Below are 72,089 nucleotides of genomic sequence, written 5' to 3'. Positions count from 1 at the left end.
GGACCATATCTTTGAAAATATAGTGACAGAAGATTTGAAATTTGGGCTCGAGCTTCACCAAGCTTTCGATTCAAATGGGGTTTAATTCAAGAATCTGAACCATCGTAGAAAATAATTATAGTGAAAATTCAATGATGACTCGATTTAGATGGCATTCTAAAGCTTGCAAAAACCATAACTTCCTCAGATCATATCTTTGCAAATATAAAGAGAAAAGATCTGAAATTTGGACTCAAGGTTTAGAATGATTTCTGATCAAATGGGTTCTTTTTTAGCATCTGAAAAATCGTAGAGAAAACTTTATAGCGAAAATTCCATAGACCTGTTTAGAGAAGCAAAACCCTAAAATCCAAAGCTTTGATACCACATGTTATGAAACCAACTCACAAAAAGATAGAAGAGATAGATCAACGCCTTAGAAACTAGCCTCTTCGAGGGGGAAACCTCCTTTGCATTACACAAATGAACAATTATTGGATGATACAAATGACAATACCTCCTTTCTATATATAGGAGTATAGGGGATCATAATATAATTAGAGCCGATAACAATAATAATGTAAGGGCACAACAATAACAATAGTGGGCTTCTATGGGGCACAATCGTAAAAATATGGGGACTACTTGGGAATAACAATATAATAAGGGGGTTGCACTAATAATAATAAGGGGTTACACTAGTAGTATAGGGACCTAACAGGGAACGCTAGGGTGCCTGACACCCATGGGATCATCGGGTGTTGGGCAGGTCATGACACCTGATGCCCATGGGGGAATTTCATGTTGGGCACATTAGAGCACCCATGTGACGAGTTGGTGGGTCAGCTTGACTTGGCAAGGGGTGCCTGCAGAAAAGAAGTAATGTCAGCCCATGACTACCCACTGTTATAGACATTTTTGGGCACTGCAACCCCAATCAAACATGTCTATAAACCAAAGGATCCTAAGTCCCTAAAAGTGTTGTTCCATACCCTAAAATAACAAGGTCAGATGATTACATCATCTCCCAGAAGTTCTCCATGAAAAATTGCTCAGAACTGGTCAAAACTAGACCATCTCACCTGCTACATGGTCAAAGTGTGATGCATTACACCTAATGCCCTTCTACGCGGTGTTATTGGTGAGAGTGGACAAATGGCAGAGACAGTTTGCAAGGTGGATGATCATGGAATCTTCCAGAAACTTCTCCTGTGACACTTGCCTCTCTGAATTCGCCCAGGGATGAGTAGGAGATCATCAATCTCTAAGTGGAATCAAGAACTGTCAGAGAGAGGACACCAATCAGAATCCCAAAAGTTGACTCACCCCCCTACAATCATCTATATATGGATCCCTCATCCTAGAGATCTAGAGGCTGGAATTTTATATCTTGTAAGGAAGTGTTATTAGCTTCTTGTTGGAATATCATAGTGTTGGGTGATCTAAGCTTTTCATGAGGTGAAAGAAGGGATTTCATGCTGGAGGATGACGATGGGTCAGAACAATTGGTTGTAATCATCTTTGCTATTCTTCATTATTAATAAATCTATTCAAGTTTTCCTCCACATTCTTGTATGCTTGATGATATATGCATTTGTGTGGTCAATATATATATGGTCCTATATTGCTTATGATTGTAGATATCTGTTCTTCGATAGTATTATGTTGCTTTGATCCCACAGGTGCTCTTTGAAGCTGGGTAGATGAAGGAGAAGCGGCAAAGATCTGTTAGAAGGGAGAGGAACTGAGCAAGGAGCCAAGCGCAAGACTTGAGGTTGGTTTCCTTCATTCCCCTCTTATCTACTTCTCATAAAGGAAAATGAAAGTGGTTTTAGTTTTTTTGTTTCTAAGATAGCTACCAGTTTCAGTGGGACTAGAAGCTCCGAGTGGACACTAGATTTCCCGATAACAAAATGGCGACTCCGTTGGGGAGCGAATAGATTGTTTTTTTGTCTATATTTTTTTGTTTTATAAACTTACAGACGGAGCCTGAAGTCAAGCGAGCTAGCCTTCGAACTGCATTTTCTATGCAAGTGCAAAGTAGATCAATGCTGCTTTAGTCTATCTCCAGGTTTTGTTTATAAACTGAACAATCAATTTGCAAACTTTCTAGGCGCCCTAGTGGTGGCTCTAGTAACCTCATTAGATCAAGCCTTGTGATTTCTATTTACTGTACATAACTTGCCTGGCCGAATCCCTGAAATAAGCTGCAAACTGTGACCCAGAACCTAGTTGAAGTCTTGTCCCTGGACCATTGCACCTTCTACTCTTGGGAATCTGGATGCATCACACTTCCCGTGTGCAATTGGTGCACTGTATCGCACTTTCCCTGTGTTGCAGGTGTGCTGATCAAACAAGACCTCTTCTGCTCTTAGATTTTGGTTTTTGTGTTCACTCTCTTCAGCTCTATTCAGGAGTTTTTCTGTCTGTGATCAGTATACCACTGTGGAAACCCCCTTCCTTTCCATTATTCCGCCCCCGTTTTGCAAAGAACTGTGAATTTTTTTATGTATTTTCCGCCATTTTCAGTTCTCTTTTACAAAGTAGTAGCATAGTCGAACTGTCATCTTTTGATTTGAAAGTGTCGCAAGTGTCATTTTCAATCAAAGAAAAGAATTCTATTATTCTTGATGGTTGATTATATAGTTACCCTTGTATTTGATTTGAATTACTAGTTTTTCAAGTTTCGGAAGTAGTTTTCAATTCAAAATAATAAAGTGTCGTCATTATCTTCCTTTCGTTTTTTAAGAGAAATTTGTTAGTACTGTCGCTTTGAAAAGATAATTCAAATTTGTACTTAGCATTCTTCTTGTCATTCACACATTAAGAAAGCTGAAAACAAATACATGCATGTGCATTTGCATTTAGACTGCTTGTTGGTTTGATTTAGGACAGTGCATCTAGTGTGTGCTCTCTCCTCTATGTGGAAAGAATATCATCTCTCTTTCTTTAGTAGCTAGGATTTTCATTGCAAAAAGAAGATTAAACGATTTTTTATCATCTTAGATTGCATTTTAGGAATTGTACATCTACATCACGTGGTGAACCTGAAAGGCAAATTTCTTAAGAAAGATCAACTATAAAATAAATTTTAATGAACCTAAAAACGTTTTGGAACCTAATGCACAACATCTAGAAGTCTAGGTTAGAGACGTATTCTGGTGTCGTAAAGCCTGGTAACTGTCGCATTCACTGTTGGTTGGGTGATTCCTCCTCTTTGAGATGACAAGTTCCAGTACAGACTTGTGCTCCCATGTACCGTTGAGTATATATTGGGAGACCACAATAGGCTATATCCTTTATCCATAGGAAGCCATGTCTGTCGCCCTATCAATCACAATGCATTGAACACAGCATTTAGGAAGATTGACTGTCGTACCGTAAAAAGTATTCTACAGTTTTGCGATTGGCTTGGTAATCCCTCTGTCTAGATTTCTAGAGTAGTCTCTTTCGTTCCTTTTCACACACCTTAAAGGAAAAGGTCCATCTGAGCACTTGTCACTTCAGGCTCATTAAAAATCAAAGGTGACTAGAGTCATCTTTTGTTTTTTCTCGACTCTTAAAAATTGAAAAAGCAAGTTGTGTCAAAGCGTCTAAAATTCATTTAATTCGGAATCATTTTCCCCTTTATTTTGAGTTGATCGAGTAATCCGCAATCGTAGAGGAAAGTCAATCGAAATCGCTAGAATGTCTTTTGGATAGACTAGATATGTTTGAACAACTGTCGACATCCAGGACTATGTCATCCGACGCAGCAGCGAAGAGCCTCCTGCTGCTACTCCAACGATGTTCGTCGGTATACCATCTGTCCCGACAGGTTATCAACAACAAGCCAGAGTCCAATCAGGGATTGTTTCGATGACATGGTTAGTTCCTATTTCTTCATTCGGATTCTCATCTAGTATTTCTTATGTTGAGACTCAACAAATTGATCCAATGTGTCTTTAAAGGCCAATATACCCTTTAAGTACTGGATTTCCCCCATATGGAGGACAATATGCCTTTTCATTGTTCCCTCCCGGAGAACAACCATATGGGAGTTTACAACAAAGTTCAGGTCAAGCTGGAATTACATCCAGCGGTTGGGTACCAATACTGCCTCAGCAACCAAGGGTTGTATATTCAATGCAACCAGTCCATCATGTGTCAAATATTCCCACTATACCCGCTATTGTGACTGCATCGCAAGTACAAGCGCTACCTATTGCATGTCAATCCCAAGTTTCTCAGGTTGCAATATAACAACCTCTCGTCTCAGCGATTCAATCACAACCTCAGGTTAGTGCCTCCTTATCTGGAGTGACTCAGGCTCAAACAAGTACTATGACTCCTCATCTTGGTCAATCATCCAGTATTGGACAACAAAAAATGGTCCAACAGCCATGGTTGGTTCAATCTCAACAACCGCAATTCCAGCAATCATATTAAGGACCTGAGCAACAAGTCTTTGTAAGTAATGGGAAACCGCATTTCCAAAGCGGTTATCAACAACCATACTATAATGGTTATGCCCATCAACCTTATCAATGTTACTAGCATCAAATACATTATGCTAGTATGCACAGACCCATTTCTCAGGCGATTCCATCTTATCCTAGATATGCTTCATCTAACCTGAATCAACAATTTCCCTTTGTAGCAACTCTAGAATTACCAGATCTAAACCTGCTGACGAATGATCCAATTGCTTACGCCCCTTGGTGGCTGGCGATTCCGCATAAACTTCCATCAGATATTCCTAAATTTAATGGAAATCCGGGTGAAGACCCCTCGAATCATGTGATGACCTTTCATTTGTAGTGTGCATCCAACACTCTCAACGATGATTCGATCAGGCTTTGCCTTTTTCAGCGAACGTTAACTGGTTTGGCAGCAAAATGGTATATCGAATTGCCTAGAGCTTTATTCGATAACTTCGGCGCCCTAGCTAAAAACTTTTTTACCCATTTTCAGTTACCCATAAGGTACGAAATGGGAACAGAGCTTCTTACCAATTTGAAACAAACGATGGCCACTCACATATCTGATCATATTCATGAGGGGTGACATTGTCATAGAATGGTAAAAACATATGTTCTTGATCAGCTGTTAGCTGAATGGTTTATTAAGCCATTATTACCTTCTATCACAAAAGATGTGGCAAAGGGAGGATTCGTCACTCAAGAGCAAGTCATTGCTCGTGCACAATATCTAGACTTGATCTATACTCAGTCTGGCACGCTCTACAATAAAATACCTGATGCTCCTAGACTAGAATTTTCCATTCCTCCCCCTCGTAAATCAAACAAAGACTCTCATTCCGACGATGGCGTGATAGGTACGACAAGCATGAAATTGACAAAGGCTACATCTAAGAAAGCCCGTAAGATTTTTGATCAGAATGCAATTGAAGAACTTCTCACGTCGGAGGTAAATGTTGTGTCGACTGACAAGGGCAAACAATTGAAGCAACCAGGGGGCAAGAAGAAAAATAAAGGGAGAAAGAAGAAGCAGGATGAGTCATCTCCTGGAAAAACCCCTGCGGGGTGTCAAATATGTGATGAGGATCATTAGACGAGAGATTGTCCACATAAAGTTGAAGTTAAGAAACTCTTTAAGAGTTCAAAAACCTCAGCAGTATTGATTGATCCATTTCCAAACCCGGGAACCAAACTGGTTGCTAATCAAAATTCTTCCCCATCCCAAGTACTTATGCTGTCCATTTCAAAACAACAAAATGATGCTTTGATATCGACAAGGAATAAAGATTACGGGCATCCACAGCTGTCGGACAACAAGGCCAATGATCAACCCAGTAGTTCGACAACAACTTCGACCGAAGTTGTGACACCCATCATTCCCGAGTTAATGGTAAAGCCGCCAAAGGGAGTAGTACACAAATAGACATTTAGTTCTCGTGCCAGAGCAGCACAACATTATAATATAGTAGAGGACTTGGCCCAATCACCGTACGCTATGTCGAAACTTGAGGTACTGCAAAATTGCCCCTCCCAGAAGCAAGCTTTATCATCAGCGATAGGTGGGATTGACCCAACGGATTCCAATCTTATGGCCTTTAATCACAAATGATATGACCCTCAGTTACCAGCTCAACTAGCTTTCCTCATTCAAGTGAAATCCCTCAACAAAACTATTCATCGAACAATTATTGATGAGGGGGCATCTACATGTATTTATGTCGATGAGTTGCTGGAAAAATTTAGGATCACCACCCTTGTCGTGATTGTCAATGACATTAAAAGCATTTGATGGACAAACATACACCCCATATGGGATTTTAAGTAACTTGCAAGTCGAATTGGGGGGCAAAACAGTAGAGATTGATGTTGAAGTTATTGATGGAAACCTTGATTACAACATCCTACTAGTAAGGCCCTGGATTTATGCTATGGTTGTAGTTGTGTCAACATACTTTAGAAAGATTTCATTTCCTTGTCAAGGAGGAATTAAAATCGTAGACCAACAAACATTTCCTCCCAATAGTTCACAAGTTACAGGAAGCATTCTGATAATCCACGGAAGCCCTCATTCACTTCAAAATATCGGAGTAGGCCTACTAAAAGACCCTACAATGATGGGTAATTTTTCCCTACCACCTCCAAACAATCTGGCGGAAGTGGCCATTGTGGGAACCTGCAATATGATATCTTCTAGATTCAGAAGATTCCTGAACATTTTGACAGCATGGATCATTGCCATTTTAGAAATATTATAGCAATCAATTTTCTTGGCCTGGGGGGCAAGCCCAAATCAATGCTCATCGAGTGTTTGGATAGATAGGTTTAAGGAATATGTTACCTCTTCAGATCCTTGGTCACATGTGCATTCTACAGACAAAGGAATCATTCAGTCAATGATGATAGGAGAGGCACCATGGGAAGATCACCACCATCGTTCCCGTCTTCTGGATTACCACGAAGATAATTCCAGTGACCTTAATCATCCTTCAGTTTTTGATTTTCTATCAAATACTGTAAATATGGTGGATTCCGAGGACATTTCTTATCTCGTGTCGACCTCGTTAAAAAATGAAACGAGTCATGGGGATAGTTATTTTACTGTTTCAACCTCATTAAAAAATGAAACAACTCCCTTTCCAAATCGAGTCTTTGATTATGATCTCGTAAAATCCAAGTCGAGACTTTCAAAGATCTCGGAGGTAAACCTTCACTCCAACCACCGTGTTGAATGCAATGAAGCTTGGGGGGCATGCACCTCGATTTGCGTCATTATGCTGGGGGCATGCAAACTTATCACGAGCAGTGTTACCGCAGGGTTAAAGATTGTTAAAAAATAAACCCGCCATGAGCAGTTTGTATGTGGAGTTCAAGCTCATTAAAAATTAAACATAAGCAATGAGCAAACGTTCCCCCAGAGTTTAAGCTCATTAAAAAATGAACCAATTTCCAGTAAATAACCATTGTGAATGCATTATCATCATCTTTTGAGCCCTGGTCGTGTTCTCATCATCACCTCCACTCTGTTTTAGCCGATCATTCACCTCCATTTGATTGTTTGCCCCTTTTTGAGGAATAGCTGCGAAGAGTGATCCTGTTAGCCATCCTTGCGACACTACCGTGATTGGAAAATTGCAAACCTTACCTGGAATCAATTGCTACTTGGAATTATCACTCGTTCCTCAAAAAACGAGTCTCCTTTAAGCTCTTTTCACCTGACTCATAAAACATGAAAAGATTGCCAAGCGATTAGCCTTTCCAGCTCGTTAAAGTGACCGGAAGTTCTATCCCTCCTCTAGATTTTAATCTTTTTGGACCTGAGGGATTATTACACAAAAAGATCGAGCACTTGTCTTGTTCGGATCATTAAAATCACCGAAAATTCATCCCTTTTGTATTATTTTATACTTTTTTGGACTTAAGGGATTATATGACAAAAAAGGATTATTGGAGTTTCCTTTATGTCCCTTTCAAACTCTCTAAAATTGAAAAGGACCGAGTTATCCTTATCGTTAAACTTGTTAAAACCGAATAGCGACAAACTTGTCCATACAGACAAGAACAAGTTTCATTGTTGCTAAGCTCGTTAAAATATAGCGACGGGTTTGCCCGAAGGGAAAATTATAGAACAAGCATATGTTATCCTCCTCAAGCTTGACAAAAATAAAGAGGTACTGGTCAGCAATGACTGGGGAAAAATTGGGAAGAAAACTTGAAGAAACTTTATTGGTAGTAAGTCACTCTTGAACATGACACTTTCACTCCGCATCTGAGTCGGGTTGGGTTGTTCTGTTCACTGGTGATACCACCATTGGTCCATCACACCATCCACATTTTGGGTTAACGCTACCAATCCATCATGTCAGTGTCACCGGTATGTTCAAGAGAAGTCGCTCAGAGAATTCACCTGTGTCTCATCCGCTGCAATACATTCACGCTCCATTCTTTCATGACCGCCACCTTGAACCCTGTATCATCAGATCATTTTCACCTCGAAAATCATTTACTCCATTCCATGTTGTAGATGTGGGATTCATTAAGGCCCTTCTATAGTGAGTCGCTTCTTGTTGACATCAGCTCATTATCCAAGAAGTCGACTTAGGAACAACCCCTTCAGTACTTTGAAGCTTGCATGCCTCAATGGCGAGTTTCTCACTTCCTGCGACAGGTTTGCATCAATGGCCTTCGACCGAAATATTTTGCATGGTGTTCGACGCCAAGTCCCTTATTCACACCACGCGAATTGTACTGTATTACCTTGAGGGTCATCATCATTATCGATGATTCCTCTCATGCCTGTTAACAGCTTACATCATTGGCTGGTAATCAGGCGATGTATTTCCATGTTCGACTCCAGAACATCTTTCACATGGATCGACTTGTACTCCGAGTGAAGATTGAACGAGTTTGAAGACCCCATTTCTAGTTTCATCCATCCGGGCTGCGATATATTCAGGAAAATAAAGACATCAAATGTACATTGTTGCTGTGCAGAGGATCATCCGAATCAAAGGATGATGACTCTATTAGAATCATCAGTCTCCCGCACAAATGGTTGTTTGTCTTATGTACATGAAAATGAATTTATAAAGCTGAGCATGGGAATTCCCGCCTCAGCTAGATCATGAAAAAGATTATGAAGATAATGTATTGTATTGTATCTTATTATAGGTCACCTTCCAGCTCGAAAAGACTTCGGATCCTCATGATAAAGCATTTCACCCGACATCAAAGATTAATGACCTCATGCTTTAGGGGGAAACTGTTATAGACATTTTTGGGCACTGCAACCCCAATCAAACATGTCTATAAACCAAGGGCTCCTAAGTCCCTAAAAGTGTTGTTCCATACCTTAAAGGAACAAGGTCAACTAATTACATCATCTCCTAGAAGTTCTCCATGAAAAACTGCTCAGAACTGGTCAAAACTAGACCATCTCACCTACTCCATGGTCAAAGTGGGATGCATCCCACCTAATGCACATGGGAGGTGCGATGCATACTGAAAAGCCCTTCTATGGGGTGTGATGGGCGAGAGTGGACAAATGGCAGAGACAATTTGCTAGGTGGATGATCATGGAATCTTCTAGAAACTTCTCCTCTGAGACTTGCCTCTATGAATTCACCCAGGGATGAGTATGAGATCATCAATCTCCAAGTGGAATCAAGAAATATCAAAGAGAGGACACTAATCAGAATCCCAGAAGCTGACTCACCCCCCTACAATCATCTATATATGGATCCCTCATCCCAGAGATCCAGAGGCTGGAATTTTGTATCTTGTAAGGAAGTGTTGTTGGTTTCTTGTTGGAATATCATAGTGTTGGGTGATCTAAGCTTTTCTTGAGGTGAAAGAAGGGCTTTCATGCTGGAGGATGACGCTGGGTTAGAACAATTAGTTGTAATCCTCTTTTCTATTCTTGATTATTAATAAATCTATTCAAGTTTTCCTCCACATTCCTGTATGTTTGATGATATATGCATTTGTGTGGTCAATATATATCTGGTCGTATATTGTTTATGATTGTAGATCTCTGTTCTTCAATAGTATTATGCTGCTTTGATCCCACAGGTTCTCTTTGAAGCTAGGTAGACAAAGGAGAAGTGGCAAAGATCTATCAGAAGGGAAAGGAACCCAGCAAGGAACCAAGCGCAAGACTGAGGTTGGTGTCCTTCATTCCCCTCTTATCTACTTCTCATAAAGGAAAACGAAAATGGTTTTAGTTTGTTTGTTACTAAGATAGTTACCAGTCTTAGTGGGACTAGAAGCTCTAAGTGGAAACTAGATTTCCCGATAACACCCATGAACAAAGTTCCCACAAGGGGGTCTCATAATGTTTTTTATAAAATTAAGTAAATTAACTTTTAGGTGTTAAAAGTCAGTTTATTATTTATTGTTGATCAGGCAACATGGAAATAACAATTGATAATATATTTTTTTTCATCTATGATCTAATGATTTGTGTTCACTGATTTACATGGCAAGGTGAATGCATATGCCCTAGGTACAATCGCATGAAGGTGGGGCTCCTAGGTGCCCATGGGGGCACCGTGTGTTGGGTATGCCAGGGATCCAATTTGTTGATTTGGTGGTTCAACCTAACGTTTCATGGGGCACCTACAAAAAATAACTAATCTCAGACCATCACTTACAATGACTTGAGAATGGGGCCACCATTGAAATTTTTTCATTTTGTATTCGTATGCATTGAAATTTGACATGGTTAAGGTAGATGCATGCATTGTCAATATGGGAGGGTCTTGAGACTCAAATATGACTCGTAGAAAGAATTCGACAATCAAACGACAAAATTATAACATATATAAATGTCAAGGAGATGAAATTATTTATTACTATTTACTAGTTGTGGGCTTATTGGTGTTGATTGTCCTTCCTTCTCGCATGGCAAGTCATGTGGCTAGTAGGTCCTGATTTGATGGAAGTCCTAGTTTGATAGAAAATATCTAAGGTAAGGCTTCCAGATATGACCTACGAGCTCTTTCAGTCTCCTCAAGTCTAATCACAATATCTAGTATCAAGGCTCCTCGAGCGACGCCTTCTAGCTTATGGTTAATATATCATTATCGAACAATCCTATAAGGTCTTTTGTTCATGTTGGCCTAGATCCTCTCATAGGCATCCTCTTCTAACTGGCACATAGAACTATATTCATGCACTTGTCCCTTCACTATATCCATAATATGCCTTTCAAATATGCCTTACGATGGACTTCTACTTCCCTTCTGATCATAATGATATATTCTTTCACAAGCTTGATACTTCTTATAATATTATTTGTAGTAGAAGATTCCAAAGTGCTAAGCCAAGATGCTCTACTGAAGGTGATAGATTGATCCTCTTCTTGAGTTTAGGTCAAAGTTCTATAATTTCTCAACACTTAGATATAATTTATCATTTTTTATAACTTTAACAATTGGTCTAGTCCCTTAAGATATATGTAGCGTTTTATTTCAAGTCTGTCCCTTTAGGGCTTTTAATAGTCCCAAAAGGATGCAAAATTGATCTTCCTTCAAAGTGCCACAAATTTATTGAGTGAAAGGTTTCTATTTGAAAAGACTTGTATAAATTTCAAAATTTTTGAAGATAATTGTTGTCCTTTAGGGTGACTGAGCTTTGGATCAAACCTTCCAAATGAGCCTACAATGCCTTTATACATTTTGGTCATGATCCTTCTTAAAAGTAGTTTCCTTGTGTTGAAGCCCCGAAAATCGGGTCGACAACAAGGGGGATTCCCACCCGGTCCGGACCTTGGTTGGTAGCTCCTTATCCGTTTGGTATAGCGGGTCCGACTGGGGATAATGGGACCAGTTTCCCAATCTAAGGGTGTGTGTGTGTGCAGAGTTGGATGTTTGCTGATCTAAGAATACTTAAAGCTAATCTAATTCAAAATTTTAAACTAACTCTATGCTATTGTAATATAATGAGAAACAACACATCTAATCTATGCTAACCTGGGGTGTATTTCTTCTATTATGTGATCTAAAAAGATTTCAGACAATAACTGGTAATAAAGATCATTCAGCTATCATAAGAATGGAAATCAATTTAAGATGAACCACTTTGCATAAAAAGTTAGGCAAAACAGTTGTGAACAACATATCGCATAATAAGTTATTCATATATCAAACATAAATAAATGATTCCACCGTACAAAAGTGCCAAATGGTAACTCAGACATTCATGCAACAACATATAAACAACTAAAACTGTATATCACTTTAAGAATATAAGCAGAAAAGGGCAAGAGATAAAAGTACCATTTATGACTGGTCCTACTCATAAGCTTCAAGCAAAAATGATTTATCTCTACTTGTTCTAACATCTACTAAGAGTACAGAAGTGCAACATCAGTAGCAGATATCAAATGCAAACATTAATAAACCTCGATCCATCCATTCATCAAAACCTCCTCTGAGGGTGCAAAAGTGCATGTTCTGAGGACAAGTTTTTGACGAATTTCTGGACCCTTCTCTAAATGCATGAGAAGGGTTAAAATACTACTTCCTAATTCTAATAATAGTTTATTTACAAAATTTTTAAGATGCGGTTTTCAAATGACCGTCCTTTTTCTAATCTAACCTTTTAAGAAAAAACAACATTCTAAATAAGGCTATTTCTGAATATGATCTTTAAAGCTGCAAGTGTTCATCATGGGCTTGAGGAGAGTCGGCTGGCTGACTTCTGCTTTGAGCTGGGCTGAGAAAACAGAATCTATGAGAGGTGGCACTACTTTCTCGGCTGCATTTATGATACATTTCACAGTCATCTGCTGACTATGCGGCTTCACTAAGTATGCCCAGTAACACTCCCAATCTAACCTGTTTAGTGCTTGGATCGCTTTTCCCTTTTCCCGTGCCTTCTACTTCCATTCTACTTCCAGTCGTAGTTTATTTGGTAGATACCCTGAGGTGGTCTCTTCGATTAAATTTGCTCTGTGCAAATTTTCATTTACACAGTCGATAAGAATGCTTGCTTGCGTGGCCGCTGTTTTCGCTGCTTGTTCCGCCTCTCTGATCTGATCGTCCCACTTGTTGAAGAGCAGCTCTTTATGACTCTCGTTTATTCTGGGTGCACTTGCTCTTTTTACCTCGTCTTCATCCTGCCAAGCCAAGTACTCTGTCACTCGTTTGTCAATCTGATCATAGTCAGCTCGCAAGTCTACCACTTGATTGGTGATTTTATCACTCAGCTCGCAATAATGACTCCACTGTGATATCTTTCGTCCCAACTCTTCCTGTTGCTGCAGTAGTTGTTCATTTAAGCTAATAGACTCTGAAATAAATTCTGTAAGCTTAGGCTCATCTTTGTGCATTTCTTGTAAAATTTGTAATTGTTTTCCTTTCTCCTTCTTTGATAGCCTATCTGCATCTGCTAAAAGTCTTCCTGCGACTTCTCGAGCTGTTTGTGAACTTCAATATTAGCATTGGCTTGTTGCAATTGTCGTTGTAGTAGCTGTATTTGATCTTCTTGTTCTTTCAACAGTTGCTGAACTTCCGATGCCTTGTCAATAGTTGTAGAAGCATATGCTCCTGCGATCTGAGACAATTTAGTGAGATTTTCAGTTGGGTTATTGTTGGGGTCTTTCCATAAGACGTCCAATTGTTCAACATCTTGTGACAGTGTATTTTCTAGTTTTCTTTTCTTTCTCTGTCTTCTTACAACTGCTTTATGTTGGGGACTATAGAATATGTCCAGTGGGGGAATTTCTTCTACATTAAGTAGAAGCTCAGAAGGTGTAGTGATAGGAATGTGCTCCGTTTCTGTGACACTGCTGACTATGGTCGAAACCACTTCTTGTGCTACCTATGTATTGCTCACAGGCATTCTTGGGGCTTGGACTTCAAGATTGATCAGCTCGTTGAAGGTTTCCCATTCTTTGTCTAATTCTGTCGTGACGGGTGGTGCTTTAATGACGAGAAGGGGGACATCTCTTGGCGGGGAGGCGATAACCTACTGTTGCGACATTGCACTTGACTGAGCCGTGTCCTTAGCTGTTTCTTCATTCTTTCCTTGGTCGCTTCCAGACCCTTTAGAATGTTCAGGTACTCCTTGCGCAGTGTTAGATTTAGATCTGGAAGTGTTTGAGTTCCCATTGAGGCTAACGCTTGGAGTTGGTTCTCTGTCAGGCAATCGCAGCTTTTCTAGAGGAACACTGGCTAGTCTTCTTTCCCTATATAACATGAATCTTTGGAGGTCATCTGGAGACAATTTCGACTGAGCTTCCCGTAAAATTTCCTGGAGTGAGCTTTTATTCTGAAATAAATCATCAAATAAATCTTTCTTTCCAACGAATACTTTTATTTTGACGTTCATTATGAAATCTTGGGCAACTTCATTTGGGTCAAATGGCCTTGCCGAGAATTTAAATAATTGCAGACACGTCATGTTCTCCACTTCGGTGAATGCGTGACCTACATCGAACAATGCAAAGGCCCCACAAGCTACAGGAAACTGAGGCCATATGGCCTTCTTTTTGTCTTTTAGGTCTTTAGTTAGGCTGCCTTCTGAACAGGTTTGATATGCAATTTCTCGAGCCAATAGTTTGTCAGGAATATACAAAGGCAGGACATGAGGAGGGACGATGCTTCCAAATACTCTAATATAGGTGAACCATTCTTCCCCGAACCATCTTGCGATGGGGATGATATCTATCTGTGCCTCGGGTGAGCACCTCGGGGGTTCTTCATCATACATCATTCTATACAAGGGTGAGATAAGCCCGTGACAAATCTGGTAGAAATGTGGGATGAACTGAGAATCCCATAATATCTTATGATAAACATGGATAGGTAATGGGTCCTGGGTAGTCCATTTCCAGCCCATAATGGGAAATTTAGACACATAACAAATAGAATCCATAACATATGCGGATAGATAAAAAGGAGGATAGATCCTTTGAGAGAAGGATCTCTTAGACCGGTAATTGATAATAGCCGTGTATAGATTATCAGAAAAGATCTTGGCCCAATCCATAATATCGGCATTTGTGGCAACATCTATTAATGGTAACCATTCAGACGAAAACTTATTGATATCTGGCATCCCAAATAATCTACAAAGCATGGCCGTAGCAAAACAATACGGAGAGGTGAGGGAACCAGTGTTGTACATACCGTTTTTGTCTTTCTTGAGTGGTTCCTCTTTTCTGGACCAATCTTTGGTGGTCTCCGATAAGTTTGGGTTCTTCGCCACAAATTTCTTAACGAATTGTGCATTGTAAGTCGCCTGCAGTTCAGGAAGATGATACATAAGCTTTAATTCTTGTGCAGCGAATGATTCGATGAGCCCATGTCCTTGAATCTTGAATTGTCTGTTGTTCATCTCTGCATTGTCAAGTATCTACTAGATCATATATGTATATGGTAGAATTTTGGGCCTTGCTGCTATCCAATGAAGAAATGAGCATGATAGCTCTTCTAAGGACGCTTCGGAAGAGCGCTGTGAGCCCGCGACAGCAGTAACCTTCATTATTCTGGGATTCTCTTCTTCAAGTAGTTTGTACATGCTTTCCCACGTCGATATCCCTGCGTCTCTGTTGCATGTTGTGTCTGTATACAAAGGCGCCATTTCCTTCACCTTCTCCTTCACCTCAGAGCCCTGAGCTTTATTTTTCTTTCCCATTTCTTCCTGCGTTTGGCTTTGAATCGTCCTTCGTTCTTCGTTCCTGCAGCTCACAAGTGAAATGGAAATGACTGATCAAGAAAGGTGATGGGAGAGTTTTAAATGCAACAGATATATCAAATATGCCACCTTACGTGAAGTAATTCTTTATAGAAGCACGTGTCTACATTTCATTTAATAGCTGACAACTAATTCCTTTACTATCATTAAAAGCACATGATCTTGAGTCAGATTATGGTAAGTGGCTTTTCTTGAATAGCGTACCCGAAGGATTTGTGATGAAGTGATTTTATGATTTGCTTACGTAACATCGCAGATCGCGCCATCGCAAATCGCACCATTGCAGATCACGCAAACACACGAATATAACATCGCAGCATTGGTCTTGCTTAATATCGCAACCATCATTTTATCACGATATCACAACAACGCAGATCACAAAAGTTTTATGCTTGCCAAATCTTGTCAGCTCATTTTCTGCGATATGCGATCTTGCGATCGGTGTTATCGCAGATCGGTAAATCTTGAAGTTTTTCTCATTGGCATTACCTTATTGCGATGCGATATATTGCTTAGCACGAGAATCTTGCGCCTACCGATATTATAGCGAAATGGAGGCAACTTCCTATCTTTTTTGCAACGCGGTTTTAAAGATTTTTCCCTTATCATAGACTTAGGTTTTAAAGTATTCAAAAGGTCTTCCTAAATTTATGATGGTAACCTTATTCTGAAGAAAGGAAATTCCTGCTTTTCCTGAATTTTAACTAAAGGTCCCCATTCATTTAGTATTTTGGATAACACTTAAATGAAAAAAAGGGGGGGGGGGGGGGGGGGGGGGTTGTTGCTAGCCACAACAATTGGCGATTCACTCGGGAGAACTAGTTATATCTACATTTTCTATTGAATTTTTCAAACTTTCGAAACAAAAAAAATTTCTCAGAAAATTTAAACTTTATTATAAAAAGATAAAGTATATTATACTCCAAACTGTCAATGATATTTTGTTTCAACTTCTTTCTATTTTAATTGTTTGTTTCCTCAACTTGTCCTTGCATTTACATCAGCCATTACTTGGTCTTGTAAAGATAAAATAAAGTCTTCCCTGTGTAGCAGCTTTTTAAATATGCTCCTTTGTTGCAGGTAGAGCCTCTGCTGCCAGCAGGCGTCCATAGCCTCGACAGGGTTACCTATTACCCAGTAATGATCCTTTATCCTGCTTAAGGTGATCTACAAATTTTCAAAGAAAAACCCATATTGACACTTTTTCCCTTTTTTTTTTATTCTCAAAGAACAATATCTTGGTTTGGTAGCCAAATTATGACACAGTCATTCACTTGATTTACACTTTTGCTGAACAAGCTATCTCGTGATGAGACCCCTTGTCTTTTGATTTCAATAATCTTGAGTCATTGCCCTGTTTTGATGGACAGTGTTTGGCAAAGTCAGCAAAGTTTATAATATATGTGATCATGATAAGCCGGCTCGTGATGAGACCTCTTATTCTTTGAGATATAGTGTTTCTTGGATTGTCTCTCTGAATGCTGCGATTTTCTCTAATCAGGGAGGATATCATCGCTTTCCTTAAGAAAGCTATGGACGACAATAATAGAGTTTTTTGGAAATGGCTGTTTCTACAGGGAATCCTTATTTTGTTATTGATACCTTTCATTGTACTGATATAAAACAATTTCTTCACTAAGATTGGTTTCATAAAATTTCTTGAAGTTGAAACTAGTATCATATCATGGTTAAAGTTTTTTTTTTTTTTTTTTTTTAACTGTATCCATCAATAATAAAGATCAAGTTTCCAAGAGATTTGCTCTTTATAGAAGCAGAAGTTCAAAATCTTGATAGAGAAAAGGTGTCTTTAGTAAATGTCAAATGCTATTAACCACAGCAAATTTTATTAGGAAACAAAAACATTTAAAGAAATGAGAGGTAGACATTCCCTAGGATTATGTACATGATAGGGATAAGTTCTTCTCTTATTTTGCCTATCATTATTTAAAAACTAAATTATCCACTTAACATCCTAGCTAAACTACACCTACTCCTATTCTAACTATAAACAGAAAAATGAACTAGGTAAAATGATATTTTCAATGGAACCATCTTTTCATTTTTATTCCTACACGTATGTGACTTTCAAACATCAGTGTTAAGAACAAAACTTTTCTTGGACTGTTAACGTTGGATGTGGAATAAGAATGTATAACTTTAGTTGGAATTCTGTCTGAAATTTCTTTCTTATGAAAACTTTTTTCCAACTGGATACCAATTGGATCATAAAAATCAGGATGAATCTTCGTTATGTATTGGTGATCGTGCAATAGGAAAGATGACAAGCCAGTTTGCAAATAAGATTTTTTGGTTTTAATGGCCTGTAATCTACCATGCGTTAAGGTCAAGCTTTTAGCAATTTCTCGTAAAAGGAAAGTTTCCACGTATAAATCGCTAAATAAATCAATGAAGAATAGATGGAAATTTCTGGGAAGAGATTTATCAATTAGCGCGAATTTCCGGCAAGTTTCCAAAAGTACTTTCTTTCGTTGATGATGCTTTGGATGCCAAAGGGGTTTTTTAAGGAAGTCTGATATCAATTGATCTTGGAATTGAAAAATTTCTATACTTCCTTGACACAATCTAGTTTTCCAAAATGGTAGAACATCTTTCGAATGTTCTTTGATAAGGTGCTCAATATACCATAGTAATCTATCAAAAGTCTGAAAATTTAAAACACAATCCGATTTTGTACAAAATGAGTGCAAGTGAGAAAGAATGAAATGATTATCTGTACAAATAATGTTACAGCACAATTGGGATTGACTTGAAATATCTTCTTTTTCACAAGAACTGGCCAGAATTATGGGATCCGAGCAATTTCGAATTCCATCTTGTGAATCAGAAAACAAGTTATGGTTGGGAACAGGCATGGGGGTTTTCTCATGATATGAATCATAGATCGGAATATTGTCTTGGATAGTAAAATCATGTAAATGATCCATCACTCTGGAATGAGGACTGACTGATATGATTCTTGAATTAGAATATCTCTCATTATCTGAGCTTTGTTGAGTTACTTGAGATAAATCAACAACATGATCGTCATCAAAGTAGCTATCATAAATGATTTTACAGGTTTCCCTAGATTTCTCTTTTTCATCGAATATTTTTAGACAAGGAAGGTCAAGTGGTTCTTGTTTGAAAATGATCAAAGGATGTTCTATAGCTGTCTTTTTATCTTGAAAACCTAATGATGACTCATTTGAATAACCCTCTATACATTTTGAGATATCTTTAATATTGAGAGGGGAAAAATCTTTGTTCATCAAATTCATCATAGACATCAGGCTTTAGATCATACCTTTATGTATTGATACTTTTCGAAAGAGAATTAGTTTGCTGTTCTAACCTTGGCATCTGCATTTGTTGACTTGCAACGATATTATCTGACCTTGTATCAAAGTAATCTCCTGGTTCCAAGGCAGGCTTTCCTCCAACATTCTCGCTTTTGTCTTCTTGCATTAGAGCATACATGTCTCCTAGGCTTTGGGAATCTTCTTCATCATGGCTGATTTGTATATTCAAATTAGAATTTTCATTCATATTAGAAGAAAATGAGACAAATCTTGGACTAATTTCTGCTGGATCAGACATAGGAGGCAGGGAGTGCTTAGCATAAACTGAAGATTCTTCATCCATGAGTTCACTTTCAAGATCATACTTTAGACAATTAAGATGAAATCGCATGTTAAAATCCCTAACAGATTCATCTTGTTTCCGTAGATAATCAATTTCATCATATACCTGGTCGTAGTCATAACAATATAATTTACAAATGAAAGCCTTGACGAATTGGTCCCAACTGTGAATCAAGGCAACTGGGAGGGTTCTACACCATTTTCTAGCTTCCGCCGTGAATGTAAGAGTAAAAATTTTGCATAAAACGCCTTCATCAATTCTTTGAACGTTCGAACTTGAAACTCTTTGAATAAATTGAAGAGCATGCTTAAAAGCAGAAGAATTATTCTTACCATTGAATTTTACCTGAGACAAGAGTCTTACCACTTCAGGTGGAGTGTTGGAATAGGCACGAACATGGATGCAACTCCAAATGGGAAGTTTGTGAGCAGCCATCCTAATTCAAATGTTATGATTTCAAACCATTCCAACAGACAATATGCTTCAGGCCCTCCTTCTAGCGCCAAATATGTTGAAGCCCCGAAAATCGGGTCGACAACAAGGGGAATACCCACCCGGTCCGGACCTTGGTTGGCAACTCCTTATCCGTTTGGTATAGCGGGTCCGACTGGGGATAATGGGACCAGTTTCCCAATCTAAGGGTGTGTGTGTGTGTGCAGAGTTGGATTTTTGCTGATCTAAGAATACTTAAAGCTAATCTAATTCAAACTTTTAAACTAACTCTATGCTATTGTAATATAATGAGAAACAACACATATAATCTATGCTAACCCGGGGTGTATTTCTTCTATTATGTGATCTAAAAAGATTTCAGACAATAACTGGTAATAAAGATCATTCAGCTATCATAAGAATGGAAATCAATTTAAGATGAACCACTTTGCATAAAATGTTAGGCAAAATAGTTGTGAACAACATATCGCATAATAAGTTATTCATATATCAAACATAAATAAATGATTCCACCGTACAAAAGTGCCAAATGTTAACTCAGACATTCATGCAACAACATATAAACAACTAAAACTGTATATCACTTTAATAATACAAGCAGAAATGGCCAAGAGATAAAAGTACCATTTATGACTGGTCCTACTCATAAGCTTCAAGCAAAAATGATTTATCTCTACTTGTTCTAACATCTACTAAGAGTACAGAAGTGCAACATCAGTAGCAGATATCAAATGCAAACATTAATAAACCTCGATCCATCCATTCATCAAAACCTCCTCTGAGGGTGCAAAAGTGCATGTTCTGAGGACAAGTTTTTGACAAATTTCTGGACCCTTCTCTAAATGCATGAGAAGGGTTAAAATACTACTTCCTAATTCTAATAATAGTTTATTTACAAAATTTTTAGGATGCGGTTTTCAAATGATCGTCCTTTTTCTAAGCTAACCTTTTAAGAAAAAACAACATTCTAAATAAGGCTATTTCTGAATCTAATCTTTAAAGCTGCAAGTGTTCATCATGGGCTTGAGGAGAGTTGGCTGGCTGACTTCTGCTTTGAGCTGGGCTGAGAAAATAGAATCTATGAGAGCTGGCACTACTTTCTCAGCCACATTTATGATACATTTCACAGTCATCTGCTGACTATGCGGCTTCACTAAGTATGCCCAGTAACACTCCCAATCTAACCTGTTTAGTGCTTGGATCGCTTTTCCCTTTTCCCGCGCCTTCTGCTTCCATTCTGCTTCCAGTCGTAGTTTATTTGGTAGATACCCTGGGGTGGTCTCCTCGATTAAATTTGCTCTGTGTAAATTTTCATTTACACAGTCGATAAGAATGCTTGCTTGCGTGGCCGCTGTTTCCGCTGCTTGTTCCGCCTCTCTGATCTGATCGTCCCACTTGTTGAAGAGCAGCTCTTTATGACTCTCATTTATTCTGGGTGCACTTGCTCTTTTTCTCTCGTCTTCATCCTACCAAGCCAAGTACTCTGTCACTCGTTTGTCAATCTGATCATAGTCAACTCGCAAGTCAACCACTTGATTGGTGATTTTATCACTGAGCTCGCAATAATGACTCCACTGTGATATCTTCCATCCCAACTCTTCCTGTTGCTGCAGTAGTTGTTCATTTTAGCTAATAGAATCTGAAATAAATTCTGTAAGCTTAGGCTCATCTTTGTGGATTTCTTGTAAAATTTGTAATTGTTTTCCTTTCTCATCTAGACATCTTTGATAGCCTATCTGCATCTGCTGAAAGTCTTCCTGCAACATCTTGAGCTGTTTGTGAACTTCAATATTAGCATTGGCTTGTTGCAATTGTCGTTGTAGTAGCTATATTTGATCTTCTTGTTCTTTCAACAGTTGCTAAACTTCCGATGCCTTGTTAATAGTTGCAGAAGCATATGCTCCTGCGATCTGAGACAATTTAGTGAGATTTTCAGTTGGGTTATTGTTGGGGTCTTTCCATAAGACGTCCAATTGTTCAGCATCTTGTGATAGTGTATTTTCTAGTTTTCTTTTCTTTCTATGTCTTCTTACAACTGATTTATGTTGGGGAATATAGAATACGTCCAGTGGGGGAATTTATTCTACATTAAGTAGAAGCTCAGAAGGTGGAGCGATAGGAATGTGCTCCGTTTCTGTGACACTGCTGACTATGGTCGAAACCACTTCTTGTGCTACTTGTGTTTTGCTCACAGGCATTCTTGGGGCTTTCCCTTCAAGATTGATCAGCTCGTTGAAGGGTTCCCATTCTTTGTCTAATTCTGTCGTGACGGGTGGTGCTTTAATGACGAGAGGGGGGACATCTCTTGGCGGGGAGGCGATAACCTGCTGTTGCGACATTGCACTTGACTGAGCCGTGTCCTTAGCTGTTTATTCGTTCTTTACTTGGTCGCTTCCAGACCCTTTAGAATGTTCAGGTACTCCTTGCGTAGTGTTAGATTTAGATCTGGAAGTGTTTGAGTTCCCATTGAGGCTAACGCTTGGAGTTGGTTCTCTGTCAGGCAGTCACAGCTTTTCTAGAGGAACACTGGCTAGTCTTCTTTGCCTGTATAACATGAATCTTTGGAGGTCATCTGGAGACAATTTCGACTGAGATTCCCATAAAGTTTCCTGGAGTGAGCTTTTATTCTGAAATAAATCATCAAATAAATCTTTCTTTCCAACGAATATTTTTATTTTGATGTTCGTTGTGAAATCTTGGGCAACTTCATTTGGGTCAAATGGCCTTGCCGGGAATTTCAATAATTGCAGACACGTCACGTTCTCCACTTCGGTGAATGCGTGACCTACATCGAACAATGGAAAGGCCCCACAAGCTACAGGAAACTGAGGCCATATGGCCTTCTTTTTGTCTTTTAGGTCTTTAGTTAGGCCGCCTTCTGAATAGGTTTGATATGCAATTTCTCGAGCCAATAGTTTGTCAGGAATATACAAAGGCAGGACATGAGGAGGGATGGTGCTTCCAAATACTCTAATATAGGTGAACCATTCTTCCCTGAACCATCTTGCGATGGGGATGATATCTATCTGTGCCTCGGGTGAGCACCTCGAGGGTTCTTCATCATACATCATTCTATACAAGGGTAAGATAAGCCCGTGACAAATCTGGTAGAAATGTGGGATGAACTGAGAATCCCATAATATCTTATGATAAACATGGATAGGTAATGGGTCCTGGGTAGTCCATTTCCAACCCATAATGGGAAATTTAGACACATAACAAATAGAATCCATAACATATGCGGATAGATAAAAAGGAGGATAGATCCTTTGAGAGAAGGATCTCTTAGACCGGTAATTGATAATAGCCGTGTATAGATTATCAGAAAATATCTTGGTCGAATCCATAATATCGGCATTTGTGGCAGCATCTATTAATGGTAACCATTCAGACGAAAACTTATTGATATATGGCATCCCAAATAATCTACAGAGCATGGCCGCAGCAAAACAATACGGAGAGGTGAGGGAACCAGTGCTGTACATACCGTTTTTGTCTTTCTTGAGTGGTTCCTCTTTTCTGGACCAATCTTTGGTGGTCTCTGATAAGTTTGGGTTCTCTGCCACAAATTTCTTAAGGAATTGTGCATTGTAAGTCGCCTGCGGTTCAGGAAGATGATACATAAGCTTTAATTCTTGAATTGTCTGTTGTTCATCTGATGAGCCCATGTCCTTGAATCTTGAATTGTCTGTTGTTCATCTTTGCATTGTCAAGTATCCACTTGATCATATATGTATATGGTATAATTTTGGGCCTTGCTGCTATCCGATGAAGAAATGAGCATGCTAGCTCTTCTAAGGATGCTTCGGAAGAGCGCTGTGAGCCCGCGACAGTAGTAACCTTCATTATTCTGGGATTATCTTCTTCAAGTAGTCTGTACATGCTTTCCCACGTCGAGATCCCTGCGTCTCTGTTGCATGGTGTGTTTGTATACAAAGGCACCATTTCCTTCGCCTTCTCCTTCGCCTCAGAGCCCTGAGCTTTATTTTTCTTTCCCATTTCTTCCTGCGTTTGGCTTTGAATCGTCCTTCGTTCTTCGTTCCTGCAACTCACAAGTGAAATGGAAATGACTCATCAAGAAAGGTGATGGGAGAGTTTTAAATGCAATAGATATATCAAATATGCCACCTTACGTGAAGTAATTCTTTATAGAAGCACGCGTCTACATTTCATTTAATAGCTGACAACTAATTCCTTTACTATCATTAAAAGCGCATGATCTTGAGTCAGATTATGGTAAGTAGCTTTTCTTGAATAGTGTGCCCGAAGGATTCGTGATGAAGTGATTTTATGATTTTCTTACGTAACATCGCAGATCGCGCCATCGCAAATCGCACCATCGCAGGTCGTGCAAACACACGAATATAACATCGCAGCGTTGGTCTGGCTTAATATCGCAACCATCATTTTATCGCGATATCACAACATCGCAGATCGCAGAAGTTTTATGCTTGCCAAATCTTGTCAGCTCATTTTCTGCGATATGTGATCTTGCGATCGGTGTTATCGCAGATCGGTAAATCTTGAAGTTTTTCTCATTGGAATTACCTTATTGTGATGCGATATATTGCTTAGCATGAGAATCTTGTGCCTACGGATATTATAGCGAAATGGAGGCAACTTCCTATCTTTTTTGCAACGCGGTTTTAAATATTTTTCCCTTATCATAGACTTAGGTTTTAAAGTATTCAAAGGGTCCTCCTAAGTTTATGATGGTAACCTTATTCTGAAGAAAGGAAATTCCTACTTTTCCTGAATTTTAACTAAGGGTCCCCATTCATTTAGTATTTTGGATAACACTTAAATGAAAAAAGGGGGGGTTGTTGCTGGCCACAACACCTTGCTGCATATTAGGACTACCTCTAGTCCACAAAATATGAGTTTAACTAGTAACTTGATCACCTTCACATAATTTCACATAACCTTATGATTTTTAGATCTTTGAAATGTGTTACAAGACCTTTGAATTTGAACATAGGTATTCGATATTTGTCCTAGTATTCTCAACATCATGATGATTCAAGCTCTCCAGGCTTGTATTGCTTATAATTTGTATTTAGATCCTTACTAAATTTGAATATGATGAATCTCTTATGTGTTTGTTGCAGTCATCAAGCCATCTAGTATGCTCAATGACATGTCTATGTCTCACTGGTACAATTTCATTTATGAGCTAAGTAGCCCGTGATTACAACTCTGCAACCTTTATCTCAGAAAAAATGCCTTTATTCTCAAATCTTGCATATGTTTTTCCAGAGACAATAACAAAAGGTTATTATTTTGAAATTATTATTGGTTGTGTATCCTCTAACTCAGTTCCTTTGACATCCTTTAGAATCCGCTTCTTTGGAATCTTCTTACTGCTCATAGGTCTGACACTATAAGGCCTTTCACATGTAAGAGGTCTAGAATTGTAGCTTCTATGGAATGTAAAAGGTTTGGCCTCTGAAATACTCTATCTCAGGTCTAGGATTTGTGCACAATAGACACTAGATATACAACTTTGGCATCCTATGAATTGGAAATGGATCAAAATTGAACTTGAACTTTGGAATAATGTAGGAATTAAAGCCATGTGATATGAAATTATACCATATATTATAGGTGATGATGGGTATGTATAGAATAACTTGTGGTTAATGGCCATCCTCAAAAAATATTTTGATTCGAGCTCAGGCCCAAAATAGAAACAAAACATTAAATGGGTCTCAATAGAATCTCATTCTAGAACAAATGTTGATACTTCAAACCCTATCCATTTGTGTGAATGAGGAAATGGCTAAAAAATAATTCGATTTTCTTAAAATATAGCTTAGATCCACCTGCAACAAATAGATCAGATGATAGAATTTGAAATCCTAGTCTTTCATCTTTAGATATGTAAATAGAAACAAAAAATACGACGAACGATATTGTTCCACAATTTTTTAAGGGTGGCAAGGTTTTAATGTTGAGATAAATGAGGCTTACCCATGATCCTATCATGCTAAATGTTGATATGCTCATTATTTCTTGGAAACAATGTTAGTTAATATTAAGGAGGGAAAACAACATTGATAATCCTCTAGAATTGTGAACCTTTTCTAACTTCTATGACCTGATCAAGGGAATGATTTCACACTTCTAGATTCTTCCTATGAATGACTTGATACCACCAATCATACCTACTTTAAATAAGCTACCAAAACAATTTATATTCAATTTCTAGCTAAGGGATTCTACCATGATGATATACATTAAAGTTGATAAGGGCCAACCCTAACAAAGTCCCAACACAAAAAAATCATATAAAACCCATTGCATAAAGGAGAAACCAAAATGTTTATGATATATGTGGAGATCCAAGCAATGAATCCTAGATTAAACCCAAATTTCTAAAGGAATCCAAACATGAAGCTATCCTCGAAACAGTTTCTGAGATAATCTTAGGAAGTATAATTTTTTATATATTAGCAATGATTTTAGACATAATATTGTAAGACACATTGCACTATGATATAATCTTGAATGTACAAAGTATTATGGATTTACCTCTTTTGGGACTACACTTAAGAAAGATTACAAAAATGATGAACATATTGAAGAACTCACACCATCCACACCAATTCAAAACTTAATAATACTCTAAAAATAATTGCAAAAATGAATTTTGAATTCATCTATACTTTATATCATATCAACTTCAAAATTATTGATTGCATCAAAGATTTCCTCTTCTGATATAACCTACATTAGACAAGCATTGCCTTTGTTTCTTATAATGCATGGATTATTTTCTTGCATAATATTTGTGCTCAATCTATCTTGGCTCCTAGTTTCAATATATAGGGTGGTGGCATAAGGGTTATATTCTACTTATTTTATTTTTTCATTTGGACTTAGTGCATCTCCTTCAATGGTGGTGATTTCCTTGACATTGTTAGTGCATCTCCTTCAATGGTGGTGATTTCCTTGACATTGTTACACTAGTGTTGTAATTTAGCTAGTTTGTGGAAATATTAGTGTATATATCCCTTAATTAGAGCCACAAACTCTTGGAATTTCACCTCCATTTTTATTCATCTTCCCTCATTGTATATTTGTAGCATTAGAAGAAATTCCTTTTCTTCAATCATTAAAGACAAAGTGACTTATTCCTACTCCATGATCCTTTGAGTGCCCCATAGTTTATATTTTTGGTAGTTGATTTATTTACTCACTAATTTATATCAATGCCTCATCCCAACATTTAGAGTGAGCTTAATATTTTTAATATTTTGTTCCTAGATGTGCACCAATGAGCCAACCACCCATTTTATCCAAATTCAAGAAACAAGGTGAAGAAGGAGGGGTCTTAGAGGCAAAAATGATTGAAAGGAAAAAAAAAAAGAGGATCATAGTCATCTTGTTTAATCATATAAATGTTTTTTTTAATCATCTAATCCAACATAAGATACAATTTGAGAAGACAAACAGATGTTACTTTATGTGAAGGAACCATGTACCAATAACTAATCTAGTCCAACATAAGATACAATTTGAGAAGACAAAGAGATGTTACTTTATGCGAAGGAACTATGTACCAATAACTAATCTAACTTAATGTGTCTAGGACTGAGACATCTATTGGTCCATGTAAGTTTCTCTTTTTCAACCAAGATATTCACTAAATTAGGAAATCAAATCGGGTTCTCCATTCTCTATATGATTGGATCCCAAAAAATCCCCCCTCACCTCCCTCCATTTTACTCATAGTGATGAATCGTGGTGTTAAATCCTCTTGCTATAATGTAAATTGAACCAAAATATTAATCCCTTAACTCCATTATGAATTTCCAACATTCTACTTTCTCATGATAAAATAGAGGCACATAAAGATTATCTACATTGTAATAGTGTTAAATGAGAGATGAGAGAGACTTGTGACTAACCAATGATGAAAACACCTAACTTGATTTAAATTTAAAAGAGAAGAATTCCAAAGGGTATAAATTCCCATGAATAAACCCAGAGAACATGTTTCCCAACCACAATTGAGATGCCAAATGCTATTGTATTTCTACATAACTTCATAGTATTCCAATTTGGTCTCATAAAGTAGGAGGAGTTGTGTAACAACCCTGGTGAAAATTCCATGTAAAATATATATAAGACCATGGATGATGGGACACATATTCCAAGCTGAATGATGGGGGAAACATCCTAATGAGTGTTGATTCAATTTATTATGGCTTAGGAAATTGGAAAAGGAAATTTCTAAGGCTTTGGAAAGGAAAAATGTCATTTTTTGGCACATTTATTTATGAAAATAAAGGAAATTAGGAGAAAAGGAAGGTGAAAGGTCACAGGTTGCATGTGAGGAGAAAAGTGAAGGAAAATAATGGAAAATGAAGAAAATCGAGGCCTCATTGATAAAAAGGCTTATGAGGATCAATTGGTGAACTTTTGACAGGTTTTTGTGGAGCTCTCTTCTATTCTCTCTCTCTCTCTTGTATTCTTGGAAACTTAGAGTTTCCTTAAAGCACTCTTGGAGGGTGTGGCATAATTGTATTCTTGGAGCAAGAAGGTGGCGAATAAAATTTATAAATCATTACTTGTACAATCTATTGGTTATTATTTTTGGCCATAAAGTAATGTGCTTGATTGTAAAAGGAAGACCAACAACGTACATACAACACATGAGCCTACTAACAGTGGAGTGCCTGATCTTGAGACTGATGTTCAACTCAGTACTGGAGATATTTCATGTGTTATAAAAAAATTGTAGTATGGAATACAATTAAAAATATTTAAATGAAAATGGTATGTTAATTATAACTTTTCTTGTTTCTACACCAAAGCATATACAATATATGGCTAGAGAAGGGGAGGAACATATGGCTACATCTCAAAGTATTATGCTTCCCTCCACTACAAAAGCAAGTAAAGAATACTATACTACTCTTTTTACTAATAAAACATTTGTAATAATACTAACTATAAATATGAATTTAACATTTCTTTCTTATTGTAGTTTATGCTCGACCCCACTTGTAGCAGCATAGTCGTATGACTAGGTCAACAACATGACATATTACACCAAAGACCACAACAAACCAAGGGGGATAAGATCAAGATATCCTCACTAATTACAAGTCAAAAAAGAGAAATAAAGTTGATAAAAAATGACTAAACTTGTTTATTTAAAGCCTGTTTTTTTTAGTACCACATTTTTTATTGTGAGGTTGAATGCCTCATGACATGTGAACATGTAACTTTAGACTATCTTAATAAAAAGTTGCAATTTTTCCATTGCAGAAAATTAGAATGGTTTTGTTTAATATTGTGTAAACATATTTTTTGTGATCTAAGGAGGGAGTAGAATACCATACATTTGATTTATTTGTGGTATACATCAATTAACTCTGTTACAAACACCAAGAGCCTATAATCAGATTCCTATGTTAAACTAAACCTTTTCACAATCTGTGCCCATGATAAGTCAACCTTACACTAATTTGTATACGTATCCCACTCCACCATACACTACCACACTCTTAATTTAGGTGCTATCTACTCTTGCTTAAATCCCAATCACAACAATTTGTGATTATGATGACAATTTAAATACATATGTGTGTAATGTCCATGTTGGGACATATGAATTTTTGTCCCAAGATTTCCCATCAAATATTATAATAACGTTGAAAGGGCTACCATTGGTCTCTCATCATCATCTCAAAATCACCCAATAGATGAAAATTTACCATGTTTGTTATCATCACTTTACACTATCTCATGGATGACCCTTTCTACTGCATGAATTTATGGAATCCCATCCCCTCTACCTATCCTATGATTAATTGCGACAGCAAGTGAATAAAGGAGAATTGGCAGATATTTGTTAACAAGATCCCCTACTTATACATTGTACCTGTTTCACCTATTCTTACAATCAATCATAGGCTAGGTAGAGGGGATGGTACACCAGAAATTCATGGATATAATTTTTAGAAGGGGTCACCTATGATACAATGTGAAGTGATTATTACATAAATGGTAAATTTTCATCTGTCGAGTCATTTTAAGATGGCGATGACAGAACAGCGCTAGCCCATTCAAGGTTATAATCATTAATGGGCAATGTGCGTAGTACAATTTATACACCCCGGCATGGAAATTACACTCATGTGTACTCAAATTGTCCTAATAATCAAAAACTATTTTTAAATTGACAACTATATATTTAATAATTTTGTTAGATTAATATAGATTAGAAAATGCAACCAATATATAGATTAGTTACAATAAATATAGTTGAAATTATTATAGAAACCATTCCAACAATGTCGACCAGTTTATATTGAGACTAATCTTGTTTCTTCATGGGATGGTGTATCAACTCATCTCATGATTTATCTCAATAATGAATTTCATGATATTTCTATGAGGTTCTATTCAAATTCTATCCATTTATAACACTTGTATCCTTCCATTATTTGCACAGATCTCTAACTTCAAGTGGTACACTAAGTCTAGGTTAATTAGTATATGCTTAATTAAGGAATTTTATTGTCCTTAATCCATATTCAGGGGATTTTTCGAACATTGTGTCATAGGTATGGGCTCCTGTAGGTTATTCATATTCATTATTTTCCTAGTTTGATCGATATTAGAAGTCTCATGCTCATAACACACACATACACATATGCCAATATTTATCTAATATTAATCATTAAGATCTATGCATCTAACATAGGTCTTGGCTTCTATAGTCTTTTTAGACTTCAGATCTTATATATGTATGTGCAAGGCTATTTTTTCCTATTCAAGTACGATGAATGTAGTTTTTGGACTAGGTCTAATATTTTAACAATGCATTTTCAAACTTAAATTGGATACCCTATTCAGGAATTGAATTTGAGTCTTTAATCATGATCAATATTTGTTTCTAGATTTATGAAATGGTGCAACAATTTAGATGCTTAGTTTCACAAAAAATGCGTATGCATGTCGTTTTGATGAGAACTAATCTATTGAAGGATAAATGTGCAATTATTAATTTTCCAATGCTATTAAATTTCTCATTTTAAGCATCTAAAAACATCATTGACTACAATCTTCCCTAAATATTTTAGACAAATCCCTCTTATCTATTCCCCTAAAGTATTTTGTGTCTATGATTAATGAATGATTCAATGAGTTTTATCTGTTAATGAATAATTTATATACGTCTCTTTATGTACATGACGTTGTTTCATATTATGTAAACATATCTTTTGTGATAAAATTTATTGAGATCAAATATTTTTGGGATTTATGAATGAATGAATGAATGAATGTTTTCTATTTTCATTTTTGTGTATCTTAATGTCTTGCTTTCAACTATTTCCTATTTATTATATAGATTGGCTATTGGGAATTGAGAGTGATGTGAGTGGGTGGTGGGGGAGGGGCATGAGAGCTTCCACCTTCACGTGGTTGACTCTGTTCAGTAGAGAATACATTAGGGTTTGGATAATCTTGGAGAAAAACGCCCTCAATCCAACAAAGAAACAACAAATTTAATGTTGACTTTGTTCTTTCTTCATCGAGTGGAGGGAGGTTTTCTCGACCAATATTAAACTACTCCAAAAACTTGTTCTTGAAACCTATAGGAGCTTATTCCTGTATTCATATTGTCTATATTAGAATCGCCATTATAAAATGATTTTGTTTCATATTTTCCATATTAGAATCTCCATATTAGAATGATTTTGTTTCATATTTTCCATATTAGAATCTCCATATTTGCTTTGTGGCCCTCTTCTTGGAAAATACAATGTTCAACAATTTTAGATTCTCCACAATCCATCAATGATTCATGTTTTAAAAAAAAGATAACCCTTAACAAAACCTAGAAATGATCTTCAAACCTTTAGAAAAGGAAACAATTACCACAAATCAAAATGGAAAAGTACAATTTTGCATAAATTTCTCAGACAAAATGTCAATATTGATCAAGATAGCCAATATTGCCTCTCATCTTCACTAGCAGAATTTGGGGCATCTATGAATTCCAAACATACTCTTGCATACATGCCATACACGCTACTTGTGAAGATGGTGTTGTAACATGATTAGTTTTGATAATTTAAATTTGTTGATATAATAGGTTTTAGTAGTTTAGAAATAATAAATGGGTCTACATGAGTAAATGCGCCCTCAAAATGTAAATTTAAGTTTCAGTAGCTAGTTGATTTAGTTAATCATGCATTTAAACATGATTAAAATGATGTAATAAAGTAAATTCAAACATGGTTTACAAACCTATGAGAAAGAATTTTCAAAAAATGAAGGAGGTTTTTGTTTATAACATACTCATGTACAAAAACCTCTCTCATTTTTGTAACAGCTATTATAGATTGGGAGATGCAAATGCATATTTGAAGGGATGTTTTCCAGAAATTTCCTGTTTTAGTCACCTTTCTGCAGAGGATCATGTCACTAATCAAATATGACTATTTGGAAAATGGAAGAGGTTTTGGTTCAGAAGATTCCATCATACAAAAACCTATCTCACTTTTCTCACAAGTGTCAAGGGTTCGTATATACACTCTCATCATGTTTAGCCTATTTTTCCGACTGCGCTATGTCCTGTTTAAGCCACCTTTTTTGCAGAAACTATTGTGGATAATTAGAGATGATTATTGAGAAACTGAAGGAGTTTTGTGTTAAAAATAGGCCATATTACAATAACCTACTTCATATTTTACACAGCTATTGCATAACTAGAGATACAAGTACATCTTCACAGCCTTATTTTCGGACTATGTAATTCCTTTTTAGACACCTTTTTGCAGAAAGTATTTTGAATAGAAGGGGCCGAATTTTGGGAAACTGAAAGAGGTTTATCTCAATATCATATTAAATTACAATAATCTCTCTCACATTTTATAGAAATATCTCAGATTGAGATATAAAAAGGTATTATTGGACCTTATTTTGCAGGATTTTGGGAGGAAAAATCTCAAATATGGTTAGTGACTTGGAGGCCACCTCATCAAATATGAGCTACAATCAAATTCAAATTTATCTTCTTTATCAACAAAAATCCTCAAGGATAGTACAAGAACACTTCAAATAGTTTTAGTTACATTTATTTGTGTTCTATTTTTGTAATACAATTTTCAGATATTTGTAATAGCTCTTGATATTTTTTATCAAGATATTTTGTGAGAAAATTGTATAAATACTTCATCAATTGAAGTAATATAGGTTGGATTTTGATGCCAATACTCTTTGCTCTGTAATAAGGCTTATGTTTTATTTTTTCTAATGAAAGTCTTACGGCTCTAGTTTTGACAGAATTTTGTCCTTCGAGTATGTTTTTCGAGTTTTTCATATCTTATTTCTACACATGATAAAATTGTTTATAGGAAGGTCTGCAAAATCATTATGTTTAGAAAAAGATTAGCTTGTTGGACTGTTTGTGCAAGATAAATCCTCTTTGACTGGTTTTTTTTTGTGCTTTCTGACAGCCATTAAAAGAGATTAGCTTATTGGACTATCTGTCTGAAATAACTCCTCTTAGAATTGGTTTCAGTTTGGCCTTCTTGAATACTATGAATATGTTTTGTTGGGCTGTAGAAATCTTCTACATGCATCCAAATTTCCCTAGTTGTTAAGTAGTTTGTCGGACTACTCAATTATTAGGATCTCCTTATATTCTTCTATCATAATCCTAGAAAGGCTAAGTCATTCTGTCAGGCTAGAAGCTGACACTTTCAAAAGGGACCCTGTGAGAGAGGCCTTTAATCATGATTATGGATTGTCATTGATCGCCAACCACCCTAAATTAAAACCATAAATCTGGTCATTATGCTTCAAAGGCTTTTGTTCAGTGATAGGTGAATAGCGTTAAACAAATCCTCGTAACAACTGAGGTAGCCCCCTCTGGTTCAAGGGCCATCTTGAACCTAATGCCTGGTTGAGTTGGTTTCCTGGTGTAGGTTTTGTAGCCAAGGACTGCCTATGGGAAACAGGTACAAAATTTGGCGTCGTTGTCGGGGAGAAAAGTAACAAAGATCTTTCTCTGGGGAACGATAAAGTTTAGATCTATTTCTTGCTGGTGAACAAGGAATAGGCATTTGTACTGGTTTCATTATTTTCACCTAGCGACTCCACTTTGTCGAATGGCGATTCCACTGGATTACCGATCCCACTCTTGTTTTCTAATTTCATCTACCTTTGCTACTATGCAAGGTTCATTGATAATTTCAATCAATAATATACATCTTTCCCTCTCAGCCATGGTCAGAAATATAAAATGTCTACAGAGGATGCAACTTTTAGAGTACACTTGTGAGTATAAGTTTTCCATTAGATTTCATGTTTATATTGTATATATTCTTCATATTTTCAGTTGTTGGAAACTTGGTTTGTCAATAAATCCACTCCGCACTTGGTTACATTGGAAAGCATATTACACTTAACAATGTAAAGTTTTTCAATTTAGTTAGATAGAGGTGTGGGATTGATTAGCTACTTTCAGATTCAGGGTGCAGTAGATCTCCAATTGTTTCAGTTACATTTCAAAATTGAAGTATTAAGTCTGGTTTGGTTGAGTGCAATGTCTTCCAAGGGATTGACTGATTAACTCCATATCCCATGAATTAGGCACTCTTGTGCTTATTTCCACTTACATTTTCAATTGTTTTACTTCAACAGTTTTCAAGTTTTAGATTTCAATGTGAAAGAGTATCTGAATTAGTGCAGGCATATGGTTGCATTTTACAGTTGTAGGTTGCAGTGTGCAGTAGCATAGTATTGAAATGGAAATATTGATCCATGGGGATTGGTTATATCTCTACATAAGATGGCAAACCAGTGGTTGCTGGTTTTATGGTATGACTCCATGCCCAACACTAAAGGAAACTAGTCTACTAGTTCTCTGCTTCCCACGGCGGAAGCAGTCCCCATTGGAGCCGATGTTGTAACATGATTAGTTTTGATAATTTAAATTTTCTGATATAGTATGTTTTAGTATTTTAGAAATAATAAATGGGTCTGCAAGAGTAAATGTTCCCTCAAAATGTAAATTTAAGTTTCATTAGCTAGTTGATTTAGTTAATCATGCATTTAAACATGATTAAAATGATGTAATAAAGTAAATTCAAAGATGGTTTACAAACCTATGAGATCGAATTTTCAAAAAAATGAAATATATTTTTGTTTATAACATCCTCATGTACAAAAAACTCTCTCAGTTTTGTAACAACTATTATGGATTGGGAGATGCAAATGCATCTTTGAAGGGATGTTTTCCAGAAATTTCCTGTTTTAGTCACTTTTTTGCAAAGGATAATGTGACTAAAAAAAGATGAATATTTGGAAACTAGAATAGGTTTTGGTTCATGAGATTCCAACATACAAATATATATCTCACTTTTCACACAGGTGTCAGGGGTTAGTATATACACTCTCATCATGTTTAGTCTATTTTTCTGATTGTGCAATGTCCTGTTTAAGCCACCTTTGTTTCAGAAACTATTGTGGATAATCAGAGATGATTCTTGAGAAACTGAAGGAGGTTTGTGTTCCTAATATGCTAAAGTACAATAAAATACTTCAGATTTTACATAGCTATTACATAACCAGAGATAGAAGTACATCTTCACAACATATTTTTCAGCCTGTGTAAATTCCTTTTTAGACACCTTTTTTTAGAAAGTATTTTGAACAACTGGAGCCAAATTTTGGGAAACTAAGAGAGGTTTATATCAATAAATTATTCATATACAATAACCTCTCTCACATTTTAAAGAACTATCTCGGATTGAGATATACAAAGGCATTACTAGACCCTATTTTGCAGGATTTTGGGAGGAAAAATCTCAAAGATAGTTAGTGACTTGGAGGCCACCTCATCAAATATGAGCTGCAATAAAATTTGAGTTTATCTTCTTTATCAATATAAATCCTCAAGGATAGTACAAGAAATCTTCAAATAGTTTTAGTTACATTTATTTGTGTTTTATTTTTGTAATAAAGTTTTCAGATGTTTGTAATAGCCCTTGATATTTTTTATCAAGATATTTTGTGAGGAAATTTTATAAATACTTCGTCAATTGAAGTAATATATGTTTGCTTTTGATGCCAACACTCTTCACTCTATAATAAGGCTTCTTTTTTAGTTTTTCTAATGAAATCCTTACGGCTCTAGTTTTGACAGAATTTTGTGCTTCAAGTATGTTTTTCCAGTTTTTCATATCTTATTTCTACACATGATAAAATTGTTTATAGGAAGGTCTGCAAAATCATTATCTTTAGAAAGAGATTAGCTTATTGGATTGTTTGTCCAAGATAAATCCTCTTTGAATGGTTTTTTTTTGTGCTTTCTGATAGCCATTAAAAGAGATTAGCTTATTGGACCATCTTTCTGAAATAGCTCCTCTTAGAATTGGTTTCAGTTTGGCCTTCTTGAATATTATGAATATGTTTTGTTAGGTTGTAGAAATATTCTACATGCATCCAAGTTTCCCTAGTTGTTAAGTAGTCTATCTGACTGCTCAATTATTAGGAATCTCCTGATATTCTTCTATCATAATCCTTGAAAGGCTAAGTCATTCTGTCAGGCTAGAAGCTGACACTTTCAGAAGGGACCCAGTGAGAGAGTCCTTTAATCATGATTAAAGATTTTCATTGATTGCCAACCACCCCCAATTAAAACCATAAATCTAGCCATTGTTCTTCAAAGGTTGTTCTTCAGTGACAGGTGAATAGCGTTAAGCAAAGCCTCGTAACAATTGAGGGAGCCCCCTCTGGTTCAAGGGCCAGCTTGAACCTAAAGGCTGGTTGAGTTGGTTTCCTGGCATAGTTTTTACAGCCAAGGACTGCCTATGGGAAATAGGTACAACATATGGGAGGCAATATTAGTTGTCTTCGCCAATATTGACGCTCTATATGAGAAGTATCTACAAAACTACACTTTTATGTTTTTATATTGTGGTAATTGTTTCCTTTTTTAAGTATTGTGTCAACAAGTGCATGCCATAAATAAAACTCTAATGCTATTTTTATTAACGAACAATAACAAAAAATATCAATTTAACATTTATTTTTTGTTACAGCTGATTATCCACCCTCTTGCGATAGCCTTGACAATGTCAAGAGTACACAACCATTAGAAACATCACGTACCATATCATGAAAACATATTTTTGATGATAAAAGTTTTTGAGATGAAGTATTTTGTGTCAATGATTAATGAATGAATCAATGAATACTAATGTTAAAGAATAATTACTATATGTATCTTTATGTACATTACGTTGTTTCATATTATGTAAACATACTGTTTTATGATACAATTTATTGACATGAAATATTTTGTGGATTTACGAATGAGTGAATGAATGAATGTTTTCTATTTGTTTTTTTATGTATATTATTGTCTTCCTTTCAATTATTTCCTATATAGTAGATAGATTGGATAATGAGGGATTGAGAATGATGTGAGGGGGTGAGGGGCCATGAGAGATTCCACCTACATGTGGTTGGCCCTATTCAGTAGAGAATAAATTAAGATTTTGATAATATTGGATAAAAATTTGCTCAATCCAATAGAGCAACAACAGAGTAAATCGTGACTTTGTTGTTGCTTTTTCAAGTGGAGGGAGGTTTTCTCCAAGATCAAACAAATACAACAATTTATTCTCAAAAGCAAGGGGAGCTCATTTAGGTATTCATGCACACAACTCTTTTTAATTATTATTTATTCATCCAATTAAACTAAATATTTGTTCAAATTTAATATAAGTTTTCCTCATTGGTCTCATGAATATGTGTAGGACAACTAGTTTGATTTTGAATGTTGAAGTGGAATAACCATCTAAATCAAATAGATCAAAATGGTAAGGGTTTAGGTGAGACAACATTTTTTTTTTATATTAGTCTTGTTTTTCTTGGCCGAGTGGGAATTACATAAAGTTTTATAAAAAATAACAAACCTTTCCATGAAAAAAATAAATGTAGTATTTGTCTTTCTTTGACAATTGTGTTTTTATTTGCGTGAAAGACCATAAATTGTCATTTTTCATGTAGAGTAGTAGGAGAAACTTTTACTCTATTAATTAGTCATAATGCACTGGTATGATTTTTATTCCATTTTATTAATTATTTATCGCATCTAATTTCTCCTCACTTTGTTTTAAGGTACTTCCATTTTCATATCTGGATTTTAAAGATTAACTATGGCTAGAGTCACATATGCAAAAAAAATCATTGAATTATTGCTCAACTTTAGCCCACCAAGCACTTGGCTACCAAGTGCATGCTTTAGTTTTGTGTTAGATTTGATTTCAAGTAATATTTTATTTCTACATTGCAAATCTTCCAAGACCATAGATGTTGAGGAAAAATAGCGAAAACAAAATTATGGTTTCCTTAATAATGTTTTCTCTTGTTATATTTACAATTCTTTTGATATAATGTTTGTTCATCTTCATCATTATTACTTTGTGTTCATCATCAAGAAGATTCCAATAAAGAACAATTCAAATAAGAACACGAAAAATAGGCTCTAGGCCCGAGAAAAACCCCTCCATAGGTGAAAAGCCCAAAAACATCTATTCTTATAGAATTTAAAGGAAGAATTCCAATACCTTTGACCAAGACAACTCACTAAGTGATAGGCTAGAAAATAAAACAACAATTCTTCTCTCTATAACTTGGTATGCTCCTCTTCTCCAAGTTGTGTGATATGCCCACAAGGCCTCTAGCAGTCGAGCAGTCTAGTCTTGTCGATGTGATGAAACTGTCTTTGTTAGAATAGCTTAAATAACTTTGTTGGTGCTCTCCACCTGCCCATTCGCCTGCGAGTGATACGGGGAAGTAATTTTGTGTGTGATATGATGGTTTCTCAATGTAGCAGCAACCTTGTGACCCATAAATTGTGGTCCCCCATCAGTAATTACTTCTCTGGGTAAGCCATACCACACAAAAATTTCAAAAAGAAAGTTAATAATGGTTTCCTCTATTGCTCTTGGCAAGGCTACTATTTCCACCCACTTAGTTATGTAATATGCTGCAACCAATATATACGATTTCTGGTTGGATGGTGGTTTGAACGACCCAACTAAATCTAATGCCCAACGCTCAAAGGGTTCTATCACCAACTGTGGATGCAAAGGAATTTCATCAGATTGGCCAGGGCGGCCCATCCTTTGGCAACTATCACATGCCTGGATAGATTTCTTAGCATCTTTAAAAATAGTGGGCTAGTAGTAGCCCATTTGTAGAATTTTATGTCCATTTCTGTGGTCTGCAAAGTGTCCACCGCAAGGTCCTTCATTGCAGGCTTTCAGGATATCATAAATTTCATCCTCCCTGATGCACCTGTGGATGTGCATATCAGATCCAGTGTGGAAAAGTTATCCTCCAATCCAGGAGAAACGAGTGATACGTTGAACAATCAATTTCCTTTCTCTAAGTGTCAAATGTTTCGGCAATTTTCCCGCTGCTAATTAATTTGCTACATCTGCATACCATGGAATTTTTATGGCCACAACAAACAAATGTTCATATGTGAACTGATCATCTACCGCCATTGTATCATCTGTTCTTAGCACTTGAGAGAGGAAGTCTGCCATGAGGTTCTCCTTCCCTGGTCGATCCCTTATAGTTATGTCAAATTCCTGCAAAAGTAATAACCAATGAGTCACTCTTCCATTTGTAATTGGTTTGTTGGCTAAATATTTAATGGCAGAGTGATCAGTATATAGAAACATAGGATATCCAGTTACATAGTGTCTAAATTTGTTTATAGCATAAATAACAGCTAGAAACTCCTTTTCTGTTACTCTATAATTCAACTCAGGAGGAGTAAGGTTTTTTCTGATGTAATATATAGCATAAGGTTTACTGTCTTCTTCTTGGCCAAGAACAGCTCCAATGGCTGTATCTGATGCATCTGATGAAATCTTGAAAGGTATATCCCAATTTGGGCCTCGTAATACTGGTGTTGTCGATACTAACTGTTTCAGATCCGCAAAAGCAGAGTCACATTTATCAGTCCAAATAAAATAAACATTTCCTGTCTAGGCATATAAAGGTGCAGCAATTTGTAAAAAAATATTTATAAATCTATGATAATATCTAGCAAATCCCAAAAAACTAGGTAGCTCTGTTTGAGTGCAGGGAGTAGCTAATAAGAGGATTGCCTGTATCTTTGTGAGATCTACCTGAATTCCAGCTGCTGAAACGTAATGACCCAAAATCAAGCCATCTGTCATCATCATATGACACTTCTAAGACTTTCTCCAATGTTTGTAATGCCTGATCAAATTCATCTCCATAGGGTGTGAAACTATCCATGTACACCTCCAATCCTTCATTTATCAAGTCTGAAAAAATACTGAGTATGGCTCTTTCGAATGTAGTGGGTGCATTGCACAATCCAAAAGGAATTTCCTTGTAAGAAAATGTTCCCTAGTGGAAGGTGAAAGTAGTTTTATCCTGGTCTTCAGGGGCAATTTGAATTTGGTTGTAGACACTGAAGCCATCTAGGAAAGAGAAGAATTTCTTTCCTGCCAGTGTATCAAGGACCTGGTCGATAAATGGAAGGGGAAAATGGTCTTTTTGTGTCACTTTGTTGAGTTCTCCTAGTCAACGCATATCTGCCATTTTCCATTCTTTTTGGGGACAACTACTAATGGAGAAACCCATTTACTGTCAGATATAGGATAAATAAAATTCACATCTAACAGTTTTTGAAGCTCTTCTTTCACAATATCCTTTACATGAGGATTTAATCTACGTTGTGGCTGTCGAATGGGTCTTGCATATTTTTTAGTGCAGATGTGGTGCTTGCATAACTGATGGTTAATCCCTTTCATGTCTGGGTAGTCCCATGTAAAAGCCTATTTATATTTCCTAAGGACTTGGATAAGTTTATGTTGTTGGTCATTACTTAGATTACTGTTAATGTTCATGAATTTCCATTGCTCGATTTCAATAGGCTTGCTATTATAGAAGGTGGTTGTTGGTATCGATTGGTTGTTGATGTCTCTTAAGGAATATTCTTCAATATCATTTTCAAGTACTGCTTCAATCATGTGACATCTCAAATTAGATACTGTAGCAGGGTCATTGATAAAGGTGTTAATGACATCATCATTTGTTTGCTTTTTGAATTCAAGCGCATCTGCCACAGTCAACGGTGAACAAATATTTTCTTTTAAATATGTTGCTGGTTGTTTCCTAGTTTTTACAATGGTCAGGCTCGGCTGAGAAGGAGGGTATAAAGCTAGATTCTTAATAGCATTTCATCTGGTTATGGTCATACTACTTGTTTGACAGCCTATATAAGCAGCCTATACTACCTGATTTCTGGGGTTAACAATCAAAAAATCTACCGAATGTTCCCACAAATGTTCCCAAGAGTCCACAGAAACCATCACATATTGTAATGTTCCTTCCAGCCTAATGACTAAATGGTCAGCAAGTTCCATCAAGGTAGTCATTGGTTCTAAGGCTGTGATTCCAAGCACTTCGCAAGTTTCTTTTGTAAGAATGTTAATGGCTACCCCTAAGTCAACTAAAGCATTGGGAAACGAGCGGCCATTTATTTGGACTATGACAATGGGATTCCCTAGGTCTTCGTATTTTACGGGTGTCTCTTTTCCTAGTAATAAATCAGACGAAGTTTCGACGACATGGACAGTTGGTGTTATTTTTGTTTTCTCCATAGACTTCTTTGCACACAACTCTTTAATGGTTTTAGCATATATCAAAATATCTTGAATGGCCTAGATGAGGGGTATTCTTATACAGATATTTTTAGTTCAACTAGAAGATCAAAGTTAGGATATTCAATTGGTCGAGGTATTATCAATATTTTTGGGAATGGGGGAGAAGTAGTTATGATTTTTTCAGGATCTTTCTGCATGACTGTATCTTCTCCACGTTTTGTTTACTGGTCATATACAGTCAAAGGCTTATTCAAATGTGTTTCTTTAACTTTAGGTTGCAGATTTTTGTCCTCATCTGGAGCAATTACACGTCTAGATCTGAACTTAAGTTCATTACATTCTCTCGACTCAACTTCATGGTCCAGACTCTCAATAATTTGTACCGACTAGATCGTTTTGTTGTTAGGATTCAGATTTGGTTGAGCTGGGAGTTGTGGTAGTATATTAGGTTGAGGATTTTGTTGCAACATGTAAGGTGTTGGTAAGGTTGGTTGAGGCAAAGGAACTATTCCCATGGGTTGGTTTGTGGATCGTTGCCAATTTGGTTGCCAGTTCTGATTTTGTGAGACAGAAGGAGACAACTGAGAGGAATAGGGTTTGTTGTGCCAGAATGGTGGAGGTTAAGAGAAATTTGGCCAGTTATTTTTTGGATTTGATTGGTTGGGCCATGGTGGCATAGAAAATTCTTAAGGTGGCCAGGTAGAGAAAGGTGGTTGGTTCTGCCATGTTGCCCCTGAATATTGCTGAGAATTAAATTGCGAAGAAGGAAAGAACGAAGATGGTTCTATAGGCATACCTGTTAGACATGTTTGCCAATTACGGTGTTGGTTCAACATATATATTGGTTCCACTTCCTCTTCTGCTTCCTTGAAAACTACTTTTAATTGAGGAAGTGATGAAAAACTTTCCGTAGCATGATCCTTAGTGAAAATGGCGCATGTCTGTATCATATCTTATAGAAATTCTCTATGATTGTGTTTCTTTCTACAACATGGACAGAAAATAGCCAGATTTTGTTCTGCTTCAGCTTGCTTTTGTTTGGCTTGCATGATATCCAATTGTGTCGTCAGGCTTCTGTTGAGGGCCCCGAAATCGGGTCAACAACAAGGGGGATACCCACCCGGTCCGGAACCTGGTTGGCGGCTCCTTTCCCGTTTGGTGTAGCGGGTCCGACTGGGGATAATGGGACCATCTTCCCAATCCAAAGGATGTGTGTGTGTGTAGATTTTGATGATTCTAATTTAGAGGTAGTTTTAAGCTAATTTAATTCTAAACTCTAAACTGACTCTATGCTATTGTAATCTAACAAAAAACAGCACATCTAATCTATACTAACCCGGAGTAGAATTCTTTCATTATGCGATCTAAAAAGATTTCATACAATAACTGGTAATAAAGATCATTCAGCTATCATAAGAATATAAATCAATTAAGATAAACCATTGTGGATAAGAAGTTAGGCAAAACAGTTGTGAACAACATATCGCATAACAGTTTATTCATATGTCAAGCACAAATAAATGACTCCACCGTACAAAAGTGCCAAATGGTAACCCACACATTCATACATTAACATATAAACAACTCAGCTGTATATCACTCTAAGAATATAAGCATAAATTAATCAAGAGATAAAAGTACCATTTATGACTGATTTCACTCACAACCTTCAAGCAATAACGATTTATCTCTACTTACTTCTAACATCTACTAAGAGTACAGAAGTGCAACATCAGTAGCAGACATTAAAATGCAAACATAAATAAATCTCGATCCATCCATTCATCAAAAACCCCCTCCGAGGGTGCAAAAGTGCATGTTCTGAGGACAAGTTTTTTGACAAATTTCCGGACCCTTCTCCAAATGCCATGAGAAGGGTTAAATACTACTAACTAACTAATCTTAATTACACAAATTTAGGAAACGGCTTCAAATGACCGCCCTTTTACTAAATCAAATTTATTTCTAAAAATTGAATCTAATTTCTAACCGTTTCTGTATCTGCTCCTTAGTGCTGTAAGCAATGCAAAGTTCGCCTGGAAAGAGTCGGCTGGTTGTCTTTTTCTTTTTCTCGAGCGATAAAAGTAGAAATAACAAAAGCTGGCACCTCTTTCTGACAAACTAGAAGATATTTTTGAAAATCTTCCTCTAGCTGGGTGTATTTGCTGTGTGTATACTTAGTATAACCCAGATTTCTTTCAAACCGATTGTGCTGTTGCTATTTCGGTTTCCGGCCGTGCGAATGACTCAATGAGTTAGGGATTTCGTTGCGTGAACAATCCTCCGTATTGAAAATTGCTTCCGTTCTTTGTTCGAGGCTTTTCTGGAGCGTCCTCCCTCTTTAGCGTTTTTCTTTTTGCTTTACCCAGTCTGAGCTCCAGGATCTTTTGCAAACATGCTGCTTTTGTGCGCCTTTGACTTTGAGTCTTGGATAGTCTATTTTCATCAGTGTCTGTTGAGTGATACTCTGGAATCTGCGGCTCTGCTGCATGCGGCATCCATTTGCGAAGGCATCTCCTCTCTGTTCTTCAAGTATTGGCGCTTTCCCCTTTTCCTTAGATGTTTCCTGCATATAGATTTATATTAGTTGCTGCCTTGCAGTTTACGCAAAGGAAAAGAGAAATGACGAAAAGATTGACCTGAAAGCTTTAAGTTCTAATGAATGCATAATCATGACACTCATAATGACTTGACTCTTCGAAAAACGCAACGCGATCATCCTTGGATACTCAGGCGTGCAATCATTAATTTCCCTTAAGGTGTGCGCTCAATTTTGGGTTTACAGATCATGCCGAAGAAACTTTGCGATGAGTGGTTTCTGCGATTCGCATCGCAGCAATTAATAGTCTCATTCATCGCAAATCGCAAATCGCAAGATCACATTTTTTAAGATCGCAAATCGCAGATCGCATTTTTCATTTGATCACTGTGCGCTGCTTATGCGACGTCGCATATCGGCCATCGGCGATTCATTATGCTTTCTATTCAAGAGCACTTCCAACATGTGCGATGCGATGAATGTCGTATCGCTTCTTTGTAGCTTATTTATGCGCATAGGAAAACGCTTCACTCTCTCTTTGTGATGCGATATAGCTTTTAGGGAGTTAAATACAAAAATTTTGATAAAAAATATTTTTGGGATTTTTTGTTAAGGGTCCCCCTTTGCTTGATGTTATTGCTAATACCAAACAAAGAGGGGGGTTGTTGGTGACCACAACAATGGCGATTCACTGTGAAGAACCAGTTATCTCTGCTTTTCTATTGATATTTCCACTTTCGAAACAGAAAAAATTTTCATATGTCTAAATTTTGTTATGGACAGATAGAGTAGATTACCCCTTATCCTGTCAATGATACTTTGTCTCAACCTTTCTTTTATTCCAATTGTCTGCTTCCTTAGGCTTAGTTCTTGCATTCATACCAGACATTACTCGGTCCTTTTTAAAGATAAAATAAAGTCTTCTCTGCGTACTGGCTTTAAAATATGCTCATTTGTCATAGGTAGAGCCTCTGCTGCCCGCAAGCATCCATAGCCTCGACAGGGTTACCATGTTATCCAGCAATGATCCTTTTTCCTGCTTGAGGTTATTTACAACATTTCAGAGAGAAATCCTTTTTGACACTTTTTCCTTTTTTATTCTCTAAAGAACAATGTCTTGGTTTGGTGGCCAAATTATGACACAGTCATTCACTTGATTTACACTTTTGCTGAAGAAGCTGGCTCGTGATGAGACCCCTTGTCTTTTGATTGCAACAATCTTTGAGTCGTTGCCCTGTTTTGATAGACAGTATTGGCAAAGTCAGCAAGTTATAATATCTGTGATCATGATAAGCCGGCTCGTGATGAGACCTCTTATTCTTTGAGATATAGTGTTTTCTCGGATTGTTTCTCTGAATGCTGCGGTTTCCTTTAGCAGGGAGGAAGTCATTGCTTTTCCTTAAGAAAGCTCTGGACAACAATAATAGAGTTTGAAAACAACAGCTTTACAGAGAATATTTATTTTATTATTGATGATACCTTTCATTGTGCTGACATAAAACAATTTTTTACCAAAGGTTGTTTTCATCAAATTTTTTTTTGAGAGGTTGAAACTAATATCAAATCCAGGTTAAAGTTAACTCTATTTGTCAATAATAAAAGTCAGATTTTTCGAAAAGTTTTGCTATTTGTACAAGTGAAATCAAAATCTGATAGAGAGTTGGTGTGCTCTTTCATGAATCCTTTTCAATGATCATTTACAACCGATTTTATTTATAAGAAAGAGAAAAACAAAATAAAAGAAACTAAAACTATCCTACAAAAATAGAAGAATGATCTTCTATGGAAAATACATTTTAAGAATCTGTCCATTCACAGGCAAAGAATCTCTTCTACCTGCCAAATCCTGCAACACAAACGTCGATGGGCCTATGACTTCTACAATCTGAAAAGGACCAAGCCACAGCTTCTGAAATTTCGTATGTTTGCCCTTTTCTTCATGAGCCTTATTCCATTTCAAAACTAAATCTCCCATCTTAAAGGTTTTTCTGGTCATTATGCCTGAGTCAAAAAAGGATTTTATTAGCGCTTGGTGGTGAGCATGGGTTTTCTTAGCTTGTTCTCGTCGTTCTTCTAGTTTGATTATCTCCATTTGTCTCAATTGTAAAGAGGAAGTAGATACTTCATCGATGTGTTGTACTAAAGACAAAGAGGGAATGACTAAGTGAGTTGGAAGAACCACTTCTTTCCCATAAACTAAATTAAAGGGAGAAGTGCCGATTGAAGCTTTCTTCGTGATTCTATCTGCCCATAAAGCATTTACCAGCGCTTTGTGCCAATTCTTTTGGTTTTGGTCGACTGTTCTTTTGATAATCCTGATTAGGTTTTTGTTTGTTGATTCAGCTAACCCATTACCTTGTGGATAGTAGTTGGCTGAATACTTCAGTTTGAACCCTCTTTTAAGTGCAAACTTAGTCATTGTATTTCCAGAAAAGTATGATGCATTATCAAACATTAAGGCCGTTGGCAATCCAAACCTAGTGATGATAAATTGATCTATGAATTCAATAATGTTTTCAAAATTAACTGTCTTGAGAGGAACTGATTCTACCCATTTAGTAAAATAATCTGTCGCCGTGAGGATATACCTATGCTGCTTAGAAGAGTGAGGAATGATCTCACCTATTATGTCCAAGCCCCATTGGCTGAATGGTTGCTCGATGTTAACCGGCTGTAGTGGCATGGATGATTTCTTTTATTTCCCTGCAGCAGTTTGGCAGATTTGGCATTTCCTTACGTAATTGTATGAGTCTTTGAACAGCGTGGGCCAATAATATCCTGCACGTAAGATCTTATGCGCAGTAGCTTCTCCAGCGTAGTGTCCACCTGCTAGTCCATCGTGGAGTTCCTGCAAAACCTTTTCGGCTTCAGTTTTCTCAAGACACCTAAGAAGTACAGAATCATAATTCCTTTTAAACAGAACATCATTTATGAGCTGGTATTGTTTAGCTTTCAATCTCAGAGCTCTTTTCTTGGTGTGATCCAGATGTGATGGAGCATACCCGTTCTTAAGATAATAAATGGTGTCCGCATATAATGATTCTGCGTCGTTTAGGCTTACCTCATATGTGTGTACCTCTTCAGATGAGTTCTCAGGAATTTGCGATGCTCCAGCTAACATCTTGCAGAAGCCTTGACCTCTTACGATGTTTGCTGGCTTGATCTCAAGATCGTATTCTTGTAAAAAGGTAATCCAATTTGCTCTCTTTTTACCCACATCCTTCTGTACCAACAGGTTTCTTACCGCTGGAAACGATACTACGACTTTGGTATGGGCCTTAAGTAAGAAAGGTCTGAAATATTTGATCGCTTTGAAAATAGCATATGCCTGTTTCTCCACGTCTGAATAATTGAGCTCAGCACCTTGTAAGTTCGAGCTAAAGAATGCGATTGGAGCTTCCGCCTTCTCTTTATTTATTTGAGTTAAAATCGCAGCATAAGATTTCTCTGAGGCAAAAGTGTATAAGATAAAAGATTCTGAAAAATTTGGGGTAGCTAAAGATGGAGCGTTGATGATAGCTTGTTTGATCAAGTTGAATGCTTCGTGCTCATCTTGACCCCATTTAAAGTTTGAATTCTTTTTTATCATATTTTGTAAAGGAGAAATAATACGTGAAAAATCTGGGACAAACCTTTTTACAAAATTGATTTGTGCAAGGAAAGATTGCATGGCCTTTTTGTTATGGGGCATGGATATTTCAGAAATTTCTTTGATTCTGTCAGGTTCAATGTGAATACCAGATTTCGACACTATGAATCCAAGCAATTTCCCTTCACTTAATGTGAAAAAAGATTTCTTTGGGTTAAGTGAAATCCCATACCTTAAGCATCTTTGAAAGATTTGTTTCAAATCTTTGAGATGGTCGCTTCGCTTCTTGGAGTACACTGTTATATCATCCAGGTAAATCACTACCGATTTATTGACTAAACCTTTAAACGTGATGTCCATGGCTCTCTGAAAGGTAGCGCCGGCATTGATCAGACCAAATGGCATCTTCCGATATGCGTATGTGCCCCATTTGGTTCGGAATGTGGTTTTCAACTGATCATCGGGATGTACCAGCACTTGTTTGTATCCTCAAAATCCATCCAGGAAAGACATTAATTCTGAGCCCGCTACTGCCTGCAGTATTTGCTCCATAGGTGGGAGGGGAAAATTATCTTTCTGACAGGCTATGTTGAGATTCCGGAAATCAATACAGATTCTAATATCTCCGTTTTTCTTTCTAACGGGCACCATATTGGATACCCATTTGGAGTGTCTGACGGGGAAAATTATTCTGGCTCTCAACAATTTATTTAGCTCAGTCTTTATCTGATTTTCTAAGTTGGGGTGGATTTTTCTGAGCTTCTGCTGGATAGGTTTTTCATTGTCAATCATAGGGATAGTGTGTTGAATGATAGAAGTGTTGTATGTCTTCAGCTCATTGTAATTCCATGCAAAAACGTTTTTGTATTGTCTCAGAAGACGGATATATGCTGATTTTTCTTCAGGGCCTAGGCCGTGGCCCAGATTAACATTTTGCGGCTTCTGATCGGTTCCTAGGTTCACTAATTCATAATTCAGAGTTGAACCGTAGATTTTAGAATTGGCAGACCTTTTAAAACGACTTTTCAAATCATATAAATCTTCTAACTAACCACCGATTTAGGTATAGCATTATCAGTGCTATTTTGCTGAATTTGGTGATCATGATGGTCTTCGTCAATTATTTGATTTGAGTAGGATCCTTCAGAAGTGAGGAAATTTACAATGTCAGGATCATCGTTGAATACTCTCCAGTTGGTGAAGTTGTCAGGGATGGATGGTCTAAAGATTAATTCTATTGAGAACCTATCGGGACTAAAATCTTCGGAGGGAATAAGTCTAGAGGCTATGTTAGCTAACAGGTCTGCGCTCGCATTTTGGAGTCTTGGGATTGACGAAATATTGAATGCTATGAAATGTGAAGTCATATCTTGTACTAAAGATTGATAGTGATTTAAATGACTTGACAGGCAGTGTATGGTGTTACGTACCTGTTTGACGACAATTTCAGAATCTCCAAAGACTTGAAGATACTTAACATTCAACTCGATTGCTTTGTATAGGCCTTGCACCAAGGCTTCGTACTCCGCTGTATTGTTTGTGCAATCGAACTCAAGTCTGCATGTAAGCATGATCTTGTTTCCGTCTGGGCTAATCAGAACGCATCCTGCTCCTGCTCCCTCGTTAGATTTAGAGCCATCAAAATATAATTTCCAAAATAAAGATGTATTTACAGAGTTATCTAAAAAATTAAAACACTTTGAATCATCAGTTTGGGAAAAATTTTCAACTTGGGACAAAACTGAATTTTCTAAGTAAGGTGAGGTGTGAGCATTGAAATTGCCGAGGAAAGAATCTACCGAGTAATTGCCTATGATACTGCTATTGTATGTTATTGCTTCATTCTCTCCTTCCAATTCAGTCACTATGTACTTTTGGTGCAACTCTCGTTCAACCTTTACTTGATTGGGTTTACCGTTGTAGGGTAACCACATGTGCGACCAGTCGGTTGAGAAATATCCGTGGAGTTTTTCAGACCAATCCCTGCTAAGAATTAAACCATAGAATTCAGGGATATCAGCTACTAGAATGTCGATAACCTGACATACTTTCGGGTTAGACGACAATCTTATGGTCACCTGGTTAAGTTCACCAATCACTTCGACTTGAGATCGATCAAGTTGAACTATGCGCACTGCGGATTTCTGTGGCTGAACATTCAATTTGGCACATATTGATCTGGGTAAAATATTCGTTGAAGCACTAGAATCGACCAAGCAATTGTGCACGTTTTTATTGAAAATTTCATAAGTGAGAAGAAAATGAGGAGTATGGGATCTTGACCTTCCTCCAATCAAGGCAAGGTCATTCAGATCAATCTTATTGATCATGTTGGTTGGAGGTCTTCCCATGTTGTGGGAAGCTACAGCTGTAGGTAAAGATGTAGTAGGCACGGCATGTAATTCTTTCATCATTACTTTCTGTTGATGTTTCAATTTGCTCAATTCGTAAAGAGTGATATTAGCTCTAGTCTTTTTCATGTCATTGATAATGTTATACTCCATTTCATCCGACACTATCAGTGTTCTTGATGGAGGTGCTTGATCTGAATGGACAGGGCTAAATTGGGTCGCTCTAGCAGTTGTTTTCTTTGTTGCGACCTTATCTTTTGTTGCAGGGCTTGCGCCCTTCTGTTTAGGGGTAGTTTGGGGAGGATCAAGTTGATTTTTGCTTCGTGTGCTAACCGGAAATGCTTCTTGATCCTATTCTTGTGGGAGGATGAAATCCCACATTCCTTGTAGTTCCACAACTTCTTCATCATCGGTCTTCCCTTCAATGGTATTCTCTTCTTCTTCTTCTTCAGATTCGACGTTTGAGACAACATTGGGTGGTTTCACCTCCATGGGAGGATTTCTTTTAAAATATCTGTAGGGCTTTTTTGAAGAAGTTTCTGCTACTTATTTTCTTATGTCAATCATCTCATTGGACATGGCCTTTAACACCTTTTGTAATCCTTCCATATCGAAAGGATCTTTCGTTTGCTTCTTCTTGGTGTCTTCTTTGAAAGAGATTTTCTTAGATTTGCGTTCTTCTATTGCAGATCTCTTTTGTAGGGCAACTACGCGTTTTTCTACTGCTAACACCTCAGTTAAGTTTTCAACTAAGGTCGTCTTGTTTGCCCTATCTACGAAGATAGCCAAGTTTGACGGTAAGGCCGTGATGTACCATTCACATCTTACTTCCTCGCTGGGTTGAGAAGCAACGGGAATTTTGTTCAGGATCTTATTGAACCGTAAATTGAAATCTTTAATGGGTTCTCTAGCCTCAGCTTTAAGATTAGATAGGTCATTGATCAATGTCCCTGTTGATCTGTCATCGCCAAACTTGGTGAGGAATTGACTTTGAAAAATGTCCCAACTTGTGATGGACCCGGAAGGTAACGAAAAGTACCATGACCCGACTATTCCTTGCATTGTATAAGGAAAAAGTCGGACGACAACATCTTCGTTAGTAACTCCGTTGAGATTAACAGAAAGCATGAAATTATTGATATGCTCTTCAGCTAGCATGCTTGTTTCTGGATTGAATTTAGGTAGCCATTTCTCAGGATGGGCCGGTATTGGGCTCAGGGGTGGAGGCATTAAAACCGCCCCAGGATTGTTCCATGGAGACTGGGCCATCGTTGAGCTGCTAGTTAATGAAAGTGCAGAAGATAGTCCCTGATGCTGAGAAGATGAAGATATTATGATCTTTGATGATTGAAGAGGAAGGGTTGTGGAAGATGGATGAGTGATTTGGGATGAGGATGTGGGTGGTTGACTTCGCGGTGAGGGGGTTGAAATGGACGAAGTAGATGAAAGAGTCTCACGGTCAGACTCTGGTGGTGTTTTCCTTGCTCTTTTCCTACTAGGGAGAGGGAGTTCACTTGGTTGAATACCGATTTTTTCACTCTTCAATCTGGTCAGGGGATGAGCAGGATTGTACTGCGAAGTCACGCTGCTGTTAGATTTATCAGACCTATGAGAAAAAATAGAGAATCCCTGGAGTTTACGAATCAAAGTTTGAATTTCAGGGGGTTCAATGATGAGTTGGTCTGATATATTAGAGTAGGTAGCAGCGGTGGATACTCGAGCGACTTCTAACTCTGGGTTTAACCGTACTGGAGAAGTCGGGGGAGTTGATGAGGGTGATTTACTCTCAGAATGGCATTTATATTTTGACTTAGTTGCCATTCATAGTTCGTGCCGTCCTTCTAGCGCCAAATATGTTGAGGGCCCCGAAATCGGGTCAACAACAAGGGGGATACCCGCCTGGTCCGGAACCTGGTTGGCGGCTCCTTTCCCGTTTGGTGTAGCGGGTCCGACTGGGGATAATGGGACCATCTTCCCAATCCAAAGGATGTGTGTGTGTGTAGATTTTGATGATGCTAATTTAGAGGTAGTTTTAAGCTAATTTAATTCTAAACTCTAAACTGACTCTATGCTATTGTAATCTAACAAAAAACAACACATCTAATCTATACTAACCCGGGGTAGAATTCTTTCATTATGCGATCTAAAAAGATTTCATACAATAACTGGTAATAAAGATCATTCAGCTATCATAAGAATATAAATCAATTAAGATAAACCATTCTGCATAAGAAGTTAGGCAAAACAGTTGTGAACAGCATATCGCATAACAGTTTATTCATATGTCAAGCACAAATAAATGACTCCACCGTACAAAAGTGCCAAATGGTAACCCACACATTCATACATTAACATATAAACAACTCAGCTGTATATCACCCTAAGAATATAAGCAGAAATTAATCAAGAGATAAAAGTACCATTTATGACTGATTTCACTCATAAACTTCAAGCAATAACGATTTATCTCTACTTACTTCTAACATCTACTAAGAGTATAGAAGTGCAACATCAGTAGCAGACATTAAAATTCAAACATAAATAAATCTCGATCCATCCATTCATCAAAAACCCCCTCCGAGGGTGCAAAAGTGCATGTTCTGAGGACAAGTTTTTTGACAAATTTCCGGACCCTTCTCCAAATGCCATGAGAAGGGTTAAATACTACTAACTAACTAATCTTAATTACACAAATTTAGGAAACGGCTTCAAATGACCGCCTTTTTACTAAATCAAATTTATTTCTAAAAATTGAATCTAATTTCTAACCGTTTCTGTATCTGCTCCTTAGTGCTGTAAGCAATGCAAGGTTCGCCTGGAAAGAGTCGGCTGGTTGTCTTTTTCTTTTGCTCGAGCGATAAAAGTAGAAATAACAAAAGCTGGCACCTCTTTCTGACAAACTAGAAGATATTTTTGAAAATCTTCCTCTGGCTGGGTGTATTTGCTGTGTGTATACTTAGTATAACCTAGATTTCTTTCAAACTGATTATGTTGTTGCTATTTCGGTTTCCGACCGTGCGAATGACTCAATGAGTTAAGGATTTCATTGCCTGAACAATCCTCCGTATTGAAAATTGCTTCCGTTCTTTGTTCCAGGCTTTTCTGGAGCGTCCTCCCTCTTTAGCGTTTTTCTTTTTGCTTTACCCAGTCTGAGCTCCAGGATCTTTTGCAAACATGCTGCTTTTGTGCGCCTTTGACTCTGAGTCTTGGATAGTCTATTTTCATCAGTGTCTGTTGAGTGATACTCTAGAATCCGCAGCTCTGCTGCATGCGGCATCCATTTGCGAAGGCGTCTCCTCTCTATTCTTCAAGTATTGGTGCTTTCCCCTTTTCCTTAGATGTTTCCTGCATATAGATTTATATTAGTTGCTGCCTTGCAATTTACGCAAAGGAAAAGAGAAATGACGAAAAGATTGACATGAAAGCTTTAAGTTCTAATGAATGCATAATCATGACACTCATAATGACTTGACTCTTCGAAAAATGCAACGCGATCATCCTTGGATACTCAGGCGTGCAATCATTAATTTCCCTTAAGGTGCGCGCTCAATTTTGGGTTTACAGATCATGCCGAAGAAACTTTGCGATGAGTGGTTTCTGCGATTCGCATCGCAGCAATTAATAGTCTCATTCATCACAGATCGCAAATCGCAAGATCGCATTTTGTAAGATCGCAGATCGCATTTTTCATTTGATCACTGTGCGCTGCTTATGCGACGTTGCGATATGCGACGTCGCATATCGGCCATCGGCGATTCCTTATGCTTTCTATTCAAGAGCACTTCCAACATGTGTGAGGCGATGAATGTCGTATCGCTTCTTTGCAGCTTATTTATGCGCATAGGAAAACGCTTCACTCTCTCTTTGCGATGCGATATAGCTTTTAGGGAGTTAAATACAAAAATTTTGATAAAAAAATATTTTTGGGATTTTTTGTTAAGGGTCCCCCTTTGCTTGATGTTATTGCTAATACCAAACAAAGAGGGGGGTTGTTGGTGACCACAACAACTCCCTAAGATATCAGTCTTGAAATTTTCCACCAGACTGTCGATTTCAACTCGTGTAATGCTTCCTCCTGAGGCTCTACTGTCTCTGGTGATTACATCACGTCCATTTGGTTTCAACCTTGTACTGCCTTTGGAGTAGCTGATGCACAATTGTATAATATCATCATAATTCTCTTGATAAATATCACCCTTCCCCATTAAATTCAGTCTTTCTATCCATTGGTCTTTCATACCTTAGAACATCATACTTTTAAGAACTTCAGGAGGCAAATTTTCATAAGAGGATCTTTGCAAATTATATTGAAAACATTCTACATATCCTCAAGAGACTCGTTAGTCTTAGCTACCATTTGAAAGATTTCATCCTTCAGTTCTCTAGTTCGGAAATAATCTTGTTATTTTTTTAGAAAGGTTGTTTTAATTTGGTCCCAGTCAGCAATGGTACCTCCACCAAGCCCCATAAACCAACGCAAAGTTGCTCCCTTCAGAGTAAAGGGGAACAATTTCGGCTTCTCAAGGTCGGTAGTGTAATCATATCCCCTACATAAAACATCAAATTTGAAAAGGAATGCATCAAGATCCTCTGAAGTTAGCCCATGAAAGGTAGGAATATTCTGTAATGGATAGCTTTCATGGGAGAATTGACAGTTGTATCAACAATAGGGTATTGTAATGTAGAGGTCTAAGGTTGTTGATGATTATGAGCCATTTGATAAAAATTGTGCCAATATCCTTTAGGGATTTCCGGAGCTGAATATTTGTTCTTGGGGGGTTTAGAAGAGAATTTTAGAATGATTTTAACAACACTACCTTGGTCTGGAATACTGGGTGTCCTCTGTTCAACCACTATTTCAAGAGATTTGGGTTCTGATGATTTAATCTTTTCAGCACTACCTATTTCTCCTTCTCCTTCATGGAGATTGCAAAAATTCCCTTCTTGTAGAGGGCTAGGTTGTATATTTTTAGCGTTATGAAAACATTATTCAGACCCTTCAGTCTTGCTGTGAATCTCAGCGTTAGCTACAGATGGTGATCATGTGGCCTGAAGGGTTACAGTAGGATTTCTTGTAGAAATGGTTCGGGGTCCTATTGATGACTGAGACTCAGCTTTCCTTATGATTTCATCAATAAAGTTTGATCATCCAAGGGTCACTGGTCCCTTAGATTTTCAGATCTGGGTAGAGGAATTATATCTCTTTCTACTCTTTTCTTCTTAGTCATTCAGACAGAAATACAAACATTTATTTCTACTTCAATTCCTACGCAATATTGCTAAAAAGTGGGCAAAGGAGCAATAAATTTGCTTGCTCGTACACAAGTTCTTACCTTCTATTTTTAATACCCAATTCTTTCACAACAAATGAACATCAACATTCATTTCTACTTCATTTCCTACACAATCGTTCTGAAAGGCGGGCAAAGGAGAAAGCGCTTTACTTGCTTGTATGCAAGTTCTTGCCTTCTATTTTTAATACTCAATTCTTTCACAACAAACAAATATCAACATACATCACCTTCTGTGAAATAGAAACACTCTCCCTGGCAATGGCACCAAAATGTTGGGCACATATAAGATGTCTTTTAGAAATCCTAAATGCCTCACATTAATTATCGACCAGGGTAAGTCTTTTTGTTTCAAGAGTGTACATAGCATGTGCAAGTGATGGAAATTGTTGGATCTACAGAGCGTAATCCTCTAAAATAACTTATTTATTTCAATACAAGAGTAAACAGATCAAACCATAAACTACCAAACTTGTAACTTCAAAGAAATTAAACTATTCAAACATGAAAGCTCAATCTCGATCAAAATGCTCTAATTTCAATTACAAGCCATAAGCACATCAACTGTGTTCACTATAGTGGTAACAGAGCTCTTTTAGCTGAATAGAAACAGTAAGGCACCTAATCTAACCAATAATACTATGGCTATCGATTAACACGAAATAACTCTTATCTAATAATTGAATCAATCTACCATACAAATAAATGAAACCAATCAACATAAATAAGAACTAATGCGAGGAATGCACAAACTCAACACCGATGATTTATATATCAAATAGATCAATTGTAAAACTATCAAACAAAGTAATTAGACTTGCAGTAAAAAGGTAAAGATATAACATAGGGGAAAAGTAGTGAAATCCATCAGTGACCGGGCCCAAGCCACCAATGATTATTGCCTAGTTACTCAGAATATCGTGAGCAAACAGAAAGATGAATTACATATTACTCATTAACTCTGAATGTCATTACAGTAACGATGTGTTCTTCAGAATAATGCTCTGTCTCTTAAAATTACAGCGAAGTAAAAAAAAAAGTTCCTCTATTCTATTCATTTTCCCCCTCTTATAGTCAAAGAGGAAAAGAGATAACTACGATTCCTCAGGATCGGGATATCGTGAGGAATTCACAACCACATGCTATTATCAGAACAATATTCCATCCTACATTGATCATTCCAATTCAATTTTCAACTTGACCACACAAGACACGCTCTTTTCTCCTTATTTAGCCTTTGTTGTTCAATAGATTTAACATCATTTGTCCCATTCACTAATCTCTGCATAAAAAGAAATGAAAGTTAGATTTGACAGCCAAATCATATCAAGAGCAATTTTTTTCACTCTCTATCGAAATTCTATCAAAATCTTATTACATCATGGCACAAATGCATAAAAAGGAGGAAAAAGATAATGTAATCAAGGGTAAATTTATACCCGTTTCACGATCCAACATACTCCGCTGCTTACCTTGTTTCGTGTGCTCAGGAAAATAAGTAGTTATTATGTAATGCAATTAAAGAGTAAGTAGGAAAGACTTTTTCCTTATACAACCTAAACCATGCTTTTGTATTAAATTTGCAAAGGCTATCCCTTCATGATCATCAGACAGCTCGTAATCAAAACAGTATCCTTCAGGAGGGTACAAAATAATAGGTCTCCTAAATCAACATCCTAGCCAATGTGGTCCTTCCCTCAAGATAATATTACTGTATCTGACAAAACGGCCTACGGCAGCTTTAAAAATCATGTAGCCAAACGTTTCTCTATTCTTGACACTATTGGTGGAGACTATCCATCTCTATTTGGATGCAAGTAAGGACCTTTCCTGTATGGATAAGAAATACACCCTTCCTGCTTGCACAATTTCTTTATGTATAGGCCCCAGATTCTTAATTACTCCCTCCTATTTCATGAACCTCTTGTGTCTAAAAAAAGATGCAAGGGTTGTGTAGGCTCACCCCTTACCCACAAATATAATCCATGTTCTTTCCTTTGAAAGGTGTTATAAGCCCTAGACCACTTAAGTTGGTTCACTGTGAAGGAAATGAAGGCCTGGAACTGAATGTACCCAATAAAAGGGCTAGGATTGTTATCCACTTCCCCATCTAATAAAAAGTTATGAAAATAAAGTTTACAAAGAAGACATTGAACTTTTATCCCATGCTCCTTACAACATTTTATGAATTCTTCAGTTGTCTTCAATTCAACTGACTTGCCGGCCTTAAAAGCTTTAATCTTCAACAGTAAATTTCTTTCCAACAAAAACATAACATAGTTTGTAGCAGGAGGTCTACAAGATAAGACATCAGAATATAAAGAGCAAATAGCGTCAATCTGACCCACAACCTTATCTAGCTTGGCTTTTACTTTCTTCAGATTTTCTTCCTCCTGCCTTGACTTAGCAAAAGTTTCATCCTCGGTTATGCTCAATTCATTGAATTGCTTCTGCAGCTCCTGGTACTTTTGCCGAGGAACCGTCTCCTTCTTACATTGTACTAAAGCAAGCTGGGCCTGTACCAGCTCCTCCTATAATTCTAGAAGAATAGGATCACTACTTGATGGAGCGTCGTTGAATATTTCTTCTATTCGGGCACTTTTGTTGTGAGAGGATAAACCCTCCGCCTGAATAGCCATATCTATCAAATCCATATGAAATCTTCCTTTTGTGGCTACTGTCTGAGTAGAAATAGATTCAGTCTGGGTTCCTATTGCCTTACCTTTACATACCTTTGTCTGTGCGGCCACAATGACTAACTCAAGAATAATGCTTGGAGATTTCCCATTTGCAGCTTATTTTAATTTTCAACACAGCCGCTTAACCGTCCTCTGAAGCTTCCGATATTTCTTCTTCAACTTTTTGAACTTTATTTCAGCCACTTGCTTCTTCTGAGAAGCATCCTCTATAGGAACAGGTTGATCAATATCCTCTTTTCTGAGGTATCTTGGTGCTCGTCTTGGTTATGTTCCACTATAACTGTGTCACCTGACTGGTTATCAGATTCATGAATTATTTCTCTGTCCACTTCCTCAATTCGGTCTGCAGCTTCTGGGGAAGGAAAAATTTTCGTGTGACCAGAATCCTCTATGGATTGAGACTTGTTCAGGCTCTGGTCGAGTAATCCTTCAGGTTGTATATATGTGCTCAAATTTGCAAGAACTTGGGCCATCCATTCCTAAAATTCATGCAAGAAATCATCTCAAGGGCTCATGGGTGGTGTTTGAGAAGGCCTTGCTTCATTTTTTGGTTCACCATCATCTTGAGAAAAGTATTGTGCTTCCCTTTGTTCTAGGTCAGAATCATGTTCTTCCTCCTGTTCTGGTTCAGAATTGCATTCTTCCTCCTGTTTAGGTTCAAAATTGCATTCTTCATCTTGTTCAAGTTCAGGGTCATGTACAGTATTTGGACTAGATGGCTCTACTAGGTGCTCGGCACTACCCTGAGGATCTACAAAAGTCCTCTAAAATGGATTCATCTTTGCAAAATGCCTACGCTTAGTAGGTCCTATTACTGTATGAGCAGTTATTTTCCTCTTCGGAATAGGGTTTCTTTGTTCAATTTCCAAGGTTTTAGAATTTTGGACTACAGGGTCTGGCCCAATCTCTGGTGGAGTTATAAAATTATCCCAACTTAAATCTTGATGAGAAAGACTGTGACTAACAATCAGTCTGATCAACCCATGATGACTGACTACCGTATTAGGATGTTTAGCCCGTCTTACTCTATCATCTATATCATGCAACAATGAATTTAAGAAAAATAGCAAATTACAGTAAGCTTTTGCTTTAAAATGGCTAAAAGTTTAAGTTGTCATGGTTTTACCACATCCTATCGACCATCACAGGTAATTTAATGTTGGATGACACTCGCCAATTTCCACCATTGTTCTCCCAGTGAGGACAATTGAATGCCCTTGATTTATTGGGTTAGCTCTTCACCTGCGTCTTTGAAAATCTCCACTGCGTCATGCAACATTACATGCTTTTCTGGCCATGCTTCTCCTTCTACTAACAGCCCATAAACCTTAGCTATCATAGCTTCCGATACTATTATGCTTACACCTTTTACTGTGCATTGCCCATTCTATAAGTGTTGTAAAAATTCAAGAGTGATTTCACTGCTAGGGGTCTAAAGCCTGGTGAAATATGAAATCTGCACCAGAATTTCCTTGGCTCTGTCAGAAATTTCCAACACCGAGGGTTCTCGACAAACCAATTTTCCACCCATAATGCTCGAATTATTCCAATATTCAGTCTACAATTTTCAAAGATTAACACAACAAAACTGCAGCAGAGAACAAAAATTTCTTTGGTAAAATAGAACAACAAGTAGACATAACAACTAAATTCCATAATGTCAAGTGGAATTTCCATGATAATCAATGATATTAACTTTAAGACTATCATACTACCACTGATCATGGGATATCATAGAAACATATTAAGTCCAGTAAGTGGAATAAATACAACGCATACAAAGGTGTAATGGGAATCCTCCCCCTCCTTAAAAAGAGAGGTCGCCTAAGACCGAGTAGACAGGGAAAGGGTTGTTCTAATGGCAAGGCAAGGGAAAGAACAGTATGACATTAAAGGAAACAAAGTATTCATATAAATGATAGGACAACAAGAGGTATGGTTATAATGAGAACGGAGTGTGTAAAGCTAGTTTTGAATAAAAGATAAGACGCTTGGATTGATGATAAGTTATGCAAGAAAGAAAAGGACAACAATGTGCCAAAAAGATGATCTGCTGACAGTATTCTAGCCGAGAATGATGCGATTGATCGGAAAACAATATTTCATGCATAAAGGTTCAAAAAGGGGGAAAAATTAAGGAAATAACTTCTCCAATAAAAAGAAAGAATAAGAAGTGTGTTTGACGATAAGATATAACTTATAAGAAGAGCTTTGGCGTAAATCACATATAGAAAGATCACAAAAGCCTCAATTCAACAAAATATATAACTTCAATACCATAAGAAGAGCCTCTACTGCCAATTGGCGTCCATAGCCTCAACAGGGTTGTTTTTTAACCCATATGAGCCAGGATCCTCAATTTATAAATGGAGAGTTACAGTGCTTTTCTACAGAAGAGATGATTATGATGGCATGGTAACCAGATGACCACACTGCCATTCACTAGGATGTAGCAAAAGTGATCAAGTTGGCTCGTGATGAGACCTCATGTTCCAAGGATATTCTGGCTATCCAATGGATCATAACCCTGGTGTGGTGGCCATAGTGAGAATATCACTTTGCTACAGCCTTATGAACATGGTAGGTTGGCTCGTAATGAGACCCCCTATCCTCCATCTAAAAACAAAATTTTGTTGTTATTACACATATTTATGATAAATAGAGGGAGGCTCAATAATCCTTAAGAGTAGGGATGGTGGAAGAAGTTTAACATGTTAATAAAAAAGGGTATAGCCATAGTCTTATTTATTGATGATTATAACCAGGAAGGGTGGAACCAACATGGTATTAAGATGACCAATCAGTATCAAGTACAACAGAAAGCTATGTAGAAAAGCAGTATATAAATAATTGTGTCCCTTTCTTGAAAAGAATCTATCATCAAGAAGTTGTCCTGTTAAAGATCATTACATTAATGGTATTAACTCCCTTCAATAGAATCTATAAATTCTTGTCCTCATCAAAGTAGTGTACTTCATGCCATGAAAAGAAAACAAAATGAAAAACAAAAGAAAAATGGGGTTGATCGTTTGAGTGAACATTAAGCATTCAGACAATAAAAGAGTAATCACACAAAAGAAAAATTTTGTTGTTCAATTGGAATTGAACAACGACTGTTTAATGAATTGGATAGTAGAGACACGTAAAAAGTGTTGTTCAATTGTTTGAACAGTAACAACCAGAAACAGAAAAAGTGTTGTTCAGTTGTTTGAACAAGAGTTGTTTAATTGAATGAAAAACAAAAAACGCCAAAAAAAATAAGTGTTGTTCAATTGGATTGAACAGCAGTTGTTCAATAGATTGAACAACAGTTGTTCAATTAACTAAACAACAAAACAACATCAAAAAAGGTAAGTGTTGTTCAATTGGATTGAACAAAATATGTTCAATTAACTGAACAACAAAAGAACGTCAAAAAAGGTGTTGTTCAATAGGATTGAACAACGACCATTCAATAGATTTAACAACAACTATCAATTAATTGAACAACAAAATCACGCAAAAAAGTGTTGTTCAATTAGATTGAATAGTTGTTGTTCAATAGATTGAACAACAACTGTTCAATTAATTGAACAACAAAACAACGCAAAAAATAAAGTGTTGTTCAATTAATTGAACATCAAAACAACACAAAAAATAAAGTGATATTCAATTGGATTGAACAGAAGCTTGTTCAATAGATTGAACAGAAATTGTTCAATTAATTGAAGAACAAAATTACGCCAGAAAGAAAGTGTTGCTCAATTGAATTGAACAACGGTTTTTCAATAGATTGAACAGCAGCTATTCAATTAATTGAACAAAACAACACAAAAAATAAAGTGTTGTTCAATTGGGTTGAACAACGGATGTTCAATAGATTGAATAGCGGTTGTTCAATAGATTGAATAGCAGTTGTTCAATAGATTGAACGACAATTTTTCAATTAAATGAACAACAAAACAACACAAAAAAGTGTTTTTCAATTGGATTGAACAACCACTGTTCAATAGATTGAACAACAGCTATTCAATTAACTGAATAGAAAAACAACACAAAAAATTGTTGTTCAATTGGATTGAAAAGTAGTTGTTCAATTAACTGAACAGGAAAATAAGAAGGGAAAGAAAAAGAAAAGAAAATCAAATCAGCAATCATATTTACATATTTTAAAGAGAAGAAATAAATTTTACAAAGATGAAGCTGCTGAAGGATTGCCTTCTACAGCTAAAACTTGCATGGTGGGGTCCTCACATATCTGCTGGTAGAAAGATTCTCTGGTAAGTGGTTTTTGCTAAAGGTGCACCCCATCCCCATTCAGTTCAAGAGAAGAACCAGACCCATCAATGGTGGTCAGCATAAGAGTTCCATTGTTTTTTACTTGCCTTATTTCATAGGGGCCTAACCACCTAGTCTGCAGTTTGCCAGGGACGTCATGAAATCTAGAATCATAAAGGATTTCCCAGCCACCCTCATGAAATGTATTTTTCTTAATTAGGGCATCATGCCATTTGTCTCTTTTTTGTTGAATAAGTGGCGTATGTTGTAGAGCCAGTAACCAAACTTCATCTAATTCATTCATTTATTGTAACCTCTTAACCTTGGCTTCAGTTAAATCCAGTCCCACTTCCTGGGTTGTCCTTAGTTTTTGTATTTCAAATTCTATGGGAAAATTGGTTTCTTTACCAAATACCAGTTGATACGAAGAGTATCCAGTAGTGTTTCTCCAAGTTGTGCAATATTCCCACAAGTTCTCTCGCAGTTGAGTAGTCCAGTCTCATCAATGTGATGAAACTGTCTTTGTTAGAATAGCTCCGATAACTTTGTCGATGCTCTCCACCTGCCCGTTCACCTGCGAGTGATATGGGGAAGTAATTTTGTGTGTGATATGATGATTTCTCAATGTAGCAGCAATCTTGTGACCCACAAATTGTGGTCCCCCATTAGTAATTACTTCTTTGGGTAAGCCATAAGGCAAATTTTGCTTGAAAAGAAAGTTAATAATGGTTTCCTCTGTTTCTCTTTGCAACGCTACTATTTCCACCCACTTAGTTAAATCCGTTGCAACCAATATATATGATTTCTAGTTGGATGGTGGTTTGAACAGCCCAACGAAATCTAATTCCCAACGGTCAAAGGGTTCTATGACTAGCTGTGGATACAGGGGCATTTCATCATATTGGCCAGGGCGGCCCATCCTTTGCCAACTATCACATGCCTGGACAAATTTCTTAGCATCTTTAAAAATAGTGGGCCAATAGTAGCCCATCTGTAAAATTTTATGTCCAAATCTCCGGTCTGCAAAGTGTCCACTGCAAGGTCCATCATGGAAGGCTTTTAGGATATCATAAATTTCGTCCTCCCTGATGCACTTGCGGATGTGCATATCAGATCCAGTGTGGAAAAAGTGTCCTCCAATCCAGGAGAAATGAGTACTACACTGAACAATCAATTTTATTTCTCTGGTGGGCAATTTTCCCACTACTAAGTAGTTTGCTACATCTGCATACCATGGCATTTTTATGGCCATAGAAAATAAATGTTCATATGGGAGCTGATCATCTACTGCCATTGTATCATTTGTTCTTGGCACTCGGGAGAGGAAGTCTGCCACAAGGTTCTCCTTCTCTGGTCGATCCCTTATAGATATGTCAAATTTCTGCAAAAGTAGTAACCAACGAGATACTCTTCCTTTTGTAATTGGTTTGTTGGATAAATATTTAATGGCAGAGTGATTAGTATACATAAATATAGGATATCCAGTTATATAGTGTCTAAACTTGTTTATAGCATCAATAATAGCTAGAATTTCCTTTTCGGTTAGTGTATAATTAAACTCAACAAGAGTAAGGTTTTTGCTGATGTAATATATATCGTAAGGTGTCTTGTCTTCTTATTGGCCAAGAATAACTCCAATGGCTGTATTTGATGCATCTAATGAAATCTGGAAAGGTATATCCTAATTCGGGCCTCGTAATACTGGTGTTGTCGATACTAATCGTTTCAAATCTGCGAAAGCAGTGTCACATTTATCAATCCATATAAAATCAACATTTCCTATTAAGGCATATAAAGGTGCAGCAATTTGTGAAAATTTCTTTATAAATCTATGATAATATCCGACAAACCCCAAAAAACTACGTACCTATGTTTGAGTGCAGGGAGTAGCTAATAACAAGATTACCTGTATCTTTGTTGGATCTACCTGAATTCCAGCTGCTAAAATGTAATGACCCAGAATCAAGCCCTCTGTCATCATCATATGACACTTCTCATGACTTAATCATAGCCTAGTATCAATACAACGTTCTAGGACTTTCTCCAATGTTTTTAATGCCTGATCAAAGTCATCTCCATAGGGTGTGAAATCGTCCATGTACACCTTCATTCCTTCATTTATCAAGTCTACAAAAATACTGAGTATGGCTCTTTGGAATGTAGCAGGTGGGTTACACAATCCAAAAGGAAATACCCTATAAGCAAATGTTCCCCAAGGGTAGGTGAAAGTAGTTTTATCTTGGTCTTTAGGGGAAATCTAAATTTGGTTGTAGCCACTGAAGCCATCCAGGAAAGAGAAGAATCTCTTTCCTACCATTGCATCAAGGACCTGGTCGATAAATGGAAGGGGAAAATGGTATTTTTGTGTCGCTTTGTTGAGTTCTCTATAGTCAATGCATATCCTCCATTTTCCATTCTTTTTGGGGACAACTGCTAATGAAGAAATCCATTTACTATTAGATATAGGATAAATAAAATTCACATCTAACATTTTTTGAAGCTCTTCTTTTACAATATCATTTAGATGAGGAATTAATCTACGTTGTGGCTATTGAATGGGTCTTACATCCTTTTCAGTGTAGATGTGGTTGATGCATAACATTGGGTCAATCCATTTCATGTCTGGGTAGTCCCATGCAAAAGCCCCTTTATATTTCCTAAGGAATTGGATAAGTTTATGTTGCTGGTCATTACTCAGATTACTATTAATGTTCAGGATTTTCCCTTGCTCGATTTCAATAAGCTTGCTATTATAGATAGTGGTTGTTGGTATCAGTTGACCATTGATGTCTCTTAAGGAATCTTCTTCAATCTCATTGTCAAGGACTGCTTCAATCATGTGACATCTCAAATTAGACACTGCAGCAGGGTGATTGATAAAGGTGTTAATGACATCATCTTCTGTTTGATTTTTGAATTCAAGCGCATCTGCCATAGTCAACAATGAATGAATATTTTCTTTTAAATATGCTGCTAGTTGTTTCCTATTTTTTACAATCGTCAGGCTCGGCTAAGTAGGAGGGTATAAAGCTAGATTATTAACAACCTTTCCTCTGGTTATAGTCATACTACCTATTTGACACCCTATATAAGCATTCGATGTAGCTAGCCAAGGCCTTCCTAGTATGAAGGGATGTCCATCTAGCCGATTTATGGGGTTAGTAATAAAAAAATCTACCAGATATTCCCAAGAGTCCACAGAAGCCATTACATCTTGTAATGTTCCTTTTGGCCTAATGAATGAATGGTCAACAAGTTCCAACAACGTAGTAGTTGGTTCTAAGGTTGTGATGCCAAGCACTTCGCAAGTTTCTGTTGTAAGAATGTTAATGGTTTTCCCTATGTCAACCAAAGCATTGGGTAAAGGTCAACCATTTATTTGGACTGTGATAATGGGATTCCCCAAGTCTTCCTATTTTACAAGTGTCTCTTTTCCTAGTAATAAATCAGAAAAAGTTCCGACGACATGGACAGTTGGTGTTATTTTTGTTTTCCTCCCAGACTTCTTTGCACACAACTCTTTAATGGTTTCAGTATATATCAGAATATCTTGAATGGCCTGGAGGAGGGGTATTTTTATATAGAGATTTTTGAGTTCATTGAGAAGATTAGATTCAGGATATTCAATTGGTCAAGGTATTATCAATCTTTTTGGGAACGGGAGAGAAGTAGTTATTCAGGATCTTTCTGCCTGACTATGTCTTCTCCCTGTTTTGTTTACTGGTCATCTATAGTCAAAGGCTTATTCAGATGCATTTCTTTAACTTCAGGTTGCATATTTTTGTCCTCTTCTGGAGAAATTACATGTCCAAATCTTAAATTTACATTCTCTCGACTCAACTTCAGGGTCCAGACTCTCAATAATTTGTACTGACTAGATTGGTCTATTGTTAGGATTCAGATTTGGTTGAGCTGGGAATTGTGGCCATATATTAGGTTGAGGATTTTGCTACAACATGTAAGGTGATGGTAAGGTCTGTTGAGGTAGAGTAACTATTCCCATGGGATGGTTTGTGGATCATTACCAATTTGGTTGCCAATTCTGATTTTGTGAGGTAGAAGGAGACCATTGAGAGGAATACGGGGTGTTCGGCTAGAATGGTGGAGGGTAAGTGGAATTTGGCCTCGATCGGCTGGGCCATGGTGGCATAGAAGATGCTTGAGGTGGCCGGGTATAGAAAGGTGGCTGGTTCTGCCATGCTACCCTTGAATACTGCTGAGAATTAAATTGGGAAGAAGGAAAGAACGAAGATGGTTGTCGGACGTGTTTTCCAATGACACCACTGGTTCAGCACATATACTAGTTCCACTTCCTCTTCTACTTCCTTGAAAACTGTTTTTAATCCAGGAAGTGATGGACGACATTCCGTAGGATGATCCTTAATGAAAATGGTGCATGTTTGTATCATATCTAACAAACATTTCCTATGATTGCGTTTCTTTCTGCAACGTGGATAGAAAATAGCCAGATTTTGTTCTACTTTGGCTTGCTTTTGTTTGGCTTGCTTGATATCCAATTATGTCATCACGGTCCCCAAGATATCAGTCTTGAAATCTTCCAGCAGATTGCTGATTTCAACTCGTGTAATGCTTCCTCTTGAGGCTCTGCTGTCTCCAGTGATCACATCACGTCTGGTTGGTTTCAGCCTTGTACTGCCTCTGGAGCACCTGATGCACAATTGTATAATATCGTCATAATTCACTTGATAAATATCACCCTTCCCCATTAAATTCAATGTTTCTACCCATTGGTCTTTCATACCTTTGATCATCGTAGTTTTAAGAACTTCAGGAGGCAAATTTGCATAAGAAGATCTTTGCAGATTATGCTGAAAACTTTCTACATATTCTCCAAGAGTCTCGTTAGTCTTAGCTACCATTTGAAAGATTTCATCCTTCAGTTCTCTAGTTCGGCATTAATCTTGGTATTTTTTTAGAAAGGTTGTTTTCATTTGGTCCTAGTTAGTAATGGTACCTCCACCAAGCCTCGTAAACCAGCGCAAATTTTCTCCCTTCAGAGTAAAGGGGAACAGTTTTAGCTTCTGGGGGTCGGTAGTGTAATCATATCCCCTACATAAAACATCAAATTCGAAAAGGGATGCATCAAGATTCTCTGAAGTTAGCCAATGAAAGGTAGGAATATTCGGTAATGGAATAGATTTCATGGGAGCATTGACACTTGTATCGACAATAGGGTATCGTAATGTAGAGGTCTGAGGTTGTTGCTGATTATGAGTTATTTGATAAAAAATGTGCCAATATCCTTCAGGTATTTCTGGAGTTGGAGATTTGTTCTTGGGGAGTTCAAAAGAGACATGTAGAATGATTTTAATAGCACTACCTTGGTCTAGAATACTGGGTGTCCTTTGTTCAACCACTACTTCAGGAGATTTGGGTTCTGATGATTTAATCTTTTCACCACTACCTATTTCTCTGTCTCCTTCATGGAGATTTCAAGAATTCCCTTCTTGTAAAGGGCCAGGCTGTAAATTTTCAGTGTTCTGGAAACTCTGTTCAGACCCTTCAGTCTTGCTGTGAATCTCAACATCAGCTACAGATGGTGATCCTACGGCCTCAAGGGCTATAATAGGATTTCTTGTAGAAATGGTTCGAAGTCCTAATGATGAATGAGACTCAACTTTTCTTATGATTTCATCAATGAAGGTTGATTGTCCAAGGGTCACTGGTACCTTTTTTTTCAGATCTGGGCAAAGGGATTATATGTTTTTCTACTCTTTTCTTCTTAGTCATTCATACAGAAATACAAACATTTATTTCTACTTCAATTCCTATGCAATTTTGCTGAAAAGAAAGAAAAGGAGCAAGCACTTTACTTGCTTGTACGCAGGTTCTTACCTTCCATTTTTAATACCCAATTCTTTCACAGCAAACGAACATCAAATATTTATTTCTACTTCAATTCCTACGCAATTGTGCTGAAAAGTGGACAAAGGAGCAAGCACTTTACTTTCTCGTACACAGGTTCTTACCTTTCATTTCTAATACCCAATTCTTTCACAGCAAACAAATATCAACATACATCACCTTCTGTGAAATAGAAACACTCTCCCCAGCAATGGCACCAAAATGTTGGGCGCATATAAGATGTCTTTTAGAACTCCTAAATGCCTCACATTAATTTTCGACCTGGGTAAGTCTTTTTGTTTCAAGAGTGTACATAGTATGTGAAAGTGATGGAAACCATTGGATCTACAGAGAGTAATCCTCTAAGATAACTTATTGATTTCAATACAAGAGTAAACAGATCAAGCAATAAACTACCAAACTTGTAACTTCAAAGAAATTAAACTATTGAAGCATCAAAACTCAATCTCAATCAAAAAGCTCTAATTGCAATTACAAGCCATAAGCACATCAACTGAGTGCACTGTAGTGGTAACTGAGCTCTTTCAGCCGAATAGAAATAGTAATGCACTTGATCTAACCAATAATACTATGGCTCTCGATTAATAGGAAATAACTCTTATCTAATAATTGAATCAATCTATGATACAAATAAATGAAGCCAATCAACAGAAATACTACCTAATGTGAGGAATGCACAAACTCAACACCGGTGATTTATATATCAAATAGATAAATCGTAAAACTATCAAACAAAGTAATTACACTTGTAGTAAAAAGGTAAAGATATAACATAGGGGAAAAGCAATGAAATCCATCGGTGATCAGGCCCAAGCTGCCAGTGATTACTTCCTAGTTACTCAGAATATTGTGAGCAAACAGAAACACGAATTATATATTACTCATTAATTCCAAATTCCATTACAGTAACAATTTTTTCTTCAGAATAACGCTCTATCTCTTAAAATTACAGCCGAAGTAAAAAACAAAAGTTCCTCTATTCTATTCGTTTTTCCCCTCTTATAGTCAAAGAGGAAAAGAGATAATTGTGATTCCTCAGGATCAGGAGATCCTGAGGAATTCGTAACCACATACTATTATCAGAAAAAAATTTCATCTTGTGTTGATCCTTCCAATTCACTTCTCAACTTGACCGCACAAGACATGCTCTTTTCTCCTTGTTTAGCCTTTGTTATTCAATAGATTGAACAACAATTGTCCCATTCACTAATCTTTGCATAAAAATCAATGAAAGTTATTTTTGACAGCCAAATCATATCAAAAGTGATTTCCTTCACTTTCTATCGAAATTCTATCAAAATCTTATTACATCATGGCACAAATGCATAAAAATGAGGAAAAAGATAATGTAATCAAGGGTAAATTTATACCTGTTGCACGACCCAACAACGGGATCCATGAGAGATTCCACCTACATGTGGTTGGCCCTATTCAGTAGAGAATAAATTAATATTTTTATAATATTGGAAAAAAAAATTCTCAATCCAACAGAGCAACAACAATGTAAATGGTGACTTTGTTGTTGCTTCGTCAAGTGGAGGGAGGTTTTCTCCAAGATCAAACAAATCCAACAATTTATTCTCAAAAGCAAGGGAAGCTCATTCAGGTATTCATGCACACAACTCTTTTAATTATTATTTATTCATATAATTAAACTTAATATTTTATCAAATTTGATATAAGTTTGCCTCATTGGTCTCATGAATATGTGTAGGAAAACTAGTTTCATTTTGGATGTTGAAGTGGAATAACCATCTAAATCAAATAGATCAAAATGGTAAGGGTTTAGGTGAGACAACATATTTTTTTTATATTAATCTTGTATGTCTTGGCCGAGTGGGAATTACATAAAGTTTTATAATAAATAACAAACCTTTCCATGAAAAAAATTCATTTAGTATTTGTCTTTCTTTGACAATTGTGTTTTTATTTGTGTGAAAGACCATAAACTGTCATTTTTCATGTAGAGTAGTAGCAGAAACTGTTACTCTATTAATTAGTCATAATGCACTGGTATGATTTTTATTCTATTTTATTAATTATTTATCGCGTCTAACTTCTCCTCCTTCCCTTGTTTTGCAGGTACTTCCATTTGCATATCTGGATTTTAAAGATTAACTATGGCTAGAGTCACATATGCAAAAAAAATCATTGAAGTACTGCTCAACTTTAGCTCACCAGGCTCTTGGCTACCAAGTGCATGCTTTAGTTTTGTGTTTCTACATTGAAAATATTCCAAGACCATAGATGTTGAGAAAAAATAGCGAAAACAAAATTAGGGTTTCCTTAATAATGTTTTCTCTTGTTATATTTACAATTCTTCTGATATAATGTTTGTTCATCATCATCAGGAAAATTCCAATAAAGAATATCACAATGCATACAAGAACACCAAAAATAGGCTCCAGGCCCAGGAAAAACCCCTCCACAGGTGAAAAACCCAAAAACATCTATTCTTATAGAATTTCACAGAAGAATTCTAATACCTTTAACCAAGACAACTAACTAAGTGATAGGCTAGAAATGAAAACAACAATTCTTCTCTCTATAACTTGGTATGCTCCTCTTCTCTAGCTCAAAATCGAAACAAAGATAACTTTCTTCCCATGTGTGCAACCTTTCCAAACAAAGAATTGATGCACAAGCCAAACAATCAGGCCTTGTTTCTTTCCTCGCTATCCTTCACCTCTTTTTTTCTCTGAATTTCCTCAAAATTCTTGAGGATACTGAATTACTTGTGTGACTCAAAGGAGGTCCAATACCTCTCCTCTATTGAGAAATCTAGGGCATTAGGTGAGTTAGATTCTTCAATTTGATTTCTCTTATCTTGATATTTACTTGTGAAATTATATGTTGATTATGTTAGTGTTCCTTTCATCAAATGAATGGAAACATGAAGATCAAAAAGACAAGAACACAATAATTCCATGGTAAAATAATAGTTAAAATGATAAAATAAGAGTTATGAATTTTGGAGGGAAAAGGAGAAAACTACTTTTTTTAATTGTAGTCTAATATTGGTTGAGAAAACCTTGACCAATATATATATACTGGAGGGAGGTTTGCAGGGGAAAAAATATGGATAGATATATACATAGAGCCTATTATAGTTTACCTAGAACCATGTCATCGGTTAGTCCCTTGATGTCGATAGGAAAGTGAGATGAAAAATGTATAAGCCCAAAATCAATCGAAAATAAGATGTGCTCAAACTTATCCAAAGTATGGCAAAATAGTAGTTGAATGAGCCCATGATAGGATAGCAACTCATGTTTACCCCCTTTTTCTCTTGGAAATCATTCCATTTGCAGATTGTAGGAGGAGGTATGGCACATTTATGGTCTCTACAAGTTATAAGAGTGGTTGGTGTCTAGTTGGTATAAGAGTCTGAATTGATAAACATAAACTATATTTATCCTTCCTTCATAGGATATGTATTTTAAAAATATGATATGCTACCCCATTTGTACTAGTGTATGTTCATCCAAACCCTCATTCCAAGAGCACCCAGCTTGCCCATTGTGGAACCAACAAAGCCTTAGGTTGATGTAAATTATTGAAATCTCCTAAAGCATGCATAGCTTCTCACATCACTAGACATAATCCAAATGTAGGATTGTTCCTTTTTGTAACCTTTGTACTTCCTTTATTATATTACAAAATAGATCCAATTCTTTTTAATATGGGGTTTCACTTTTGAGACAGGATCTAGATACTTGATTGAGATATCCTATACAAAATAAATGTGTTTGGGAATTTAAATATCTAAAATTTCTTGTATCCAAAACTATCGATGAAGATTAGATCTAGATGAAGGAAGTTTGAAACGTTTGGATCTCATGTCACCTTCACAACTATGCTTTTTTCTTTACAGATGGATTATTTAATGGGATGTGGGTACCACATTTCAGAACTTTTAACTGCTTAGTTTTGGATATAATCATAAAGTGGAATGCTCGGTGTGGAAATTTGGATAATTTGAGTTTTCAGTTTTACTTACTTTTCTTATGAAGTCCATATCTATTTCTCATCCTATGTTACTCCTTTGATGCGGA

Source organism: Pinus tabuliformis, chromosome 7 (assembly GCF_031772625.1).
Source record: "Pinus tabuliformis cultivar Carrire ecotype Pingquan chromosome 7, CPIR1, whole genome shotgun sequence".
Taxonomy (NCBI): domain Eukaryota; kingdom Viridiplantae; phylum Streptophyta; class Pinopsida; order Pinales; family Pinaceae; genus Pinus; species Pinus tabuliformis.
Note: the sequence above shows the minus strand (reverse complement) of the source record.